The sequence below is a fragment of the Desmodus rotundus genome, chromosome 3 (genome assembly GCF_022682495.2).
Source record: "Desmodus rotundus isolate HL8 chromosome 3, HLdesRot8A.1, whole genome shotgun sequence".
Taxonomy (NCBI): Eukaryota; Metazoa; Chordata; class Mammalia; order Chiroptera; family Phyllostomidae; genus Desmodus; species Desmodus rotundus.
Window position 1 is genome coordinate 108425502 of NC_071389.1, and position 71551 is coordinate 108497052.

The 71551-nt window shown below is 42.0% G+C and overlaps 2 protein-coding genes, 1 long non-coding RNA gene and 2 other non-coding genes across 10 annotated transcripts; 1 reads left to right on the forward strand and 4 right to left on the reverse strand.

Annotated features, from left to right (window-relative positions):
• Positions 1-13748: 13748 nt before the first annotated feature.
• Positions 13749-16268, reverse strand: RASL11A (RAS like family 11 member A). Its single transcript, XM_024551053.4, has 4 exons — positions 15934-16268; positions 15497-15553; positions 15312-15391; positions 13749-14388 (listed from the first exon to the last, which is right to left on the reverse strand). Exons 1-4 carry the CDS (start codon positions 16055-16057, stop codon positions 13921-13923), a joined length of 729 nt encoding a protein of 242 aa, XP_024406821.1. The 5' UTR covers positions 16058-16268; the 3' UTR covers positions 13749-13920.
• Positions 16269-22288: 6020 nt separating this feature from the next.
• Positions 22289-26188, reverse strand: RPL21 (ribosomal protein L21). 3 transcript variants are annotated; one of them, XM_024551032.3, is made up of 6 exons: positions 26033-26188; positions 24156-24234; positions 23826-23887; positions 23187-23299; positions 22621-22771; positions 22289-22425 (listed from the first exon to the last, which is right to left on the reverse strand). In XM_024551032.3, the coding sequence occupies exons 2-6, from the start codon at positions 24220-24222 to the stop codon at positions 22336-22338; spliced, it is 483 nt and encodes a 160-aa protein (XP_024406800.1). In that variant the 5' UTR covers positions 24223-24234; positions 26033-26188; the 3' UTR covers positions 22289-22335. The 3 variants fall into 3 exon arrangements, with proteins under 3 accessions (XP_024406800.1, XP_024406801.1, XP_024406802.1); XM_024551033.4 differs by lacking the exon at positions 26033-26188 and adding an exon at positions 25956-25998; XM_024551034.3 differs by lacking the exon at positions 26033-26188 and adding an exon at positions 25946-25969.
• Positions 23021-23147, reverse strand: LOC112296241 (small nucleolar RNA SNORA27). Its single transcript, XR_002973867.1, has one exon. It is a non-coding gene; the product is annotated as a small nucleolar RNA SNORA27 (small nucleolar RNA).
• On the reverse strand, positions 23385-23455 carry LOC112296237 (small nucleolar RNA SNORD102). Its single transcript, XR_002973864.1, has one exon. It is a non-coding gene; the product is annotated as a small nucleolar RNA SNORD102 (small nucleolar RNA).
• Positions 26189-26312: 124 nt separating the features above from the next.
• LOC123478764 (uncharacterized) lies at positions 26313-42671 on the forward strand. 4 transcript variants are annotated; one of them, XR_011651015.1, is made up of 7 exons: positions 26313-26497; positions 26600-26673; positions 27396-27452; positions 38636-38810; positions 39174-39271; positions 39707-39840; positions 41853-42671. It is a non-coding gene; the product is annotated as an uncharacterized lncRNA (long non-coding RNA). The 4 variants fall into 4 exon arrangements; XR_008426429.1 differs by having other exon boundaries at positions 26313-26673; XR_011651014.1 differs by lacking the exon at positions 27396-27452 and having other exon boundaries at positions 26315-26497.
• The last annotated feature ends 28880 nt before the right edge of the window (positions 42672-71551 follow it).

The following is a 71551-nucleotide window of genomic DNA, read 5'->3' on the forward strand; positions in this document are numbered from 1 at the left end:
AAGGAAAATGAATTCAAAAGAAACAGAAGGAGAAATTTTGTGTACTAGCAAACACAGACAAAAAAACAAACAAGCAAATGAAAAAAAAAAAAAAAACGTCCAGCCTTGGCCTGTGTGGCTCAGTTGGTTGGAATGTTGTCCTATGCACCAAAAGGTTGTAGGTTGATTCCCAGTCAGAGCACATACCTAGGTTGCGGGTTTGATTCCTGGTTGGGGCATGTATTGTATTATATTGTATTGTATTGGAATCAGTTTCTCTCTCACATCAGTGTTTCTCTCTCTCCCTCCCTGTCTCTTTCTCTCTCTTTCCCCCTTCTTCTCTCTCTAAAATGAATAAACTTAAAAAAAAAAAAACAACCAAGGAAATTCCATACTGTTTTCCACAGTGGCTGCACCAGTCTGCATTCCCACCAACAGTGCACTAGGGTTCCCTTTTCTCCACATCCTGTCCAACACTTGTTTGTTGATTAGTTTTTGATAGCCATTCTGTCCAGTGTGAAGTGGTATCTCATTATGGTTTTAATTTGCATCTCTCTGATGGCTAGTGATGCTGAGCATCCTTTCATATGTCTCTGGGCCCTCTGTATACCCTCCTTGGAGAAGTGTATGTTCAGGTCCTTTGCCCATTTTTAAAATGGGTTGTTTGTCTTCCTGGAGTGGAGTCAAGTGAGTTCTTTATATATTTTGGAGATCAAACTCTCATCCAAGGTATCAATGGCAAATATATTTTCCTATACGGCTGGTTCTCTTTCCATTTTAATGCTGTTTTCTTTAGCTGTGGGAGTGGTGGTGGGGAAATGGAGACAACTGTACTTGAACAACAATTTTAAAAAGTTAAAAAAAAATTTTATTTAAAAAACAACCAAGTAAACAGTAACAAATGTTGCTGAAGAATGGCTGAACGATTGCTGGCCAGTGATACTGTTGACCACAGCCCACAACTTGGCACTCTGCCTTCCTTGACTTCCAGGACAATGAATGCACTTCCCAGACTGGCTCTCCTACTTCTGATGCTCCTCTTTTGCCCTGTCCGGGCCTGCCTTCACCCACAGCTCGTCATCAACCCAGACTCCATCCTTGGTTGTCCTCCCTCTTGTCCTCCTGCCACACACCTCATTTTGGACAAATGTGTTCACTGTCAAGTCTGTCCCCCCAATTCAAAATCTGTACCCCAACATCTCAGCTCAAATGCCTTGTGGGCTTCTCAGTCTCAACGTTCCCACCTCTGAATACATCTAAAAGCCAAGGGAAGACTTTTTTGGGCCACATGGAGGAAGTTCTCCCAATGTGAGACTGTGCTGGACCAGGCTTAAATGACTTGGAAGACAAGAGATCATGGGTTAAAATAAGGTAGGAATCTATGTGTTGTGTTCACCAATATATCACCCACAGCTTATATAGCACCTACCACCTATCCATTTGTTGAGAGGAAGAAAGAAAAGGAGAAAGGAAGAGAAAGACAGAGAGGGTGGGGGAGTAGGGGACAGAGGGAAAAAAGAATGAAACACCTTGACTCAAAACCCAGCTATTTACTAAATATATGACCTTAGGCAAATGACTCGGCTTCCCTGTCTCTAAGCCTCAATGTCCTCACCTGTAAACTGAGGCACCAACTCCTGGTTGGTTGAGGATCGAATGAGATAATATATGTAAAATGCTCAGTGTAGGGCCTTGAGCCATAAATACTATTGTTATTATTGATGAGAGTCATATAGGTGGTGAGAACCAAGGGTTTGAAACGTGCCTATTTAACTTGACGTCCAAGCTTCTTCTCTCTGCTGTTGTTCCACCCAATGGCCATTTGTTTAAAGGACACGGCATATTCCAGGTTCACACTCACCTTCTAAAAACCCTGTCCTGGCCACTCAGAGCCCTGTCTCCTCTGGTGAAAGTTAAGTCTGTTCTGAGAACAACCAAGGATCTATCAGCAGCTGTTTCTGTGAACTTGATAAAACCTCTCCAACAGATCGACAGTCTCTGACACGTGAAAAGACAGAGTAGGCAGAACCGTTATGATGCACTCAGCCTGTTCTAAGCCTCAAGGAAATCAGCCTGAGTCATCGTGCTTGTCAGCCGAGCCTTTCAGCAGCACTGGAAGATTCTGTTCCTAGCAGCAGACCGGACTGCTCCTGAGCAAGGGGAAGCAGGAAGCTCAGGCCACTCTCTCACTGTTGTTGACCAAGTGCTGGGAACCTGTTTTGGGAACACTAAGCCACAGCAGAACGGAGGGACACAAGAACAGCCTATCCTGCTGGGAGGGATGGCAGCCAAAGAATTCCAGTGTCTGAGACTGTCACAGAGCACTCACTCCTTTCCTGAGGCCCTGTAACGCTCTCTTCCTCCCCAAGAAGTAGAGAGGGGTGGCAAGCAGTGACCCTCCTGGCCTGCATATGTCTCTGACCACAGGAAATGGCTCTTCAGGAGAGGCGGTATGGCTTGGCAGCTGAGAGCGTAGAATCTGGAGCCAGACAGCCTGGGTCTGCATTCTGTCTGCCTCTTACCATCTGTGCAACCTTGGGAAAGTTATTTGACTTCTCTGTGGCTCAGTCTTCTCATCCATGATGAGAACCTTAGAATGAAGTTGAAACCAATGTCAGAATGAAGAAATGGGAGGAATTTCTAGGCTGCTATCATATGAGATGGTAAGTGTTTCTATTGTCAAAGGTAGCTGGGATCAAGTATTTAGTCAAATGCATGCTAACTGATACAAGAAGGAAATCATAAATTCTAGAGCTAGAATAAATGGTAGAGACCTTCTAACCCAGCTTCCTCATTTGCAGGTGAGGAAACAGGTAAGCCAGCAGTGCAGTGACTGAGGGGCAGTGCCCACCCTCCTCACTGCTCTGCTGGAGCTATGGCATGAATCAGTGAGGGTGGAGGTCTCTACCCAGGGGAAACTGGAGTCATGACTGATACCCGGCTAAGGACTGTGTCAGTGGGCCACATCCAGGAAGGAGGTGAATTGACCCACATGACCTAAGACAGTACAAAAAATTAGTGATGAACATCCTACTCACTGTTACTGATTCTCTATCGACCAACTGGAATTTACCAAGCCCCCATGTAAGCCTTACCCTTTGGGGGGTGCTAAGAGTTATCCAAAGAAGTGTAGACATGGTTCCTGATCTCCACAATGTACAGCTTGGGTTTGTACGGCCCTTCACAGCTAACAGGGTTTTTTCAAACTCATGAGGTCTTCCTGATTATGCCTTGGAGGTATGGGAAGATAGAACGCCTGAGTGGCAGTCTTACCGAGGAGAGAGCCTGTATGTGACTCTCCTCAATAAACCTAATAGGAGTGGCACCAGTCTACTTGAGCCGCCATAACCAAGTACCATAGAATGGGCTGCTGAAACAACAGAAATTTTCACAGTTCTGGGGGCTGGAAGTCTGAGATCAAGGTATTGGTAAGGTTAGTTACTTCTGAGCTTGTCCTCTTGGCTTGGGGATGGCTGTTTCCCCCCGTGTCTTCCTATGGTCTTTCCTCTGTGTGTTTATGCTCAAATTTCCTCTTTTTATAAGGACACCAGACAGATTGGATTAGGGCCCAATGATATGACATTATTTAATTTAATGACCTCTTTAAAGACCCTATCTGTCTGTAAATAGTCACATTCTGAGGTGCTGGGGAGTTAAACTTCAACATAAGAATTTGAGGGGATACAATGCAGCCCATAACAGAGGGCATCGTTTCTGGAGAACGCACCCACACCACCCTAAGTGTTCGAAGTAATTATTCACAGCTACAGAAACCTAGCACATCCTGGGCGTAGCCCAGTGCCGCTTCTCTGAGTCCTCCAAAGCAGCGTGGGGGCTGGAGTTGGGGACTGGAAGGTAGAGGCAGGAGATGGGCCTAGCTGCCAGTGACATTGACCATGCAAAGTAGGTCTTACTGGATTTGAGAAAATTGGTTTTGCCGTCTGCCACAGTCATGTTACACTGGGCCTTTCAATGCTCTTCAGGAAGAACTTATGCAAACAGCCTCTACACTTAATGCTTCCATTTAAAAAATGTTTACAACAAACACCAGACTTCTGGTTCCTGAACAAAGTCATCATCAGCAAGACCACAACCTTGTCTGTATAAATCAAGAGTCCAGGACAAGTGGTCTTGTGCAGCATTTCACCGATGCGGATCCTGGCCAGCAGGATCCTGTGTTGTGGCAGCAACAGACAAATACACACAGACTACAGAAATCCTGTGGAGGAAAAGGGACAGCATGGCCACATGAGGGCCAGAGAGAGCCCCCGAGAGAGCGCCGACCCCTACCTAGACAGGCTTTTATTGCTTTTCTGGGCACATTACATCGAGGATGGTCCTCATTTACTATGCACAGGTTCACTGTAGGTGATTACTTTTTACAGACAACAAAGGACAGAATACTGCTAATTACTTCAAAGAGAAGGATGTTACAGCTCAAGGGGGAAAGTGGTTGAACTGGTTACACTACGTACTTGGGTGGTTTAGCACAGACTTTAGGAAGTTAAAGATACTCAGTAAACATTTGCTGCCTCAATTCAGGGTGAGGGAGTTTTAGCAAAAGCAAATCTCATAGCAACCTCGGTACAATGCAGGCCCGATTCCCCACGGGAGAACCTGTCTGTGGGTGTGGGTCCTGCCTGCTGAACCTCGCACCCACTGGCTTTTCCAAGTGGGAGCTGGGCTACATTTCCCACACGTGGGACAGTTCCCCATATTTCACAGTCTCCAGTTTCCTAGCACAGGCAGAATAAGAATACTTAAAATTCAGATTAATTTCATCTCACCTCTGACAACCACCAACTATCCTGTGGACTGGAGGTCCCCCAAGATCACTTGTACTCGAATATTCTGTGACTCTAGCTAGTGTCATGAAAAGCAGCAGAAGCAATGAATGCTTTGTTGTTTCTTTCAGCCATTCACTCACTCAGCGAGTATTGATCAAACACTTACTATGTGCTGGGTGCTCAGGCTGGAGGGGCGAAGAGGTAAGAGGAGGCTTTGTGAAGAAATGGCATTTGAGTTTGCCCTTTCAGACAAGCTAAGGTCTTGATGGGCAGAAGGAACTCCAAGTAGAAGAAACACATGAATAAAGGCCAAGAAACAGGAAAGACTACCCATATTTAGTGATGATGAGTAGATACGGTCTGCTATGAACCTAGAGAGGATTATGCCAGGGAAACAGAGCTGCCAGTCTAGAGGGGTAGATAACGTGATTGTGCCTAACAGGGAGAGCTTCACCTGGCCATCTGCCCTTCACCTCCTACAGGCTTGAAGTCAACATACAGAGATCAAGGAGAAGGGGCGGAAACACCGGAGGAAGGCAGATCATTCTTCTTTCTGGAAAAGGATGATGAGAGGAAGGAGAATCAGTGATGATGACAATAAGGTGCTTTGACTATAAACAGCCTAGGTATTCTTCAGTTGGAATGTACTGTAGCTCTGCATTCTGATTATTCTAGTGGGCATTTGGATCAGTGTGGGAAAGCAACTTGACTGCCTATTTTTGAGCATCTCAATCTGTCACTGGTTGAGTGATTTTGTTTGTATACCATTCACAAGATGAGTATTATTGCTCACAGAAGTACTTCCTTTCAAAGCAGGATGGGTGGAAGTCGAGAAGTTTATGCTGGGCCTGTGATTGGCCTCTGAGACCAAAGTTAGTGTCTATTGCAAGACTGCCCCAGCTCCAGGTGCCCCTAAAACAGAATCCCAAGTGAACATGCTGGCTTCCTAAAGTATATTGGGAGTAGAGACAATAAAGAGAGGTGTGTGTGCCTTGCCAAACTGTCCCTTCTGCAGGAAGTTTGAGGGGATGGATGAGGTCTGGGCAGCCAATCCTAGCTGTTCAACACAGCTCAGTCATCTGAACAAGCAAGTGCCTTCCTGTCCAAAATTGTCGATCAAGAAACTCCTTCTTGCTTGAGCGTAGGATTCTGAGTTTTCAGTGCACCCAGAAAACCATAAAGGGAAACTTGTAAAATGTTTTTTCCCTTCTGGAGCATGAAAAAATGGAGTGGTCTGCTTTGTGCCAAAGGAATGGGCGAGGCCCTACCTCATTAGAAAGATCCAGTGATGCTGTTCGGGTGGGTTGTACTCCTTGCGCCCTGAGTTTCTTCTGAGTCGAGAGCATCTATGTGTCTCTTTAATTCAACGTTTTCTTCCACCTAGCCCTCTGTTGGGGTTTCTTTTCCTGCATTCCCCTCCCCTCCATACTAAAAAGCCATCTTTAGTACCTCTATTTCCTTTGTTCTAAACCTCCAGGCACCCTCCTTTCTGTGGGCTCTGCTTTTGAACCATTCCTCCTGCACCCACCACCTCTTGTCCATGCCCCGCCACTGTTCTGGTCCAAGGGACTCGAGCTGGCCTCCTGGTCTCCGACTCCTGCTGCAGCTGCTGCCTGTGCTCCCTCTGCTCCCTCTGAGGGCTCCTACAGTCTGCACAACAGAGCCTCCCCCTTCCTGGCAGGCCATCAAACACTTCACAGTCCGCTTGCTCACAGACTTCCCTCTGCTCCCTCCTGGAGCACTCTTGCCTGTACTTCACACACCAGCCCAACCAAAGGACCAGCTCCTTGGAGAAGGCCGGCCCTTCTGCACCTGGAACTGTGTGCTCTGGCTGCTCCTTTGGGCTTGGCGCTCTGCCTCCCTCCACCCTTGACAAGTTCCTCAGTTGAGTAGCCTGCTTCTCTCTCTGCTGCTCACTTTAATCCCCTCTTTCATGAAGACCAAAATCTTTTCCCTGACCACCCACTCTGTTCCCAGAGCACGTTGCTTGTCACTTATTCATGGCTTCTGTCTGTGTTTGCCTTGTATTCTGTGATGTGGGTCTCAGCTTCTTTAAAAATGTGCCAATCTCTTAGGGACAACTGTTTATTTAAGCAGACAGCAGAACAGCTGGCTTGTAGTTTACAACATCCTCTGGGTAAAACAGTATTTGAGGGCACAGTCTTCTGCAGCCAAGGCCTGACCTGGGTCTCAGCTCTGCCTCTTCCCAATTGTGTGACCTGGGACAAATCTCTCAGAGGCTGTGGGCCTCGGTTTATACATCTGCAACATGGGGATAATAATACTGCATATATCACAGGATCATTGCAAGATAAAATGAGTCAATCCACAAAAACTCTTTGGAACAGTGTCCAGCACAGGCCGCATGCTTGATGGATTTGGGGTACTCTTATTCTTGGGTCTCACCTGGAATTGCTGTACCAGGATCTCTGGAAGTGATCCCAGGAATCTTCTTTTTAAACTAGACTTCCCAGGTGAGTCTACTGCACACCAAGCTTTGCGGATCACTGATGTCATTCGAATGTCTTGTTTTGTAAACGAGGAACTTGAGGACCAGGAAGGTGAAATGACTTAGCTAATTTCAAAAATACTTTACCTAATCCACTACCTAGTCCTCCTTTAATTATTCATGAACCCGAACAAGTTCACAAGTTCAAGCAGCGCCAATCAAGTTTGATTTTTGATGCCTTCCCCACCCAAGGGTCTTTGATCTTGTGGGCAGCCTAGAGGGAGGGGACCAGAGCCCATGGAACTGGCACAGACAGAAAGCCCAGTTTGTGCCACTACACCCAGCGCTTTACAGTTCAGCCATGAGAGGGCCCACCCCATGAATTGCCATTTCTTTTATTTCCTCCATTCTGTCTAGGATCCTCAAGTTTACAAATAAGGATGGCCTTGACCGTCAGATTTTTCTTCAGTCTGACCATGTTCCTCCAAGGCAGAGGATCTCGCTGTGATTTGTGTTGGTCAAATAGTCTTCTGGGTGTGTCATTCCTCTGCGTGGATTAACATTCAAGTCAGTTAACTGAGTAAATAAAGCAGATTGCCCTCCCAAACATGGGTGGGTCTCTTCCAGTTGAGTAAAGGACTACGTAGAGCAGAAGGGCTGACCACCCCTCCAGTGAGGGAGCTACTGCAGCCTTGAGCTGGGATATCAGTACCTTCCTGCTTTGGGGACCAGCTCAAACAGCAGTTCTTCCTGAGTCTCCAGGAAGTGTGCCGTCGGCTCTCTGGCATCTCCAGTTTGGGACTGCAGATACTGGGACTTCTCAGCCTCCACTATCCTGTGAGCCAATTCCTTATAATAAATCTCTTCACATAGCAGTACATCCTGTTGGTTCTATTTCTCTGGAAAATTGAGAAATACCTGCAAATTCGGTAATTATAGTAGCTAATTGTTGTTACTAGTTTTGTTATGCTACGAATGATGTGACTAGCACACGGTTCCTGGTGATGGCCCCTCAAACTTTGCAGCAGCATTCTCTTATTTTCCCCATCTGGGGACATACGTGCTCGTGAGGACAATGGACACACACACACACACACACACACACACACACACACACGTTACCATCCTGGACCAGACTGAGTTGGGGTGGGAAGGCACTTTTAGCTCCCAAATGTGCATTGTGAATTTCTGCTTCTGGCATCTTCCCACTGGAGTAAATCGTTCACTCCCTTAGCCCCTTCCCAATGCTGACATCCAACAACCCCTGACCCCCAAACCCTGCCTAGCCAGCCACCCAAGGTGCTAACCTCCTGCCTCCAGGAGAAAATAACAGGCTCGAATCCCTGGGGGCTGGGTGCAGACTGCTTCTCAAGATGCTGGTCAGAGAAGAGATTGAGGAGAGATGTGGCCAGTGGGAGGGAGTCCCTGGGCATGCTGACTTTGATAATGCCTGCCACTCAATCTCCTACCACTGCTCTCACCCCACCACAGCTTTCAAAGTGGTGGAAAAGACCCCATCCTGGAGAAGGACATGGCCTTATCAGATGGTTCTGAGGAGACTGGATGAAGCTCAGCAAGGTCAGCTCACCCCGCACCCAGCCTCACAGGAAACAGCACCAGGCAAAACACAGGCGTTCACACCCCCTGACTTTGTGTGGTATTCCTGCTTCTCCTTGTAAGTCTGACTTCCCCTGGGTCAGCAGGAAGCACGGGGAGAGCCAGCCTGGGATCTCACTTGAAAGCTGCAAACATGAGCCATTGGGCCCCAGTGACACCCAGGGAGCTGCTTAAAACACAATGCCTCCTCCACAGCTCAGATACACAGCAGCAGAGTCTTCACTTTTCACAAGTTCCTCAGAAGATGCTGGCTGCACAGACCTGGACAGGAGGAACAGCCCCGAGCTGAAGGGAATTCTTGGTCCTTTCTGGAGCCAGGCCTCCTGGTCCTCTGCCTTTTGTGACGTTAGACCGTCATGTGACCCCTCTGAGCCTTGGTTTCCTCCTCTGGAAGATGGGAATGGTAATATTTAGACCTCAAAGGATTACTGAGACAGTTAAGCACCGATAATTGTTAAGTATTTTTACTGAAGGAATAACTACTCCCCTGCAGCCCTTCTTTCCTAAATGTGAAATGGGAGAAGTCACACCTTTCACAGCAACTATTAAATCTTTTAGGGTATACAAGCAAGCTCAAGAAGCACGATTTCCCCCCAACACCACCTCATAATGTACCAATGCACCTTTGAACAAAATAAGACACTACAACCTACAGAGCAGTTATACATGCCAGACTCTGCCCGGTGGGTGGTGCTTGTCTCCCTTTGAAGATAAGGAAACTTACAGCACAGGGAGCCCAAGGTCACACGCTCATCGACAGCAAAGTGGGGTTTGCCCCTGGTCTCACTCTGGAAGCCATGCAATGCCGCCTCCTCGAAGCTGGTCAGCGATTGTGTGTTCATTGGCAGGAATCCCCAAACTTCCCCATTTCCCCAGAGTTATAAACCCATGTCAGTATTTCCAGGCAAAATCTGTTTACATAAGTAAGCCTAGTAGTTGACATTGTTCTTCTAATTTAAGCACAGGATGCCAGTAAGAAATGGCAGGGGATATTCCACAAATTTAACTCATGAATCCTCAACTGAACGTAAGTACGTTCAAAGGAAATAATGCTTTACAATTCATAAAGTAAAAAACATCATTTTCTTAATAAGGGTGCTTTCCCACTTTACAGGGTATTTGCTTCTGCTCCCTGCTTTGCTCCATGTGCACCCGCCACTGATTTTGTCAAAACACTCAGATTTGGACCCATCTTAGCTCACCTTACACTCCACAGAGCTCCGCCCTCAAGGCAGGGCTCCCAGAGCCCCACCGTCCCAGCTCCTAGACCAGAAATGCTGTCTTGATCGCAACATTAACCACGAGGCGTTCCATACAGCAGGCTCTCAATAAATGTGATTTGAAATCATGAAAATCACTACTGCAGACACCTGTTTTGGTTAAGCAGCCCTGCTTTCAAGAATGGGGAAAGGGCCGTCTCTGACCATTTGAGAGTGAAACCCAGACTACAGATGCACACCACTGCACTCATGAGTGATACCGAAGTATCGTTACGGACTCCTCAATTTCTGTAATGGTTCAGCTTAGCAAATAGTTTGGAGGATCCTCTTTTGTACCGGACACTCTGACAGGTTCTGTGGAGCTAAGAAGAATGAGACCCTTCCCACCCTAATGGAGCTCATTTGCTGCTGGGCAGTGTACTTTTTTTCTAGTATAAGCAAATTTCTACTCTGTACACTGAAACTTGTTCTGTTATTGCAAACTAATCATTGCAATCATCTGGTGCCCTAGCTAACTTAATGGTGTTTGGAAAATAATCATTTTGGGTTTTTTTCCCTATATGACATCTTTCTTATTGAGAGTCAAAGCAGTTTAAAACTAGGTCTTTCAAAATATATTTCACCTTTTGGAGACAAATGAAATGGTAAGAGTAAATTATTAATCATACAAATATGTGTATCATAAACTTGAATTGGTAAATTGGCATAATGAGAAATTGGAATTACAACACATACAATGGGGAGAAAAGCTACCGGAGCCTCCAGTCCAAGACTTCACCATCATCTCGTCTTCCCTATTTGCTGTTTTGTTTACTGCCGCCTTCCACTGCTGCCTTTCACAGCGATTTATTTTAACCAATTTCTCTAAACAGATATTAATAAACTTTAGGACTTCCATTGAGACCTTCACCTCAACACAAGCAAAACAAATTTATTTTCTTCTGTTAGAATTGATGTATTTTTCCATTATTCAGTTCTGCTTTTCACGAGTCTCATGTGAAGCACGAATGTTTGCAGGATGTACAATTTAGCCTTTGGATCCCGTCCATTTCTCCAGGACTGCGCTGCTAGGCATGCCAATTAGATCACTCTGCAGTTTTAGAGTGCAGTCAGACCAAGCCTTGACCCGAGGAGGGGGAGGGGCCAATGGGAACCTGGGGATTTCAAAAACAGAGGCTCTGATGGGGGCAGGGGAGCAAAGAGGCTGCAGGGCCACTGTAGCTCCAACTCCCTCCCGAGGATGGCAGCGATGGGCTCACTTCCAGGCGAAAATGCGCACACATTGGCCTCTCCCCACCCACCAAGTTTTCAGTGTTTCAGGAGTTCTGCCCCTATCAGTAATGTAATGACACCCAGGGTTCCTGCAGCCCCATCCTCCCCATTCCTGAGAAGAAGGAAGGTGAGTTCCAGGCTCAGCTTCCTCTCTAAGGGCCTCCTGGGTGCCCACTCACTCCCAAATCCTCAGACTCTTGGCCGTACCCACAAATCTGATGACTTCCTGCCTCAACCACCTCCTCATAACTAACTCCCTGCTCCCCTCTTCCATTTCCAGGGCTAGGATCCCAGGACTTTTCCGGGTGTTCCCCAAGCACTTGATCCCCGAAGTGACCCCGCTGCCATGAACAGAAAGCTGAGGAAAGAGACAACAGGCCTTGAGGTCCCTCTGAGACCAGGGAGCCAGGTCCTGTGCTAGGCCAGTTCTGGGCCAGAGAATAAAGGAAGTTTTGTGATGCTGAGGACAGGAAAAATACCATGTGGAGTGCTTTCCACTTGACCCCCCAGCCTGCTGGGGCCCTTGCAGGTTGTCACTTCCCTTGGAACTACCCTGTGACTCATCTTTGACCCCTCTGGTCCACAGTGTGCTCACTTGGAACCCAGTAATAGGCTGCCTTGGGACATCTCTTGTATTGTTCTTTTGCTGTCGCATTATAATTGAACTCTTTCCCATGGGATGTTTGACCTCAGCTTCTGGAAGGCAGAGGACCCCCTGGCACTGGGTGGCAATCTGGGCATGCTGTGAATGTAACAATGAGTAGGAGGATCAGATGTTCTCAGGCCCGTGCTTACATATGGTAGGAAGCAGGAACAGACAATGATAGAACTTCTTTTGTTCTGAGGGTGTGCAAATGAGCAAGGAGAATTGGGCACTTTTAAAAAGATAGTGGAATCTAAAACAACACTTTTTTTCTTAAATATGTGGACACGCCTTTAGACACAAATTATCTAATTTCCTAAATGCCTCACGCCATTGTGCATAGGGAGATGCCCCCGCTGCAGGGAAGAGTGGTGCAACCATTGCAGTCTGGACAGAGGTGTCCGGGAAAGGAAGGATGATGGTCTACAACGGCCATGTGCTGCAAGGTGACACTTTCTGTAGCTGCTAATAAAGAACTTTAACTACTCAGAATGTCTTCTGTCCTTGTTCTGCAGAAGTGACAAGTGTCATTGTAATCTCCCATTATTGTCTCTTGGAACCAATAAATAACACATTAGTCATTTATTCATCAAATATTTCCTGAAAACCTACCGCTCCATGTGCAAGCCCTGGGCTAGAAGCTTGCAATACAAAGTCATAAATTGTAGTTGCCGCCCTTGGGCAGCGCTCCTTCCAAAGGAGGTGACAAGTAGCTGCATGACACGGTTGGGTTATAACACAAATGCAGTGAAAATAGAGGAACTCAGAGAAGGCACCTCAGAAGCTGAACGTGGCATGTGACTTGGGCCTTGGGTCAAGGACTTAGCCATCCTTGAGATGGAGAAGAGGGAAAAGTATTTGAGGCAGAGGTAATAGTTCACGCCAAGGCAGAAGGTGTGAAAGAGCTTTGCGTATACTGAGAAAGACAGACCGCTCTACGGGAACGGAGGGGTGTGTGTCTGGGGGGTGCGTGTTTTGGCAGAAGGCGATGATGAAGCTGGAGAGGTGGTGAATAATCTTGATGCCGTGTCTCCTTTATATTTTATCCACTAAATAAGGGGAAACTAGCTGAAGTTTTTCAACCATGGAAATAAAACAATTAGGGTTGGTTTTAGTAAGGTGGTTCTGGTGCGAAGAAAGAATTAGACAGCTGTCATTCCAGAAGCCAAGAAACCGGAGTCCTGCCTATACTGGTAGAGGCCTGAATTAAGGCACAATGATGCTTTAGAGAAAAATAGAGATAATCGGCAGATTGGATACCCTAATGAATGTGAGGGTTAGGGAGACAGAGAGGGAAGTGGGACTTTTAGGCAACTCCTGGATGGTAGAGTGCACTTGCTGATAGAAATACTGGAAAAGGTTGTTTTTTTGTTTTTTGTTTTAATAAGGGTAGGAGGATGAACTTCCATTTGTACCAACAGATACTAATATTATTCATGTTTGTGAGTTTTAGCATCAGTGCACAGTGAAAATCATGTGATGTCAATTTCATGCCTGTGGCAAAGCGCCCTAATTAAAGACATCCTAAAGTTATTCAAATCTCTTTCCTCCTCCACATGTTTCTCTTTCTCCCACAACAGATTTCCTGCACTTAAACCCCTCCCGACAGAGAGACACCAATCAGAGTTCAGACTGAGGGCAAGCATGGAGCAATTCTGGGCTCTGGTGCAAGTATGATTTCTATAAAAAGATATTTAAGAAACAAGGCGAAATGTTGCCATTTTGCCTTTAATGGAAAAGTGGCAAGCAGTTACAGTAAAAAAAAAAAAACATTTTATTAAAAAAAAATGTCAACTTCTAGGCAATCACTGAATTTTCAGAAATACACATACACTTGCAAACCAATAGTTTGTATAAAAATAAACTCTGAATGTGTGATTTAAAAGGGAGACCCCCAGTCTTCTCAGCTGCACCAATGCACAATAAAAAGAAGGCAAGTTGTCTGAGGTGGCTTTACCCCAGGGCAGATGGGGCTTTGACTTTGGAAGACAGAGCCTGCTTGAAGCGCCTCTTCAGGTCTTGCATGTTGGGAGAGCGTGGCCGAGGAATGATGGAGGCCCTTCTCCTCTCCCCGCCGAGGCTGTGCAGCTTGCTCACTTCTTTGCATAGATGCTGAAACACATCGCAGACATCTTCGTAGTTTTCGCTGGTGGAAATTTCAAGGAACGGGCTGCCCAGCTCATTGGCTAATTGAACGCCGTCGTCAGTCTGCACCTGCCGGGCATGCAGCAGGTCCCTTTTGTTGCCCACGATGATGACAGGGGCCTTTGAGTCAGGGTGGACCTTCCGGATGTGCTGGTACAGGGGGCGAATAGACTGGTAGCTGTCGTAGTCTGTGATGGAATAGACCAGCAGAAAGCCCTCTGCCCACTGCACCCATTTGTACAGGGAGTCAGCCACCTGCACGAGGTTGTCTTGGACCTGAGGAGATCAAAGGGAGCCTGATCAAGGAACCGGCAGTGGGAGAGGACTCACAATAACATCAGAGTAACCCCTGAACAATGGTTGAAAAAGAAGTCACTAAATATAGTTTTCAGATTCTGCCCAGCTTCTGCACAGGAGGTTTTCGATGCAGAAAAAGCAAATTCTGAGGCAAGTTCCCCGTCTGGGTTATTTTATTAGCTGTTACCAATGCATTGTTTTTAACCCCCTTGCTTGGCAGGTAGTCTGTGGTGAACCCAGGCTGACTGAAGAATGACATCAATGAGAACTTTCAAATCAGAATGTCGCAATTTTTAGGGAACTAACTCAGAAAAAGAATTGAAAATAAGCCAAGATAAATATCTATTCCCAAAACCCATAAAAATATTTTTAGCATGTTCCTCTTGAGAATGTTCCAGAAACAAGTTTTTTCTTTCTGTTCTTCTACGAGACCTTTCCTCCCTAGAAGGGAGAGCAATTAGGAACTTGTTAATCAAGTTACATTCCTGACAGGGTGCCAGGGGTGTCTGACTGCAGTTGACTTGAGGGGAAAGCTAGAAACAGAAGCTCTTCGGTAGTCCTTGCTAGGGGAGAAGCCCCTCCCCAGAACCCCACCCGGACTGTTTTGTTAATGGTTCCACCATCCAGCTCACAAAGTGGTGGTAGACCCATCCCAGTAGCGATGCCCTAACACCTTTACAAAGAGAAGTTAAGCACGTCTCCCCTTCTCCGAGGTCGCTCAAGGGAGGAAGCTGCCTCTAACCGTCCAGTCCGCACTCCCTTGGAGGGTTTCTAACAGCCCACTGACCGGCCCCTCCTGGGTTTGCCCACTGCTCCATCTAAATGCACAACAGGCCTGTAGAGACGTCTTGCTCACGCTCCGGAGCAACCTCAGTGTGGGAAGGGAAGTTCGCCATCCTCACCTGGACTCCTCCGGGGGTGTCCTGGATCTGCAGGGACAACTGGTCTCCCTCGACACAGACAAGCCGTGAGTATAATTTGCCTAGAGAATGAAGGAGAGTCTACTTTTAAATTCTTACACTCTCAGCAGGACAAAGAAAGTCGAAGCATGCAGCCATAAAAGCAGGGGACACGTAATTATTCTAACCTGTATTCGGTTCATAATCGCCAATGAATCTCTTGGTCAGAAAGCGCACAATCATCGCTGAAAATGAAAGAGTAAAATCAGCGGAAGGACTCGGACAAGACCGTCAAACCTCGACCCTCTCGGGGAGAAGGAGGGAGGGCCGAGCTGCGGACTCTGCAAAACCCAGAGGTGGTCGTCGTGGTCTTTGGTGGTGGGGACCCCGGCAGAGCAGGTACTCGACCTGCTGCACCAGCCCGCGTTCCCCAACAGGTGCCCAAACAGCCGCAGCTCTCGAGTGGATGCTGCGGGAAGCCGCGGGAAACCAGGCGGGAGGGGATGTCCGCTTCGTCCCGGGTCCTGTCCTCCCCTGCCACAAACTCCAGCTCTTCCCCAGCCCCCGGGGGTCCCCGGCCAGGCCCGGGGCCGTCGACGCCCCGTGCGGTCCCCTAGACACTCACCGCTCTTGCCCACGCGGCCGGAGCCCAGCACAGCCAGTTTGATGTCCCTGGGCAGGAGGCAGTCGGAGGAGGACTCGGGGATGGGTGCGAGCAGAAAGTGCCCGGACATGCTGGGCGGCCGCATGGACCGCGTCCGGCCGCGGAAAGCACCAGCCTACCCAGCGGGGCCTCGGCCACAGAGAGCGCGGCTGGCGAGCGGCGAGCGGACTCCGGCTCCAGAACCCGGCGGACGCGGAGCTGTCAGCCCTGCAGGCTTTTAAACCGCTCCACGGTGTGGGGGCGGTGGCTGCGCGGGGGCGCCTCTCGCTCCTCCTCTTCCCCGCCCTTCCCGCAACGGCGGGCGGGGCCGGAGCAGGAACTCGAGGGCGTCACCTCTGGCGTGGGCTCTGCCCCGGAACCGGGGGGCTCGGGGCTCCCAGTCCCTGGAAATGCAGCCACGACCCTGAGAGCTCCGGAGAGGCCTCTCGCCCGGCTGTGCCCGCAGAGCCCCGGGAACCGCCCCCCCCCACTAGTCACTACACTATACTAGTGGTGAACCGAGGCCGGAGTTAGGAGCTGGGGGACCAGAGGAAAAGGAAAAAGCGCAGTCGGATGTTTCTGCAACAGTGGGAGGGAGAAATTCCTGTCGGATGTTGCCTTTTATTTTCACAAGGCAGTAAGGGGTGGCATTAATAGGGAAAAGGGGAGGGAGGGAGAGTCCCGAGATATATAAAGGAACTGTAGTCCCTAGCCAGGCTGCAGATCCGTGAAGGCCCCTGGGGGCAGTAATTGTTTGCACCTCCGCAGGCCTGGTTGCATTGACTCATTAGAGAACACTCAGTAAGCACTCCCTTCCCTGGGAGCTTTGGCTCAGGACCAGCGCACTTGAGTCACGCCTGTGCTTCACTGTTCAAGTACTGACTTCCAGGAGTAAAGTGGAGTTTGGGGGTTGGGGAGAGTGGGAGAAAGAGGACACAGAAATGTGGTCTGGTCTTGCCCGCCACTGCAATGCAGAGCCATGGGGGTTTATCCTTTATGGTTAGGAGACCTCCATGCTTCTGGCCCCCTGTGTTCTAGCTTCGTCTAATTGCTTACTAGACAGCCCCACCCTTCCTCACCCCTCCCTCTGTCCTGGTTGTATTAGTTAGCTTTTGCTGCAGGAAGAACAGCATGAAACCAATTGGCTTAAAACAATAATCCCTCATAGCTGCTTACAAGTCTGAAGGGCAGGTGTATTATCCTACTCTAAGCCAGGATAAGCTGATCTTGGTTGGCTCATTTATGCATCTGCAGAGAGCTGGCAGGGGCCGGGGAACTGGCATCATCCTGCAGCTGGTTGCCAGTCAGCTGTCATGAGAGGACAGTGGCTGCATCACATGGCTCTCCTCATCCAGCAGGCTGGCCAAGATTTGTTCTCCTGGTGGCTGAGGTTTCCAAGACAGTGACTTAGGCTCCCACGTGGAACTCATCACCTCTGCTGCTTTCTGTTGGCCCAAGCAAGTCACCATGCCAGCTCAAATTCAAGGAGTAGGGAAATACACTCTACCCTTTGATGGAGGGAGCTGCAGATGTACATTTGAAAGAACTGGGATGCAGACAGGAGTAGAGAATGGGACCCATTTTTGCAATGGACCACACTGGCTTGTGCCTCCAATCACCCAGTAGCAGCCCAGACTTCCCAGTCATCCCTGACTCCCACCATTCTCACTTCCACATTGATTAGTTGCCAAGTTCCATCATTTCAAGTTCCACTGGGAAGAACTGAAGCAGGGCACCACCTTCCCTGCCTGGGAAAGGGCACCATAAAGTTACTATTTACAGAACCTTGAAACGATTAGATTCCGGGGGTCTTTGAGCAGTTCAGTGAGAGGGGCCTGGGTGGTTCTCTCTCAGTTCTGTTGGCCTCTCCTTGTTGGACACAACATGGCTCCTGCTTCACCAAACATCAAGTCCTCATTCAAGCATGGAGGGAAGATCTGTCTTTTCTTATTGTGAAATAATTTTCAGGAGATCCCAGCAGACTTCCTCTAATATTTCGATGGCCAGAACTGAGAAGTTGGGGAAGTTTATCCAAGTATCTGGCAAATAAGACTGGGATTGCTATGGCTAACTTGAACAGCCACAGTTCCTCCCCAGGGCTGGACACAGTGCCACCTGCTAAACATCACGGGGCAGAAACTCTGTGGAGCGGCTGTCAATAGTGTCTGCCACAAACCTCACTTTCCTAGAGTCTAAATGCAGAACTTTCTAGGGCATATAAGCCCTTTCTTGGCTGAATCTTGGGCTTATTTCTTCACCTCAGTCAGTCTTACATTCCCAGTCAGGAATAAGATCGCTGAAGTTTAAGGTCACCCAGTAAGGAGGATTCCTGTTCCATGCCAGGTAATAATTATGTTCATTTTACATTTCCATCACACCTTTGCTCAGCGAGCTCACGTTATTCTGCTCTACCTAGAAGCTCTTTGCATTCACAAATACACGATACTACATGACCTTTTAGTGCAGACAATACATTAATGAGCAGACAATACATTAATACAAATAGTCCTGTGTAAATTGCTGTTGTGTTCTTCATCATTTGGATTTGTGTCCAATTATGTAAAATCGTGGTGCAGCAAACAGGCATGCTTGTCATTGTAGAAAAATGGAAATGCGTAGGCAGATATGGATATACAGATCCGTGGGTGTTTAGAATGAGTGTGAAGGGCAGAATTTGGAATATGCAAACACCACCACATGTAGGAGCGTAATACTAACCCTTTACCAGCTAAATAAGCTTGATTTCTAGCCCTGGAGCAAAACTTCACCAAAGATCTCTCCCACCACCGTCCATCACCCATCAATGGCCTTTCCTGTGTAGCCTAAATACTTACTACTGCCACTTACTGGAGACCCGGGGACTACCTTTTGATACTTTCCCCAGCAGTACAGGAAGAGCTTTGTCTTCTACCAACTCCCTATTTCAACAGTCAAAATAATTGAAAATCTACTTTGTATGGCTAAGTGCTGGTATAGAACACACAGAACAGCCAAGTTTCTATTATGAAATATTTACTGAGAGGACAACAAAGTGTAAGATACTCCTGCCTGCCTTCACAGGCATCCCCATAATGTTAAAATTAATTATCATTCATAAATTACTGAATTAACAGAGAAACTCTAAATCTCTATTCTTCCTTAATCCCTGAAATTGGTAAAATATCTTCTAAACTGATGGTCAGACAAGCATAGTAATTTATGCAGTCAGAGCCATTCAGAAGTAGACAGTCCAATCCAGGGGTGTCAAACTCGTTTTCACTGGGGACCACATCAGCCTCGAGGTTGCCTTCAAAGGTTCGAATATAATTTTAGAACTGTATAAATGTACTACCCCTTCTTAACTAGGGGCAAGGAGCTGGGTGCTGCTGCCGGATACAAACAAGGTGCCGGGCCAGATAAAACAAGGTGGAGGTCTGGACTCGGCCCTCAGGCCTTGTGTTTGCCAACTGTGGTCCAACCCCCGATTTCAAATCTTGGTGCAGTCCACCACTGTGGAAAGCAAGACAGAGTATTCTGGTCATGTAAACGGAACGACAAAGCAGGCTGAACTTAATGTCTTCCTTCTTTCCCAGGAGCAAACAACCCCATCACATCTTCACTTCGGCTAAGCCATCATCTCATTTTGTATAGAGTATCCCACTGCCATTTCTCTTCCAAGCCAAATGATTTCCATAAACTCTGTTCTTGCTAGGCAAGTGTGTATGAAAGCATTTTCTCTGTGCCTTTTCCCTTTCGAGCTTTGTGAGATGGCCTGTTACTTGTTCCTTGTCCAGTACTTTTGCTGTTTTGAAAGCATCACAATACAGAACCTTGGCTAGCCGCTGATCCATTCCTTGACACATTTTCCACCTCAGCAGGAACAGCTGCAGGTGCTGCCTCACTGTTGTTATTCATAACCAAGCAATTTGTCTAACAGGTGAGGAGTTTTGAATGAACAAAATTTTTCCAAGTGGAGCTGGGGTGAAGAAATGCTATAAGGACTCATTTCAAATAAATGGTTTTGAATCTCTTGTACTGACAAAAAAATACTCCTACCTTATTTTAGAGATTTGTATTTCTAATTTCTAGCACTTTCTCCATCCCAGTACAGAGAAAATACTAACGTACCCTAGTGGGAATATAGGAGATATAAAATGGAGTGAGGTTTTTTTCCCCTACAACTTTCAAGACGACTTCAAAGAATATGCCCCTGGGATTGGGTTCAACTGAACAAAAACAGAAGCCTCGAGAGACACCTGGCTAGATCAGAATTAAAAGTCCAAGCAATCATGCAGCCTTTCTTACAGTCCTGACTCTTAGAGAAGGATGTACAGTCCCACGGTCAGGGCACTTTCCTTCATACACAGCAAATGTTGAGATGGGAATTGTAAAGGATTGATTTATACATTTACAATCTGTGATGGTATTTAAAAGGACCTACACTTCAAGGCAGGCATTTTATCAGCACACACACATTACCAAAAGCTCAAGAATTTCAATTTAGTAATTTAGTACATTTCATGTAATAAAACCATACAAACTAGTATGTATATTTGCAGGACAGCCAGATGGAGCTGCCCAAGAGGGAGTCGTAAATATAGATCTAGAGCTTCATACAATGAGCTCTGAAATCTGACTTTCAAGCATATTAGGGAAGACTAAGCCAGAACAGTGGTTCTCAAACTTGGAACACGTATCTTAATCACCCAGACCTTAAGAGTGCCGCACCCCACTCCTACAATTTCTGACTCAAATTGTTCTTGAGTAGGTCTGCATTTTAATCAAGTTTCCAGTTCATGCAGCCAGCTGGAGAACTGGGAAAAAGTATTATGGCAAAAGCGTCTGCAAGAGAAAAAATTGTCATATTATTTAGGGAGATAGTCAAATGAAAAGTCTCTAAATTAGCAAGTGTTGGTAAACTTTGAGTAGCTTCATTGGAGTGATGGAGGCAGAAGCCGTATCTGCAGTGGTACTGGGAAATTAAGCTACCAGAGGAAGGCAAAGGAAAAGCTGCTCATTTTATTATCCGTTTTTCTAAGTCCATGGGCTGAAGTCAAGAAGCAACACGTGGAAAAGGGTCAAAGAAACAAGAGACCAGGAATAATCAATCGGTGAAGAGAGGGCAGAAACAAGAGGACTGTCAGTACCAACTCTTGATACCTTATTTTGCCTTGATAATGGCTAGAAAAAAAAAATTCAGTAAATAGAATTTTAAAATGTGCAAAGTGAGAGACATGTGCGAGTTTAAAATGACTTCAACTGGACATAGTGTTGCCATCAACTAAAATTGAAAAACTTGTAACAGGAATGCCAACTGAAGCAATTTATAAGTTTTTTCTGGTTGCTTTCTGTGATGGTGAATTCTGTTGACCAATTAAGTATGACTGAACACAATTTTCTACAATTTTCAGATGTGAACCTTTAATGGCAGTCAATATGCATCATTTGTTGTTAGACATTCACTGAGGTTCAAAACCAGGTTTGCTAGATTCCAAAGCAGACGTATCACAATCACACTTCACTGGAGAAAAACTGAAAGCCAGTAACATTGGGTTTACCCATTTGCAGCACAGACTGAAGTTACAAAAATGAATAGGTTTTCGTCCATTAGAGGGGAAGAGAAAGATACTCTAAGTGCCAGGTTTTCCATTTCAAATGAACGGATGTTATTGCTACAGGCTTCACAGAACACTGAAGGCAGCTAGGATAGGATTCCATCAGTTCGCTTCTGGATATGTCTGAGATGCTTTTGCCACATCCAAGTATGTATCTAGGAAGCAACAGAGTAACTTAAATGTACTCCAACTATACAAAGTAGGTTTAAAACGTCCCATTAATATGAAGCAAAGTAACACTAACTAAGACCTGATGATGGAGTCAAACTGTCTGGGTTTGAATCTCCTTAGGCAAATTAATCATGCCTCAGCTTTCTTTTATGTAAAACAGGCTAAACATGTAAAGTGCTTAGAATGCAACACAACATATTAAATGTGACAGATGTTTATCCTTAGGGGGGAAAAGAAAGGTATTCTAGTTCCGAATTATCAAACACTATTATTTTCTAAGCCGTGTTCCATGACAGGTAGAAGCAACTCAGAATTATTATGTAGCTCACAAGCAAAGGGTACTTGAAACAATCTATTTTTAAGTACCAGACTTCAAAGGCAAGTTTCTGATCCTTAAACTACAGCTATTTATGATCTAATTGTAAGTAATCGATTTTCCTTGAGCTTAACAATAATGCAACAGATGCCATTTCCTAACTAATGGAGTACATTCTTTGTTGCAAATAAGCCACCTCACATCTTTCAGCCAGAAAAAACACTTAAATTCCTTTAGTAAAGACATCATCCAATGATTCAACATTTTTATCAGTATAGAAGTCTTTATTTTTTTCCACACTCATCATGCCATGAATTCATAGGGAATGGGTTCCAACAGCTCAGGTTCCTTTCCGTTAGTTCTCACAAAGTGTGCTTCTCTGGGTGGAGCAGGCTATAATTAAAAAAAAAAAAAAAAAGAGGTTAGGGAATAATTACATAAAGTACTGTAACTCGATTTCAAAGTGCTCCCAGAAACAATGAAAAAACACATACTCAATTTTTTTTAACTTTCATATAAAAGGAAATTACTGAGCAACAGTTCTACGGTTCCCATGATCAAACAAAAAACCCTTTGTCAAGCACTCACCTGCCGCTTCAGTTGAACCCAGGTACCTTTCTCTTTGGCTTCCTTCTTTTTTTGATCATTTTCCTTCACACGTTTCAGGAAACTATCTCGACTCTTTGAGTGCTTAATATGCTCAATCCGTACATTAATTCTCTTGGCAAGAATCTTGCCCCTGGAGAAAGCAAAATTCTTATAAATGTTTCATAAAAAATAAAACCAAAATTCAAAAAACCCATTTTTGGCAGTTACATTTATTAAGTAAACCATGAGCCTTTTACCCCTAGATAGCATAACAGACCCTGAAATACTAATTGAACCAAAACCAGATTAATAAAATTTACATTATTGAATGTTTTCTACTCTGAAAATCAGAACTGCTTAATACCAGATCCCATTAAGACTTTCCAGTATGTCTGTTTCAACTTGTTTCCTCTGACAGGATACAAGACAAACACCCAGTTTGCTTGAGTTTTAAAAGGATAGTTCCTTTGCCCCATTTGAATGGCCAATAAAGACACAAGTCCAACTGGCAAAGTGAAAAGGGGGTATGAGGGAATATGAATTAGCCAAGAACTGACATTACTTACTTCACTTGTTTGTTTACGACAATGCCCACCGCATGCTGGGTAACATTGTAGACTCTTCCAGTTTTTCCATGGTAACATTTGTGGGGCATTCCTTTCTGAACAGTGCCCATTCCCTGGTTAAGAAAGGAGATAAATGTCATCCCAACAAGTCCTCCCTTCCTTTTAAACACTGACTTCTCTTTTAAATGGCAACTCAAGAGCTTTCAGAGCCGGTGAAATGCATTTTTCACACTGCTTTAAGCAATCAAAAAGACAATCATCATTAAGCTTTAGAGTGCCAGGATACACTTAAATATCGGTCTCAAAAGAATATAGCTTTCACTGGTTTTATTAATCACCACCAATACATTTTGCATTAAGGCATTCCTTGTCACCTCAACAAAGTGTCATGATTATTTCTCCTGTTATTTTCCACTAGCTGTTAACCAGTAATGAGAAATTTCTTAAGACTCAAGAATAGCACTATAAAAACTGGCTTTAAAAATAAAATTAAACTAGCTATTCAAGGGCAATGCATTTCCCCCGATTTAGGATAAAAAAGAGCCAGCAGATGCAATAAACACTTAAGAGTTGAATTCTTGTTAGATTAAATCCAACTGTTCTAAATTCTAATGTTACTTCCCCAATTTTATAATTTACCTTGATATCTACAATATCACCTTTCTTGTAGATTCGCATGTATGTAGCCAAAGGAACAACTCCTAAAAAAAGTGATCAAGATGAAAAAGTCAAAGAAATGTAATTTCACTAGCTTTTGACACACATTTGACAAGTTACATATATTTTAAAAATGTGCAAGCTGACAATTTAAGAACTACTATATAAAATTCATGCTTTTTTATTGCAAAATAAGGAAGATGCGGGTTAACTGCCATTATTAAGAATACATTATATGACTCTCAACACAAATATATCAATACAGCAGATATGTATGCCATGCTTGGTCCCAAAGGGGATAAATCTACTTACCATGTTTTCTAAAAGGCCTAGAGAACATATAACGGGTACCTCTCCTCTTTCCCTTTGTGTTAGTCATTTTGGCGAATTACTGAAACCAGAAAGCATAAAATAGTCAAATGTACCAGCAAACAAACATTTCCTACAAACCATCATTTTGGCAAGTAAAATCTTTGCCAAACCCAAGTTCTATGACACTAAAATTCCTAAGTAACAGAACTGGACTTCAGAACCCAAATCAGTATTTTGCCTATTAGAATATAAAAACCCAACAGGACCCCCCCCCCCCCCCAATATTACCTGTAGATCCCAGCCTACAATGCCAAGGGCACAGGAATTACTAACTTGAAGGTATTGTTGGAAAGCCTAACAAAACTCAGTGTTACATTTTTACATGGTGAATTAAACTTTTATTGCAAACCTAATTTTTTTGGTAGTATCTCTTGTACAAATATTAACTGTCAAAAATCTCCAACTCACTGTGTAAGAATTTACCCATACGCATTTAGGATAGAACCTTTCATTTTGTTTCCCAAAAGGTTTCAAACGTTTCACATCATCTAAAAAGAGAACTACCATTGCTTACAATTACTACCAGGAAGCAAAATACACCTAAGTCTCTTGTTGACAAGAGTACTATGTAAATTGGTCTCTTAATCAACTCTGTGATCTTCAAGAAAAGTGACTCCACCAAAGTACCCTTTTCATCTAACTTGTGAGGCAGAGGCACAAGAATGTTTCACCTAACCCACCCAAAGCCAAGCAAACCACTGTTAAAACACTCACACCCTTTACTTTTAGAAGCAACTAGGCATCTATTACATATCAAGTTCCCTGTTTTCATCCTCAAAATATTAAGTTCGTAGAAACTTGTGTTAAGTTTATAAACAAGGAAAGATGCTCTGCAGGTCCAAGTAACTTAGGTCGAAAGTCACTTAGGTCATTTCTGACTCCAGGGCCCATGCTCCTTCCATCAGGCCCGTCTTCCCGAGTAAGAAATTCATTTTACATCAATACCCAAAACATAGTTTGTCATTTCCAAAACTAAAACCCACTATGGAGTGCAGACTTCAGTTTGCTCAACTCCAGTGGCTGGTCACTACTATCTATAAGCTAGACAAAAAAATAAGACACTACGATTAAGTGGTTCTGCAATAACCTTTCCCCTAAACTACTAAATCAGTTATACGAGAACCCATCATTCAACACAACTTAACAGAACAATGCCCGTTGCAAGTAACTTTCCCTTTGGTTAATGCGATCCGGGGCCAAAAACAACCGGGAATCATTTCATGCACCGAAGACCAGGGGTCTGGAGTTCTCTATCCAGGTGAACACGGTGCGAACCTATTCCGTTCTCCGACCACGAGGCTTTCACACGCAACCAGACCTCACCGCAAATTAAAGGCGACTCCTAGTTTTGAAACCGTTCCTCCTACCCCTAAATCCCAATCCGGTAGCATTAAGAATGTAGGTTTTAAGCTAGGAGTAAAAATGCCGCGCAGAAGGGTGTGTGAAAGGCATCCCACCACGCGGCCCGGCCCCACAGAGGCTATCCGAGAAGACCCAGGCTAACGAAGAGAAGCTGTGAGGACACGGATAAAATGAACGTCCTCCCAGACTGACTCAAGTCTCCTCACGCAGGCGATTCGATCTCGTTCTTCTCGAGCCTGGTCTCTGCTGGGCCACGGCACCGCGGTCCGGGCCTCGGGCCCCGGCCCAAACCCGTAACCGCCAGGCGCACGCCATCCGAGTCTGGACAAAGCTCCACCACCCAAGCCAGAGGGACCCAGACAATATACCCGGACCCACTGGGCAGCTTCAGCGGAGTCAAGGTTAGAACTCAACACTGTGGATCAAGCTCGCCGGGAGAAACTCACGCACCCTACCTGGAAGATGGCGGTTCGGGCGGAAAAGAAAGAGGCGGGGTTGCGGCGCGCCTTGCAAGGGCCTGAGGGCTGCCAGCGGCTCTGCCTGAAAGGAAGGCCAGCCGAAAGACTCTTCTTGGATGACAGACTCTTAGAGACGACTAGACAATCACCTCTGAGAAAAAGAAGAGGCTTTCAGGCTATTTTCCTTTCTTATGAAAGAGAAGCAGTTGACCAAAATAAACTTGATACTTGGATCTTGCCAGACAGCCCGGAAATGGGCTTTCTAGGGCGTCAAACAAAACGCCGGCGTCCGCCGCGTGCCGACGTCCGCTCTTGCGTCAGAAGATAACGCCGCAAGCCAGCCTGTCTGTGTCTACGGGTATTGAGATGTGGCTAGTCCTAGAACATGGAGTTTTAGGGCTCGTAATTGCTGATTGTTTATAGGAATGACTACATGGACACAGAAATAAAGCTAAAGTTAAGGCAAGAATGTTTTCCAATTTGTATATCTCTAAAAAGTTTTTCTCCTAACTGCGTCAGAACCCACTACGCCCTGGCTAATATATGCATGCATACATGTTACAGCCTTTGAAAGCAGTTTGGCAAAACCTAGTGGAACTGAAAATGTCCAGATACTGAATCCCAGCATTCCGGACAAAGTATGTATCTTACAGAAACTCTGATATGTAGACAGTGATGTACATAGCGCTGTGAATAGAAGCAAACATTTGGAAACATTCATCAATAAGAGAATAAATACTTCGCGGGATAGTCATGTAATGAAATATTGTATGCCAGTTGGTTAAGAATGAGCCCAGAAGTAGAACGAGGCGAAAGAGGATGATGTAAAGTATATGTAGTATGATAACTTATATGTATACAATTTTAAATTTTTCATATTGTTAAATACATATATCTATAGTGAAAGTAGTCAAGGGAATAAAATTCAAATTTAGGAAAAAAACAAAGGGAACTATAAAGAAAGCTATAAGGGAGACTTTAACTGTTGACCATTTTAAAGCTGGATATTGAATATACAGAAGGCCATTGTTCATAGTTTATTCAGACTTCCTTAACTTTTATAATACCCTTTTAAAAAACTTGTTTATTCTATCAAAGTTGTCCCATTTTTTTCTCTTTTGTCCCCCTCCATCCAGCCCACCCCTGTAGCCTACAGTCAATCTCTCCGTTGTCCATGTCCACACATCATTCATACATGTTCTTTGGCTAGTCCTTCCCTCTTCCACCATTTCCCCTCTCCTCCCCTCCTAAAGCAATCAGTCTGTCCCCTGTTTCCCTGTCTCTGTGTTTTTCTTGTTAGTTTATTTCATTCATTAGATTCCAATTGTAAGTGATGTCATATGGTATTTGTCTTTCACAGACTGGCTTATTTCACTTAGCATAATAGTCTGCAGGTCCGTCCATGCTGTCTGGAAAGGTAGGAGCCCCTTCCTTCTGCTGTGTACTATTCCATTGTGTAAATGAACCACAGTTTTTAAATCCATTCATCTACTGATGGACACTTGGGCTGTTTCCAACATTTGGCTATTGTAAATAGTGCTGCTATGAGCATAGGGGAGCATAAGTTCTTTTGAATTAGTGGTTCAGGATCCTTAGGGTGTATTCCAGCAGTGGAATCGCTGGGTTGTAAGGCATTTTCATTTTTCATTTTTTAAGGAAATTCCACACCATTTTCCCCAGTGGCCTCACAAGTCTGCATTCCCACCAACAGTACACTAGGATTCCCTTTTGTCCACAACCTCGCCAGCACTGGTTGTGTGTTGATTTATTAATGATCACCATTCTGACAGGTGTGAGGTGATATTTCATTGTGTTTTTAATTTGCATCTCTCAGATGGCTAATGATGTTGAGCATTTTTTCATATGCCTCTGGGCCATCTGTATGTCCTCTCTTTTTCTATTCCAGAGTCCCATCCAGGATAACTCATGCCAGGTAGTTATCATGTCTCCTTGGCAGTTTCTCAGACTTTCTATGTTTTTCATGAACTGGTCAGTTTTGGAAGAGTGCTGGTCAGGTATTTTGTAGGATGCCCCAATAATGGAATTTGCCTGATACCTTTTAAATAACTATGTATTATTTTTTAAATTTACTTTTTCATTATAGTTGACATATGATATATTAGTTTCAGGCGTACAAGATGACGATTAGGTTTATGTGCCTTATGAAGTGAGCATCACCATAATTCTGTACCCATCAAATACCGTACATAGTTATTACAATGTTATTGACTATATTTCCTGTGCTGTACTGTACATACTTGTGACTATTTTTGTAACTGGCAATTTGTCCTTCTTAACCCCTTTCACCTTTTTCACTCACCCCTCCAACATCCCTCTCATCTGGTGACCATCAGTTTGTTCTTTGTATTTGCTTTGTCCATTTATTTATTTATATCATTTTCTTTTTTCTTTATTTTTATTATTGACATTATTGAAGATGTCTTTCCACCTCCCCTTTGTCCTCCTCCTCCTCCTAGTCCCCACTCCCCCTTCCCTCTGCCATCACCACACTGTTGTCGGTATCCATGGGTTATACATATATGCTCTTTCCCTAATCCCTTCACCTTTTATCCAGCTCCCTCCTCCCCCATTCTCTCTGACAGCCATCAGTCTGTTCCATGTATCCAGGCCTCTGTTTCTGTTTTTTTCATCATTTTATTTTGTTCATTAGATTCCACATATAAGTGACATTATATGGTATTTGTCTTTCTCTGACTGGCTTATTTCACTTAGCATAATAATCTCCAGGTCCATGTTTGTTCGTTCATTTTGTTTTTTAGATTCCACATGGAAGTAAAATCGTGATATTGACCTTTCTTTGGCTAACTTATTTAAGGTAGCATTATGTCTTCTAGATCCACCCATGTTGTTGCAAATGGAAATATTTCATTCTTTTTTATAATTGAGTAATATTCCATCGTATACATGTACCTACCATATCTTCTTTATCCACTCATCTGTTGATGGACACTTAGGTCGCTTCCATATCTTCGCAGTTGTAAATAATACTGCAGTGAACATGGGGGTACATATATCTTTTTGAATTAGTGTTTTGAATTTCTTTGGATAAATTCCTAGAAGCTGAATTGCTGGGTCATATGGTAGTTCTATTTTTAATTTTGGGGAGAAACTACATACTGTTTTACATAGTGGCTGCCCCAATTTACAACCGCACCAACAGTGCATGAAGTTTCCCTTTTCTTCACATCCTCACCAACATTTGTTTGTTGATTTATTGATGATAGCCATTCTGACAGGTGTGAAGTGATATCTCATTGTGGTTTTAATTTGTATTAAAGCCTGATGATTAGTGATGTTAATCATCTTTTCATATGTCTGTTGGTCATCTGTATATCCTCTTTGAAGAAATGTCTACAGGTCATCTGTGCATTTTTAAATAGAATTGTTTGTTCAATTAATGTTGAGCTGAATGAATTCTTCATATATTTTAGGTATTAACTTCCTATCAGATATATCATTTGCAAACATGTCTCACATTCAGTTAGTTGCCTTTTTGTTTTGTTGATGGCTTCCTTTGTGGTGCAAAATTTTTTTAGTTTGATGTGGTGCCATTTGTTTATTTTGTTTTTGTTGTCTTTGTCCTAATTGACATAGCCACCCCCCCCCCCCAAACACCCAAAACACAAAACATTGCTAAGACCAATGCCCAAGAATTTACTGCCTATGTTTTCTTCCTGGAGATTGATGGTTTCAGGTCTTACATTTAAGTCCTAACCCATTTTGAGTTTATTTTTGGGTAGCTGTAAGGAAGTAATTTCATTTTTTCCCATGTATCTGTCCAATTTTCCCAAAAACATTTATTGAAGAAACTATCTTTACCCCACTGTATATTCTTGCCCTCTTCATCATAGATTAATTTTCCATATAGGGATGGGTTTATTTATGGGCTCTCCATTCTTTTCCATTGATCTCTATGTCTGTTTTTATGCCAATACCATGCAGTGGATTACTATAGCCTTGAAGTATAGTTTGATATTAGGTAGTGTGGTATCTCCAATTTTGCTCTTCTGTCTTAATTATTTCTGTGGCTCTTCAGGGTCTTTTGTGTTTCCATATACATTTTAGGATATTCATTTTAGTACTGTGAAAACTGACATTGGTATTTTCATAGGGATTGCATTGAATCTGTAGATTACTTTGGGTAGTATGGACATTTTAATAATGCTAATTTTTCCTACCCATGGTATATCCTTCCATTTATTTGTGTCTTCTTCAATTTCGTATAGTTTTCTGAGTTCAGGTCTTTTACCTCTTTGGTTAAATTCATTCCTAAGTATTTAACATCTTTTCATGCAATTGTAAATGGGATTGTTTTCTTAATTCCTCTTTCTGATAGTTTATTATCGGTCTATAAAAATGCAGCTAATCTCTGAATATTAATTTTGTATTCTGCTATTTTACTGAATTCATTTATTCTAATCATTACTTCACAGAATCTTCAGGGTGCTCTACATATAATATCATGTCATCTGCAAATAATGACAGTTTTACTTCTTTCTTTCCAATGCGGATGCCTTTTACTTCTTTTTCCTGTCTCATTGCTATGGCTAGGACTTCTGATACTGTGTTGAATAAAAGTGGTAAAAGTGCACATTCTTGTCTTGTACCTGATCTTAAAAATCTTTCAGCTTTTTACCATTAAGTATGATGTTAGCTCTGGATTTATCATATATATGGCCTTTATAATGTTGAGGTATGATCCCCTCATCCCTACTTTACTAAGAACTTTTATCATAAATAAAGGTTGGATTTTCTCAAATGCTTTTTCTGTATCCATTGATATGATCACATAATTTTATCAATCCTTACCCAAGGATATGGTTTTTTATTGACTTTAAAGAGAGAGGAAGGAGGGGGAAGAGAGATGAGACAGAAACATTAATTGGTTGCCCCCCCAACATGCCCCAACCTGGGATCGAGCCCCACAACCCAGATATATGCCCTGACCAGGGAATCAAATCCACAAACCTTTTAGTATATGGAATTATGTTCCAACCAACTGAGCCACCTAGACAGGGCATGATTATATGGTTTTTATCTCATTTTGTTTAGGTATATCACAATAATTGATTTCTGGATATTGAATCAAGCTAGCATTATAGAAATAAATCCCACTTGATCATGGTGTAAGATCTTTTTAATGTATTGCTGAATTTGCTTTGCTAATTTGTTGAGGATTTCTACATCTATGTTCATCAGTGATGTTGGCCTATAATTTTTTTTGTAGTGTCTTTGTCTGTCTTTGGTATCAGAATAATGCTGGCTTCATAATATGAGGGAGCCTTCCAACCTCTTCAAATTTTGGGAATAATTTGAGAAAGGTATTAATTCTTTTTTGAATGTTTGGTAAACTATATGTGATACCATCTGGTATAGGAATTTTGTTTCTTGGGAATTTTTTTTTATTACTCATTCAATTTCTATAGCAGTTATTCATCTGTTTAATTTTCTGTTTCTTTTTGATTTAATCTTGGAAGATTGTGTCTAGGAACTTATTTATTTCTTCCAGGTTGTTCAATTTGTTGGCACATAGTTGTTCATAGTATTTTCTTATAATCCTTTGTATTTCTGTGGTGCCAGTTGTTACTTCTCTTTCATTTCTGATTTTTTTAAAACTTGGGTCCTTGTCGGGGAGCTTTGCCTGCAGAGCCCCCTATCCGCTGTGGATGAAAATAAGTCTACCAAGACATGATCTGCTTGGGGAGAGAAGGTGGTGGATCTCTCAAAGGAGAATGACCAAGAGCCTTTTCCTCAGTGGGCTTTCATTGGGTTCAATTTGCACAGGAATACAGGTAAAGCTCATCAGTCATTGTCAGGCGGTAAGGATCAAACAATAGATAACATACAAAGAACTCTGAGGGCTTATTCTAAGTAAGGATCAGTTAGCTAAAGGGCTATAAAACTTTGGGTAATAAACTCATTTCATGCTTGGACTTTTATCAGAAAACTGAGGTCATTCTTAGCAAAGCAGGTTTCACAGGGTTTTATGTATTCTTTCTTAGGCCTGATCACCCTGGGGGATCTGCCCTTTCCAGCATAGGACTGCACCCCCCTCTGTCATTGTTTCAGGCTTAAGACAGGCAGGGGAAGTAAAGTGAGCAGAGGTGGCACCCCTGCCAGGGAGATAAGCTTTGTCTGCTTAGTGGCTTATGGTCCCAAGGTCTCTCACTCACTTTAGCCATGGGGGTTTACAGCTTCTGAAACCAGGCAGGGTGGTTCCCAACAGGTCCTCTCTCTTTTTTTCTTGATGAGTTTGGTTAAAGGTTTATGAGTTTTGTTTTTCTTTTCAAAGAACCAGCTCTTAGTTCCACTGATATTTTCTGGAGTTTTTTTTTAAAGTTTCTGTTTTATTTATTTCCAATCTGTTGTTTATTTCCTCCCTTCTACTCGCTTGGGTTTTGTGTGTTCTTCTTTTTCTAGTTTCTTTAGGTTTAAGGTTGGGTTGTTTATTTGAGATTTTTCTTGTTTCTAGAGGTAGGCCTGTATTTCTTTGAATTTCCCTCTTAGAGCTGCTTTGGCTGTGTCCATTTATCATTATGAATCGCTCTTCTGTGTTTCTTGTTACAGTCCTTGTTTTAAAGTCTATTTTTATCTCATACAGGTACTGTTACTCTAGCTTTTCTGTTGTTTCCATTTGCATGAAATATCTTTTTCCAACCCTTTAATTTCAGTCTCTGTATGTCCACTCAGCCTGCTTCAGTTGTTTACCTGGCTTTGCCTGTAGACATTTGAGTTTTTAGCCCCTGCCATAAGTTCATGATCAACCATTCTCAAATGTATACTGAGTAGTATTAGCATTCCCCATTGGAGTTCCAGAATTAGTGTGCTTACCTATGTATGTAAAGACTATTTCATATTTTTCTTTGATTATCAAGTCTTCTATCTCTTCTGTTCACCTTTCTTTCAGCCGATGACTACTTCATTTTTATCAGTGTACAAATATGCTCTAATCTTTCCATAAATCCACTACCCTCTCCTTCCTGACCCTAATTGACCTAATTTTCCCTGCCATCTGTTGCACCATACTTTCTTCCATCAAGCTTTTAAAAAAAGTGATATAAAATTACTGTTTTTGTACATCAATAAGATTTCAGCACTGTGGTTTTACCTCATACATGAACCCTGTTAACTCTTCCTCATCTCCCCTTCTGTTTTCAGTTTAATCTGACTTCTGCTCCAATCATGCTACTAAAACTGCTCTTGTCAAGGTTATCAAATGCTTCCCTGTTGCCAAAACCAAAAGACATTCCCTGTTCTTGTCTTTCTTAATCTCTTGGTAGCTTTGAACTCTGTTGGCCACTCCTTCCTACTTGAAACATTACCCTTTCTGAACATTCCAAAGGCTGTTTTACTGGCTTCCCCTTATCTCCTTGTTCTTTAAGTAATACACTTTCTTAGGATTTGGAATCACAGTTATGCATCTCTTAACAAAGGGGATACATTCTGACAAATGTCTCTTAAGGCTATTTCATCATTGTGGGAACATCATAAAGTACACTTACGGAAACCTAGATGGTATAGTCTACTACTATAATTGTACGTGCTATAGTTTTATACCGCTGGCAATGAAATAGGTTTGTTTACACAAGAACCACTAAAAAAACCAAAAAAACAAACAAAAACAACCCAGGAATGACTTCTGGCCAAGATGGAAGCATACGTAAATACACTTTGCCTCCTTGCACAACCAAAAGAAGGAAATAAAAAAAACCCAGAACTACCAGAAAATTGAACTGTATGGAAGTCTGAGAACCAAGGAGTTAAAGAAGAAATATTCATTTAAACTGTTATAAGGGGCAGAGAAGGGCAGTGGGCACAGAGGACACATGGCAAGATGGCGACTGGAGGACTGGGTTGTCCCACATTCGCCTACAGATAAACTGAGAGGAACAAATGGGGAGCAAGACAGACCATGCAACCCAGGTCTTCTTTGTGATCTTCATGGGAACAAGTTTAGATTTTGCCCATTGAGTATGATGCTGGCAGTGAATTTGTCTTATATGGTCTTTATTATGTTAAGGTGTGTTCCTTTTAATCCAACTTTGCTGAGACTTTGTATCATAAATGGGTATTCAATTTCATCAAATGCTCTTTCTGCATCTATGGATACGATTGTGTGTTTTTTATCCTTCATTTTCTTTATGTGGTGTATCATGTTTATTGATTTGCAAATGTTGTACCAAACTTGCATCCCCAAAATAAATCCCACTTGATCATGGTGTATGATCTTTTGGATGTATTGCTGTATTCAGTTTGCTAATATTTTTTTAAGGATTTTAGCACCTATGTTCACCAGGGATATTGGCCTATAATTTTCTTTTTTGTGGTATCTTTATCTGGTTTTGGAATTAGCATAATGCTGGCCTTGTAAACTGAGGTTGGCAGTCTTCCTTCTCTTAAATTCTTTGGGATAATTTGAGTAGGAGAGGTGTTAGTTCTTGAAATCTTTGGTAAAATTCACCTGTGAAGCCATTTGGTCCAGGGCTTTTGTTTGTTGGGAGTTTTTTGATTACTGCTTCACTTTCACTAGATGTAATCTGTCTACTCAGATTCTCTGATTTCTCCTGATTTAGCTTTGGAAGAAGTATGTTTCTAGGAATTTATCCATTTTTGCTGGTTGTCCAGTTTGTTGGCATATACTTATTCATAGAATCTTATAATCCTTTGTGCTTCTTTGGTGTCTACTGTTATTTCTCCTCTTTAATTTCTGATTTTATTTATTTGGGTCCTCTCTCTTTTTCTAAAGATTTTATTTATTTCTAGAGAAAGGGGAAGGGAGGGAGAAAGAGAGGGAGAGAAACATCATTGTGTGGTTGCTTCTCATGTGCCTCCAACTGGGGACCTGACCCGCAACCCAGGCATATGCCCTGACTGGGAATTGAACTGGTGACCCTTTGGTTCTCAGGCTGGCACTCAATCCACCGAGCCACACCAGCCAGAGCAGGTCCTCTCTCTTTTTTTCTTGATGAGTCTGGTTAAAGGTTTTTCTCCTTGTTGATTTTCTGTCTGGAAGATCTATCCATTGAAGTCAATGGGGTTGTTAAAAATCCCCTAATATGACTATATTTCTGTTGATCTCTCCCTTTATGTCATCAAGATTTATTTTACATATTTGTGTACTCCTATGTTGAGTGCATAAGTGTTTACTAGGGTTATATCCTCTTGTTGGACTGTTCGCTTTATCATGATGTAGTGTCCTTCTTTGTCTCTTACCATAACCTTGACTTTAAAGTCTGTTTTGTCAGTTATAAGTATATCTAAGCTTTTTTTCCTTTCCATTTGCATGAAATATTTTGTCCATTCCTTTACTTTTAGTGTGTGTGTTTCTTTCTTTCTGAGATGGGTCACTTGGAGACAGCATATATATGGATCTTATTTTCTTATCCATTTAGCTATCCTATGTCTTTTAATTGGAGTATTTAAGCCATTTACATTTAAAGTGATTATTGATAGATATGTATTTATTGCCATTTTATTTTTTAACTATTTCCCTCTTCTTCCTCCTCCTCCTCCTCCTCTTCCTCCTCCTTCAAGCAAGCCCTTTAACATTTGTTGCATTACTGGTTTGGTGGTAACAAACTCTTTAGCTCTTTCTTATCTAGGAAGCTCTTTATTTCTCCTTCAATTTTAAATGATAGCCTTGCTGGGTAAATGAGCCTTGGTTGTAGGTCCTTGCTTTTCATCACCTTGAATATTTCATGCCACTCCTTTCTGTTCTGAAATGTTTTGTTGAGAAATCATACAACAGTCTAATGAGAGTTCCTCATGGATAACTAACTGCTTTTCTCTTGTGGCTTTTAAGAGTCTCTCCTTGTCTTTAAATTTTGGCATTTTAATTATGATGTGTCTTGGTGTGGGCCTCTTTGAATCCAATTGTTTGGGACTCTGCACTTCCTGAATTTGTCTGCCTTTTTCCTTCACCAGGTTAGGGAAGTTTTCAGTTATTATTTCTTCAAATTTGTTTTTGATCCCTTTCCCACTCTCTTCTCCTTCTGTTATCCCCATAATGCAGATGTTGCTATGCTTCTTGTTGTCCCAAATGTTTTTTAAACTCTCTTTTTTTTTTTTAATTCTTTTTTCTTTTTGCTGCTCTGCCTGGGTGTTTTTTCTACCTTATCTTCCAAAACACTGATTCTATCCTCTGCTTCATCTAACTTACCATTTATTCCTTCTAGTACATTATTTATTTCAGATATTGCATTCTTTATTATTGACCGGTCCTTTTTTATGGTTTCTATGTCTTCATGGTGTTAAGTATCCTTATAATCATTATTCTAAACTCTATATCTGATAAATTGCCTCCATATTATTTTTCCTTCTGGAGAATGATTTGTTCTTTAATCTCAGGCCTGTTTCTTTGTCTTCCCGTTTTGGCTGCCTGTGCAGCCCTATGTAAGATGCCTGTGACTAGCCCTGGGCAACCTGTTTGGAGCTATTGGTGACCCACACATCGTGGCTCCCTTTGTTGGGCCTGGGTGCTTGTGGAAAGGACCAAACTGCATACCAAGGCCATCTTTTACCAGCACTGAGCCTGGGGTATGGTCAGCTAAAGTCTCATAGCTCCCAGGGATCCTGCTCTGCCTGCAGGCTTTCTGTTAGGTTTAATCATTGAAAATGCCTCCAGCTATACTCCTCTGCAGCCAAGTTTAAGCTGCACAGAGTAGGGTAAGAGGGTTTCCTGTGGGTGGGGCTACTGTTTCCCCATGGCTGATGCCATTTGGAGGGGAGTTGTCTGCCTCAGGTCATTTCCCATACTGCAGGTACTGAAGTCAGTGCCCTCAGGTACTGAAATATCCCTCCAGAAATTCAGCTGTGCCAGCCCTCTCATGCTTCCTCACTTCCTACCAGTCTTGATGTAATAATATTGTTTCTTCTGCATGTCCTTAGTTATAGGGCTTCTCTACAGCTAATTGTTCAGTTGGTTATTCAGGATGATTTTTTTTCTATACTTTATTGTAATTCCAGTTTGGTCCTGGGAGGAGGTTAGTGTAGCTTCCGCCTACTTTGCCACCATGTTTATTTTAGTTAACTTTTTAAAAGTCTTCGTCATAGGAGAAATTCAGTTCTAAGTCAATCTTTCTATTTTGTTAGCATACTCTGTTATTTATATGCTATCAGTTGATCCAGGCTAAATGTACCAAAATTATACTTCTATTATCTTAAGAAAAGCATATTAATAAAATAAAAATAATAGTAAACCAAAATGAATTCCAAAAGTAAATGTATTTTTGCTGTGGCCCACCATTTTAAATGTGGTACATCACTCTCCACTTAATATGTGTGTGTGTGTGTGTGTGTACACATACACAGAGAAACAGAGAGAGAGAGATAGATTTTTTAAAATATACAGACCAAAATGCACAAGTCCTAAACTGTGCAATGGGGTGACTTTTGACATATGTGTATATCTACATCTATCTATATCCATATCCATATCTCTATCTCTATCTATATCTATATAATCTTATAACCAATATTTCCAATCAAGATACAGAACATTGCCTCCCCATGGAAAATTCCTGATGCTCCTTTCCAGATAATCCCTTTCCCCACCAGAACTATCCAATATTGTGATTTCTATAACCATAGATTAGTTTTACTTGTTCTTAAATTTCATATAAACAGGACCATACCATAATACTCTTTTTGTCCAGCTCTTTTTGTTCAGCTTTATGTTTTTGAGATTTAATCATTTTCTTGGATGTATCAATAGTTCAATTCCATTTTTATTGGTAAATAGTATTATACTATATGAATATACCACAATTTATTTATACATTCTCCTGTGGATGAAAATGTGGGCTATTTACAATTTTTGCTACTATGAATAAAGTGGCCATAAATATTTTTGTGAATATGTTTTTCATATTTTGGGTAAATGCCTAGAATTAGCATCGCTTGATGATAGGTAGGTATGTGACAGGAATTGGGAGGGCCCATAGGAAGAACTCTCACATCCTTTTTCAGTCTTGAAAGCCCTAGAGGAAGAACTCTATGGTTATAACAGAACTCTGTGACTGTAACAGCACCCCCTCCCCATTTCCTCTCCCCTCTATAAAAGAGCTTCCTCCCCTTTGTGTCACATTCTTCTTGCACATGGCTCACCATGGCTGCGTATAGAGGATAGCAATCCTTTCTTTATCCTGAATAAGTAATTTTTGCTGAAGGAATACCTGGCCAAGTTTTTGTTTGCACTCAACAATGTCGTACTTCATTATAAACTGCAAAATGGTTTTCCAAAGTGAACCCCTTTTTTATTTATTTAGCATTTTCCTCTGAAGAGAGTAAGAAATTTATTTTTACTACAGGCTTTTAAAATAGATTTGTGTATCCAGCTCCATCGGACAGATCTGAAAACCAAAGTGGTTTCCTGAGTCTCTAATGGTTTACTTGTTTCCACTTTGAGATCATTAAGGTAAAGAGAATAAGAAAAAATTGAAACCTAAAAAGAAATGTGAAGTAAATTAAATGCAGAAGTCGTAAAACCCAAAATTCATTTAATATTCATTAACATCTAGACTAGGCTGGATACTGTACTGAAACGATAAAAATGAGTGAAACATGGCCCTTGCCCTGCAGAACACCACAAAGAGTTTGGCAGAAGAGAACGGTGAGAGCGTCAAGTGGTGGAATAGAGGACGCTGAGTATGAGCAGTGTGGGAGTTCCATGCATGATGGCACTGCACGTAGATTAGAGGAAGGCAGTGGAGGAGAAAACCACCCCGGACAGAAAGGCTCCACAGAAGAGACTGAGGTCAGTGAAAGAGTAACACTTTGACCAGAGGATAACTAGTAAAGGTATTTTAAGCAGAAAGTATTTTAGCTTATGTCAAGGTATAGCAATGGATAACAATCTTAAAAACTCAGAGAAATGAAAGTCATCCAATAGCTTTAGACAATAAGGACAACAAATGAATAGGAATGTGACTTACTAAAATGAAGCAAATTTATAATTTTGCACCAGGTTTGAGTAAAATACTAAATAAAACTGATACCCTTTGGTCTTTATAAGCTAAATTCACATCTGTGTTTCCATTTGTGTGTGTGTGTGTGTGTGTTTTCTCCTGTGAAGGGATTTTTAACAAAGTACATTTTTTTGTTTTGTTTTGGCTTTCAGAAGACATTGGCAGTTTAACTCTAGCAGGACAAATTTTCCAAGTTAGGAGGAAATATGGATTTGTCCTCTATTTGTGTGGCTCTAGTTGGGAATTCTCTGTGAGTATCCATGAACTCTGTTTGATTTGCCTTTTGTATTGGTAGATTGTCTGGAGAATAATTTTAAATAAGAACTGATTGGGAGTTTCTAGTGTAGAAAGTATGTAACAAGAATTCTTATTTCCAGGATAATGTTACTGTAATGATAACTAAAGTTATGAGGGCAGAAATATGTGAATAATTGAAAAACATAGTGAAGAACAATGATATAAAATAATATTTTCCATCAAAATTTTCATTTGAGATCCTGAGAAACAGGAAAAAATTAACAAAATAAAAGCTGTATTTTAATAAACAAGGCCAAGGTTGCACTCTTCCAGAATTTGATTCTCTAGCTGAGAACAGTGAGGCATAATAAACAGGTTTGTGAACGTGTGATTGGACATTCAAATAGAATCTCAACCCCCTAACAATTTCTTCATTGTCTACAAGCAGATATTTCTGTTCCCGAATCCTGCCTTTTGCTCTAGCTTCTGAAATATCTTCAGCTGCCCTAAACTTCACGGCCAGTGCAACATAAGGAAGAACCTGGTCAAAGAGCAGAAGTTTTCAGGCAGGAAGAGCATAAGGTGAGAGTCAGGAAAGTCATTGCAGTAATTGTGGAGGCCTAACTATGTTTAGACAGCAAAGCATAATTTGGAAATATGCAAACAGATACAATGTAGAGTTCTGTAGTAGGTAGGAAGCATCTAATAGGCTGTTGGACTAGTAATAAATTCAAGGAGACCAGCTGGTCTGTTGGGATCAACTTTTAAGGATTACTTATTCTGGGTAATGCCACCACTTGGAGCTGTCCACGTCTCTTCCTGGAAAACTTTTTTGTACTTGTAAAGAAGAAAGAAAGAGGTTCACCCTCTTACCTCACACACTTGCTTTGTAATGATTGAGATGAGGACTGATAAATTTCAGTCTGTTGTTAGTCCTGGTCGATTGATTGATTGATTGATTGATTATGGCTAATTGCACCTGGATTGAGTAGTTTCTGAGGCCAGTTCCAGGCTAAGTGAAAACAAAAGAGTATTAGTGCTTGATGGACACTCACTGGGGAGAAAAGGACCTCCGCATAGCATATTTTTGTCACCTCTAATTTCACCGATAGAGGCAAAGGCCTGCACAGAGATAGAAATAGGCTGGGAGGCAGCATGGGGGACGTAGCGTATAATGGGTTGGGGTACTCGGAAAGAGGGGTTCTGAAATCAAAGCTAGCTGTTCTATACTGTACTGGTGGGTGCAAAGTACGTTGTCTCCCTTGCTCTGCTTTACAGCTTCTCATAGTCTGGTTCACAAAGTGTGGTCTGTGGACCCATGAGTGTCTCAGACCTTTGCAAGGGACGTATGCAGTCAAAACTATTTTCATAATAATGCTAAGACATTATTTCCCTTTTCCCTGCATTGACGTTTCTCTGGTGGTGAAGAAGCAATAATTGGAAAAACAACCCAGTGCCTTATCATAGATCAAATCAGTGGCAACACATTGTACTGGTCGCTATTGCATTTTTCTCCACCATGCACTCACAGTTAAGACAAAAAAAAAAAGCTAGTTCACTTAAGAGTATGCTAGATAAGGGCAGTAAAAATCACTAATTTTACTTAATCTCCATCCTTGAGTGTACAACTTTTAAGAAACTTGTGTGCGACAAAATGGGGAGTATGCATGAGACACGTGTGCTATGTAACCAACATGATGGTTGTCTGGAAGAAAACCACTTGTTCTGTTGTTTGAGTTGAAAGAAAACTATCAGTTCCCACTGAACACAGTTTTTACGTGAAAGAACAACAGACAGACAGACTGAGGTTATGCAGAGTTGAGTATTTGGCAGACGTTTTCTGAACAGTGAACTAAGCCAGACTATTGCTACTATGAGAAAAACAACGGACAGTGTTGGTTGCCAATGATAATTTGAGCTTTTAAATGTAAAAATTAGAATTTTGGAAAACTTCTATAAGGTCTGTCTGGAAAAAGTTCCACCATTGTTAATATAACAAGAACAGTTTGTGTGACACTGATGTAACCTGGTAGCCAAGCAGAGTGGACTGGAATGCACATGTGTGAACAATGACAACTTCACTAGTCACTGAAAGCTGTAGATGCTGTTGAGTGAGCATGTGTACTGTGTGGCTGTCACATTGAAAATGACAGCGAGTAGAGCAACGAATGTGCATCAAAGCTTGCATTAAGCTTGAACATTCCTCTGCAAAAACTATTTGGATGATTAGAAGGCTGTAACCATGAGCAACTGGTGATTGGCAGCTTCATCATGACAATGCACCTGCTCATGCATCACGTCTCGTGCAGAGTTATTTTACAAAACATCGAATCACCCAGGTGACTCAGCCTCCCTACAGCCCAGATTTAGTGCCCTGAGACTTCTGGCTTTTCCCAAAACTAAAATCACCTTTGAAAGGGAAGAGATTTCAGACCATCGATGAGATTCAGGAAAATATGCCAGGGTAGCTGATGGCAATTAGAACTGTGTAAGGTCCCAATATATCTACTTTGAAGGGGACTGAGATGTCATTGTCTTACGTACAATGTTTCTTGCATCGTGTATCTTCTTCAATAAATGTCTCTTTTTCTTAGCATGTGGCTGGATAATTTCTGGACAGACCCTGTTCACCACTGAGCATGACAGCTTCCTACAACTTAAATACTTTACTGATGAGATCATTCGTGATATGAGCCAATGTGGTTTGTTTTATATTGTATAATGAAATGTGTCAACATGTGGATTATCGTTGAGTGCGTGAATCATATTTTCAAATAACCAACATATGATGTTACAAAATTAGGAATGGGAAAAGATCATTTGAAGTGAAATATGGACCAATGGATTTTATTACAACAGTGTGAACACTTCATTGATAGCATTTCACGTTTCACATTGCAACCGCTCTTTTAAAAAACCTGCCACTTATTAAATGTTGGTGTAGTATCAACTAAGAATAACCATAATTATCTGAAAAGGTTATTAAAATACTCCTTCCTTTTATAACACATCTGTATGTCTGTGTTTTTCTTCATATACTTCAATCAAATAGGACATGCAGAGGACTCAATGCAAAAACAGATATGAGCGACCAGCTGCCTTTGAGCTGGACATAAAGAATAGTGTAAAAATGTGAAACAATGCCGCGCCCCCCACCACTTTCAGGGAGATATAGTTCTTTGTCATAAAAAAAATGTTACTTACATTAACATGTAGTGGGGCTATTATGATTTTATATACATTCATGAACATATCTAAAAATTCTTTTAATTTCTAATATGGTAAACATTGATAGATAAAAAGCACATTTAAAAAAGTTCTGATTGGTCCCAAGTAATTTTTAAGAGGTAAAGGGATTCTGAAACCGAAATGTTTAAGAACACAGCCCTAGTTTCCACTTCTATTGCTGGGTGTGCTTTGAGTCTGAGGAGAGCCAGGGATGTCACTGCAAGTTCCTGAAACGTCTCTATTTGTCACAAACTTTGACTATAATGCAATTTGGATGAGTTCCAGGTCAGAATATGCAGGTTTCCATAGTGATTTTGCTTCTGCAAAGTTATTCAGAAACATGGACACATTTGTGAATTCTGGACAAGTCTCACTCAGCACACCTCTTCCGAACTGCTTTGAACTGAAGGTCTTCAAGTTTTAATTTACCCTGTAGTTAGGCTAATTTTGCTGCATTTTTATTCTACCATGTCCTTAGGTTTTTGGTGACACTGCTTATTTGTCAAACAGCTCAGATTTTGTGGGAAAATCCAATAGGGAGCTCGTACTTGGTTATTACGCTTGTTAAAATTTATCTTGCAGCCCTGACCACAGTGGCCCAGTTGGTTGGGCATCGTTCTGTGATCTGAATGGTTGCGGGTTTGATTCCTGGTCAGAGCACATGCCTGGGTTGTGGGTTCAGTCCCTGGTAGGTGTGTGTACGAGAAGGAACTGATTTATGTTTCTCTCTCACATCGATGTTTCTGTCCCTCCCTTCCCCTCTCTTCAAAATTAAATAAATAAAATGTTTTAAACATTGTATCTTAGAGACACTTTTTAAAAACATTCACAAAAGTTTTCTCAAAACAGTCTTTCTAGGTGTCAAGTGAGATAGGTGAGCAATTAGGCTTATGCCCTATGAGTAGATTCAGAATTTTCTGCTGACTGGCCAGTGTCCTTTCTCTACCTCTGCTCTCCCATTCAGGTACTTGGCTGCACTCTGATGAAATAAGAGGAATCTGTGGTTGAAATATTTTAACCACAGTACTTGCTGACAAAAGACTAAAACCTTTTTAGCCATTAGAAAAATTACTCTGGCTACAGTTTCATATATACCAGGAATTAATGAAACAGACTCCTTTTTTTGGTAAAATTGGCAATAATTTTAACCATGATAATGAACCACAATGTCATCAAAATATTCCTGTGAAATAATTGATACAAAATGTTTTTAAAGTTTCAGCTTGGGATTTGTAGCTGAAGCATAACATGTTACGTGAAGAACCTTTGCCTGACATTAGTTTAATGCTGCTAATTTGCACTAAGCTTTCAAATTTATAAATGCTTTTCCACTGCCAACTATTTTCTTTAAACTTCTTCAAATATCTGTGAGGCTTAAAACTTGGTTTTTGCAGTATTTGAAAACTGACTTATGTGCATGAAAATGGTAAGGTTCAATTTAAATCATTTGCTAAAATTCTATTAAAAGTTAGTTGATCTAGGAGAAAATACTTGAAACTGAGGAGAAACTGGATAGGGAACTTCTAGGGAAAATGGTTTGATAAATTTTGCACAGTGAATTTCAGAAAGTTATAATGTAATTTTCATTAAGGTAAGGACTTCATCACTACAGGTGTGCTACTTTATATTCAGCGCTTAGTATATAGTAAATGCCCCAAAATATTTGGAAACAGAGATGGAGAAGATGGAAATGGAAGAGAGAAGCAAGCTGGCCCAACTCGATCAATGTTAATATTGGTAATTTTAATACCATTAATGGATTTTTAAGAAAATGATTGTTCACAGTTGCAGAGTCTTATCAAACAGAATGGATCTGTATTTAGAGGCCACATAAATACATTGACTGACAATGCCTCTAACTTAATCTGCTGCCGAGCTGACTGGTTTCTTCCAGCTGTGCTCAGGAGATTCATTCCTTCATGGAGTGTACATTTATTAAGCACCTACCAAGTGACAGGCATTGATCCAATGCTGGAGATACACCGGAATAAAACAGACAAAAATCCTTGTGTTCTTGAAGTTCACATTCTAACGCAGAAAGACAAATAACACATTATTTGCATTATTTTGTTACATTATGACCAGTGTTAGGGAGAAAAAAATCAATGGGGAATGAAGAGACATTACAATTTAAACTAGGTGATCAGGTAATATCTCTCTGAGAAGGATATTTGAGCGAAGGTCTGAAAAGAGTGAGGAAGGGAGTCCTGTAGACGTCTGAAAGCAGGGCGTTTCAGGCAGAGAGAACTGCAAGTGTAAAGGTCCTGTGGACCAAGTGCATGGCACGTTTAGGGAATGTTGGGGGTGGGGTCGGCAATAAACTGGATCAAAGAAGAAGAGAACTTGGAGGACGGTGTGGAATACAGTATGAGGCAATGTGAACATATTTTGTTGACATTGTATTGTATATTGTATATACCTTGATTTGTATTACAAATGAGGTGGGAAGGCATTAGAGGATTTTGAAAAGGAGTTACATAACATGACTTACTTTTGAAAAAGATCACTCTGAGGTTACTGTTAAGATTAAATATAAAATAACCTAAGGGAGAAATTTAAAAAATCAAAATAATGATTGGAGACATCAATATCGCATCTAGATAGAACAACCAAGCAGAAAGTTAGCAAGAATACGGAACACCTGAACAATGCTATCAACCAACCAGGCCCATGTCATCTATGGCAAAACAATAGCAGAAAGATCTTCTCATGTGCTTATGGAATATTCTCCAGGATAGACCGTATAGCAGCCACAAAACAAGTCTCAAAACATTCAAAATAACTGAATTTATACAAAGTATGTTCTTAGGCCACAATGGGAACATTTTGGAAGTCACAAATATGTGGAAATTAAATGACACAATGTAAGTTACCAATGGATCAAAGAAGAAATTTTAATAGAAATTAGAAAATACCCCTGACCAGTGTGGCTAGGTTGGTTCGAGCATTGTCCTATTAGGTGAAATCAAACCACAGATTTGATTTTGGGTCAGGGCATTTGCCCTGGGTTGCGGGTGTGGTCCTTGGTTGGGGCACATGTGGAAGGCAAACAATCGATATTTCTTTCTTTTATCAATGTTTCTCTCCCTCTCTCCTTTTCTTACCCCTCTCTTTTTTAAGTATATTTTATTGATTATGCTATTACAGTTTTCCCAATTTTTTTATCCCCTTTATGCCCCCTCCCTGCCCTCCAGCATCACCCGCCCCCCCTTAGTTCATGTCCATGGGTTGTACATGTAAGTTCTTTGGCTTCTCTGTTTCCTACACTATTCTTAACTTCTCCCTCTGTCTATTTTATACCTACCAGTTATGCTTCTTCTTCCCTGTACCTTTTCCATCCTCCTCCCCACTGAAAACCCTCCATGTGATCTCCATTTCTCTGGTTCTGTTCCTGTTCTAGTTGTTTGCTTAGCTTTTGTCTTTGTTTTTTAGGTTCAGTTGTTGGTAGTTATGAGTTCATAGTTTTTTTTATCTTCTTCTATTTCTTAGATATGTCCCTTTAACATTTCTATATTATAAGGATTTGGTGACGATGAACTCCTTTAACTTGACCTTATCTGGGAAGCACTTTATCTGCCCTTCCATTCTAAATGATAGCTTTGCTGGATACAGTAATCTTGGATAGAGGTCCTTGCCTTTCATGACTTGGAATACTTCTTTCCAGCCCCTTCTTGCCTGTAAGGTCTCTTTTGAGAAATCAGCTGACAGTCTTATGGGAACTCCTTTGTGGGTAACTGTCTCCTTTTCTCTCACTGCTTTTAAGATTCTCTCCTTATCTTTAATCTTGGGTAATGTAATTATGATGTGCCTTGTTGTGTGCTTCCTTGGGTCCAACTTGTTTGGGAGTCTCTGAGCTTCCTGGACTTCCTGGAAGTCTATTTCCTTTGCCAGCTTGGGGAAGTTCTTCATTATTTGTTCAAATAAGTTTTCCATTTCTTGCTCTTGTTCTCCTGGCACCCCTATGATCTGAATGTTGGAATGTTTAAAGTAGTCCCATAGGTTCCTAAGCTTCTCCTCATTTATTTTTAATTCTTGTTTCTTCATTCTGTTCTTGTTGGATGTTTCTTTCTTCCTTCTGGTCCATACCATTGATTTGAGTCCCAGTTTCCTTCCCTTCACTGTTGGTTCCCTGTAAATTTTGCTTTATTTTGCTTTGGGTAGCCTTCATTTCTTTCTTCATTTTGTGACTGAGCTCAATCAGTTCTGTGAGCATCCTGATTACCAGTGTTTTGAACTCTGCATCAGATAGGCTGTCTATGTCCTTGTCACTTAGCTCTTTTTCTGGAGTTTTGATCTGTTCTGTAATTTGAGCCATATTTCTTTGTTTTGGTGCACCTGTTATGTTGTAAGGGGGAGGAGCCTTAGGTATTCACCAGGGCAGGGCAACCCTCTTTGCTGCGTTGTGGCACTGTCTGTGGGGGAGGGGTCAGAGACGGAACAGTGCCTCTCACTTGCTCCACTCTAGCCCCACTTTCCAACGAACTCTCTCCTGTGAGACTGGGAGTGTCTCCCACCATGGCAACCCCTGCGGTAGTTTACAGCTAGCTTTGAATCTTTAGTTTCCCATTCAGCCACGTGGCCAGTTGGGTGGTTTAGTTCCTGCCCTATCTGCATGGTCCGAAGCCTTGCCACACGTCCTCTCCACTGGGGTGCCCATTTCCTGTCTCCGTCCCTTCTATCAGTCTGGGTGAATGTTTCTTTAACTTCTTGGTTGTTGGAGTTCCATGCAGATTGATTTTCTAGCACTTCTGCTTGTTTATTATTTTTAAATTGGTTGTTATGGTTCCTTTGGTTGTGCGAGGAAGCAAAGCATCTCTACCTATGCCTCCATCTTGGTCGGAACTCCCTTCCCCCTTTCTAAAATCAATAAGCATGTCCTCAGGTGAAGATTAAAAGAAATTAGAAAATACTTTGAAATGATTGAGGATAAAATATACTGATATTTATGGGATGCAGTAAAAGCAGTGCTTATAGGGAAATTTATAGCTAGAAATTCTTTTTTACTAAGGTATAATTGATATATAACATATTAGTTTCAGGTATACAACATAATGATTTGATATTTATATATTGCAAATGATAACCACAATAAGTCTCATTAACATTTGTAACCATACATCATTACAATTTTTTTCTTGTGATGAAAACTTTTAACATCTACTATTTAGCAACTTTCAAATATGTACTACCTTATAATTAACTATAGTCATTATGCTATACATTAAATCCCCATGACTTATTTTATAACTGGGAGTTTGTACATTTTGACCCTCTTTACCCACCTCCACCCCCTGTAAATCTTATGTTAGGAAAAAAAATCTCAAATAAGTAACTAACTTTACACCCTTAGAATGTAGAGCAAGAAGTACAAACAAAACACGAAGTAAGCAAAAGGAAAAAAATACTAAAGACTAGAGAGGAAACAAATAAAAAAGAAACCAGAAAAACAACAGAGGACATAAATGAAACCAAAAGTTGTTTTGTTTTTGAAAATATCAACAAAATTAATAAGCTTAGCTACAGTGACCAAGAAATAAAAGTAACTCAAATAAACTCAAATTATTAAAACCAGGAATCAAAGAGGGGGCATCACTACTGACTAGAGAAATTACAAGGATTATAAAGGAATGTAATGAACAACTGTATGCCAACAAATTAGATAACTTACATTAAATGGAAAAATTGCTAGAAAGACACAGACTACTGAAACTGACTCAGGAAGAAATGGAGTGGGTGTGAGATGGTGGCATAATAGGTGGAAGCTACACTCATCTTCTCCCAGGAACAAACTGGAATTACAACTAAAATATGGAACAATCCACCTGAATAACCAATTGAAGACTAGCTGAAGTCTTATAACCAAGGGTTTACAGAAGAAGCCACATAGAGACATAGGACAGAGAAGCGAAAAGGGCTGGCCCTGCACCCACATGCTGCAGCTGAGAACCCAGAAGGACATTTCATCTGCAGAGGTCCTGATGAAGAGTGTGGGGTCTCATCCCAATGCTGGGATTCCGAGTTTGGAGCACCAGAGCTAGGAAGAGGAGCCCACATAACATATGGCTATGAAAACCAATGGGATTTGTCCACCAGGGAGAGATGGTAGTCTCCTAGAAACCCAAGCCTCCTCTTAAAGGGCCAGTGCCCAAAATCTTGTCTGAAGCCCCTTGCCTAGGCTCCGTTAGAGGGAGGGCAGCTCAGAGCTGCTACAGTTGTGGGAAGAGAGACTACATTGTATAGCTCCAGGGAGAGAAGTGAAGGGACGGCTGCCAGGGTCCCTGTACTGAGTCCCTCTCCACACCACCCTAGATGGGCCAAGCACTCCTGTCCATATGGTATCAATATGGAATGCAATAGCCCCTCCCTCTTGACTTCCTGTCACCCTGCCCTGAGGTGCTCATACCCTGTGGAGGATCCAGCTGCCTGGGCCCATGGTGTAGATGTCCACTCAGATTGAGGGTGCCAGAGGCTGAGTTGTGTGCTCTGAGGTGGAGGCCATTCCACCCCCTTCCTGTAAGCCTGACTACGGCTCCCTCCTGGAAAATCCACTAAACCCACCTTCTTAACTTCCTAGCAGCCCTGTCCTGCCAAGCTTAAGCTATCTGGGAGGTCTGGGCAGCATCTGGGGCAGACTGAGTAGTGTGGCTCAAGGTCAAGGACCTTTATTCCCTTACACACCTGACTAGCGCAGAACCATACCTTCATGAGGCAATCTTGCCCTGTTTCAGCCTGACAAACACTGCTGGTCTCACCCTGATGACTCCCTGAGACCCTGGCCTACTACAAAGGTCTGTGGGAACATGGGGAGTAGCAGCTGGCCTTGGTGTACCTTGGGACTTTTCCTGAGTGGCATAAGACCCAGCACTGGCACCAAGTTTGAACCTGTACCAATTTGGTGAACAGCACTTGCCCCTATGTGGCGACTCACCGAGAACCTACCTAATGCAACTTGAGCACCACTGGAGGATCTTTCGGTGCCTGAATCTGACAGGCAGCCATCAGACAGAGGCAGACAGACAGAAGCAGATCTCAAGAAGCCTTGGGCCTTTTGCTAACCTGCCCCCTGGGGTCAGTGCTCATGGGAGCCAGCCTTGGTGTACACCTTGGCCCTTCACATGCACACCCACACTTAGCAGAGGCAGCTACTGACTATGGATTGCTTTGTAGCTCCAAACAGGTTGTCCAGGGCCAGTCACAGGCAGTGTCTGACACTGAGCTGCACTGGTGACCCTCTCAAGAGGCTCCAGAACAAACTTCAGACAACATAAAGACAGGACTCAATTGCTTCCACAGTAGCACACCTAAAGGGATATCTTGGCAAGCACCAGAAACTGCTGAGGTGAATTATGCTTTGTGTGGTCAGCACTCACCCAGCAGCTTGTACACTGTGGTTGAGGTCAATCCTAACAGTCATCTGGCCTGAAGGTCACCACTCACATGCCAACAGCAATCAAGACCCAACCACAACAAGAGGATTCACATAACCCACACAAGGGACATGTCTGGAGCGCCCAGCCAAGGTGATCAGGGAGACTGTACCACTAGGTCGCACAGGATACCTACTACACAAGGCCATCCTACAGAGAATGGGAGAAGTAGAAGATCTACTTAGTACACACAAACAAACACAGAGAGGCAGCCAAAATGGGGAGACCAAAAACATGCCACAAACTAAAGAAAAGGAGAAATCATTAAAAAAAAAAAAAAAAAAACCAACTAAATGAAATGGAGGCAAGCAGTCTACCAGATACAGAGTTCGAAACAATGGTTATAAGGATGATCACGGAACTTGGTGTGAACTTCAACCGAATACAAAATGACTTAGAAACCATAAAACAGAACCAGTCAAAAATGAAAACAATATCTGAAATGAAGAATACACTAAAAGGAATCAACAGTAGGTAAGATGAAGCTGAAGATCAAGTGAGTGATTTGGAAGACAAGGTAGCAGAAAATACCCAATCAGAGCAGCAAAAAGAAAAAGAATTTTAAAAAATAAGGATAGTTTAAAACAGGTGTCCCCCACCCCCATGCCATGGACAAGGTCCATGGCCGATTAGGAACCAGGCTGCACAGCAGGAGGTGAGTGGCAGGTGAGCAAGCAAAGCTTCATCTGTATTTATAGCCACTCCCCAATGCTTGCATTACCACCTGAGCTCCGCCTCCTGTCAGATCAGCAGTGGCATTTGTTACTCATAGGAGCACAACCCTACTGTGAACTATGCATGCAAGGGGTCTAGGTGGTGTCCTCCTTATGAGAATCTAATGCCTGATGATCTGTGGTGGAGCTGAAACAGTGATGCTAGTGCCAGGGAGCAGCTACAAATACAGGTTATCATTAGCAGAGAGGTTTGACTGTATAGAGACCATAATAAATCAATTGCTTGCAGACTCATATCAAAACCTCATCAGTGAGTGGCAAGTGACAACTAAGCTGCATCAGGTGGCTGGCTATAAAGCAATCCCCACCCACCCCAGTCTGTGAAAAAATTGTCTTCCGTGAAACTGGTCCCTGTTGCAAAAAAGGTTGGGGATGGCTGGTTTAAGGGATCTCTGGGACAACATGAAGCATAACAGCATCCACATCATAGAGGTACCAGAAAGAAAAGAGAGAAAACAAGGGACCTAGAACTTATTTGAAAAAAATAATGGCAGAAAACTTTCCTAACCTGGTGAAGGAAAAAGACACACCTGTCCAGGAAGCACAGAGAATCCCAATCTAGATGAACACAAAAAGGCCCACATCAAGACACATCATAATTAAAATTGCAAACGTTAAAGACAGAGAATCTTAAGAGCAGCAAGAGAAAGACAGTTAGTTAACAACAGGGGAGCTCTCATAAGACTGCAACCAAGACTACTCTACCTAGGAAAACTATCATTTAAAATAGAAGGAGAAATGAGGCATCTCCCAGACAAGAAAACACTAAAGGAATTCATTAACACCCAACCAGTGTTACTAGAAATGTTAAAGAGACTTTTTTAAAAGAAGAAAGGGAGAAAAAGAAGAGAATATTTTTAAAGAGTAAAATGGCAATAAATGTGTGCCTATTAATAATCACTTTAAATGTAAAGGATTAAACACGCCAATCAAGAGACATAGGGTAGCTGAACTAATAAGAAAAGAAGGCCCACATATATGTCTTCTACAACAGGGGTCCCCAACCTCCCGGCCACAGACCAGTACTGGTCCAGGCATGTTAGAATCTGGGCCATACAGCAGGAGGTGACCATGTCATGCACTTGAATCATCCCTAAAGCACTCCCCAACCTTGGTCCATGGAAAACTGTCTTCCATGAAATCAGTTCCTGATGTCAAAAAAGGTTGGGGACTGCTGTTCTACAAGAGCCCCACCTTAGAACAAAAGACACATACAAACTGAAAGTAAAGGGATGGAAAAAGATATTTCATAATATGGAGATGTAAAAACAAAACCTGGGGTAACAATACTTATATCACACAAAAGATTTTAAAACAAAGGCTATGATAAGAGACAAAGATGGACGTTACATAATGATAAAAAAAAGTGGAGAAATCCAACAAGAGGTAATAACCCTTGTAAACATTTATGCACCCACCACAAGAACACCTAAATACATAAAGCAAATCTCGGTGGACATAGATGCAGAGATTGATAGGAATACAGGCACAGTAGGGGATTTTAACTCTCCCTTTGGCATCAATGGATAGATCTTCCAGACATTAAATCTACAAGGAGATGGAGGCCTTCAATGACACAATAGACCAAATGGACTGCATTAGTATTTTCTGTGCCTTTCACCCCAAAGCGGCAGAATATGCATACTTTTCAAGTGCAAATGTAACATTTTCCAGGATGGACATGTTAGGACACAAAACAAGTCTCAATAAATTTAAGAAGATTGAAATCATATGAAGCATCTTCTCTGGCCTCAACAGTATAAAACTAGAAATCAGTCACAAGGAAAAAACTGAAAAATGCACAAACACACAGAGGCAAAATAACACATTTTTAAACAATAAATGGGTTAACAATGGGATCAAGAAGGAAATCAGAAGAGCTTGAGACCAGTGAAAATGAAAGCAGAACAACACAAAAACTGTGGGATGCAGCGACAAGCAGTCCTAAGAGGGAAATTCACGACATTACAAGCCTACCTCAAGAAACGAGAAAAATCTCAAATAAACAATCTAACTTTATACTTAAAGGAGCTAGAAAAAGAACAACAAATAAAGTTCAAAGTAGTAGAAGAAAGGAAACCTCATCTTAACTAATTATATCCATGACAACATTAAGTAAAAATAAGGTCACATTCTGAGGTAGTGGGGGGTGGTAGCTAAGATTTCAACATAAGAATTGGAGATGGGGAACAACACAATTCAACTCATAATAACTAGAAAGAGGTATAAAAGTGGAGAGATAGCTTTTGAGGTGAACTGATTGATGAATGCCTTGAACCAGCAAAGATATGAGCAGAAATGAGATTGGTAGAGCAGGGCCAATGTTCACTGTGAGAAGCATTGAGAAAGGACAAGTGAAGAGGTTGGGTGTGTTCAGCTTGGAGCAGAAAGACTCTCCAAGAATCTTTCCCCATAAAGGGTGTGGCAGGTACCTAAGGATTATGGGAGGGGAATATGCTTTCGGGCTTTCTGATAGCTTTAGTCTCCCACTCTGTTAATCCAAATAGCAAACTTAACCACATAAAGGCTGAATCTGTTTCTATTTAAAAGGTATTTAAAGTCATCCATAAACACTATGCAGGATAAAAGAAATGAGAGACTCTTCCTCAAAGAAGGAGGGAGGGAGGGCAGGCAAAGTCATTACAGTAAATGAAGAAGATGCTCTTGATGCCCCGCATCCCCTTGGCCCACCTCTGGCTCCATCCCCTGCCAAGCTCAGGAGAACAGTGTCCCACTTCAAGTGCCTGTAGGTGCCTCTCTTTGCCTCGAAACTTTCTGTTGACATGGGGAAATGGAAATAGTGGATAAATGTTGCAGCCACTGTCCTTGGGAATGAAATTCTGGGAGGCATTCTGTATTTTTCAAAGACATTCCAGCAAAATAAAACTCTCCACCATACCCTATAGCAGAGGCCTTGATAAGTCTCCCTCATGTTTTCTTTTCCTCCTTCCCTGTCTCATGGTCACCTGTCCCTCACACTGCTTTTTGGGGATCACCTCCAAAATACACTACCTGCACCCAAATCCTTACATCAGGTTCTGCTTTTGGGAAAATCTAAGCTAAAATGGTAAAGCATAACATTGAGTTCAGCTCTAGGGATCTCGGCACTTAGAAGTTATGTGCTGTGGCTAAGTGCTTGCTCCCAGAGGGCTGAATTCAGTTAACGGTTTGGGTGTTGGCCATACATGAGATCCTTGCAGGATGCTGAGAGTAGAAGAAAATGGAGAAAGAGATGGTTTCTGCCCTCCAGCAATTCAAATTCTGGGAAAAAAGGATTTACATTTACATTTAAGGTGATTATTGATAAATGCTATACTATAAGGCCATAGTAATTAAAACAGCATGGTACTAACATAAAAACAGACATATAGACCAATAGAACAGAATAGAGATTCCAGAAATAAACCCCACCTTTATATAGTCAATTAATATTCAACAGAGGAAGCAAACACATACAATGGGCTAAAGACACTTTATTCAATAAGTGGTATTGGGATAATTGGACAGATACAGGCAGAAAATGAAACTAGACCATCTTCTTACACCACACACAAGAATAAATTCAGAATGGATAAAAACTTTAATGTTAGACCCCAAACCATAAAAATCATAGAAGAAAACATAGGCAGTAAAATCTTGGACATGGCTCATAGCAATATTCTCCCCATGCAAGAGAACAAAAGAAAAAAAATAGAAAATGGGACTATATCAAATTAAAACATTTTGCACAGCAAAGGAGACCATCAACAAAATAAAAAGACAACCCACAGAATGGGAGAACGTATTTGGCAATACATTTGAGAAGGGGTTAGTATCCCAAATTTATAAAGAACTGACAGAACTCAACACCAAAAAAAATCCAATTAAAAATTGGGCAAAGGACCTGAATAGACACCTCTCCAAAGAGGACATACAGATGGCCAATAGACATATGAAAATATGCTGAACGTCACTAATCATCAGAGAAATGCAAATTAAAACGATAGTGAGATACCACCTCACACCAGTCAGAATGGCTGTTATCAATAAATCAACAAACAGCAAGTGTGGTGGGGATGTGGAGAAAGGGGAACCCTTTTGCACTGTTGGTGGGAATGCAGACTGGTGCAGCCACTATGGAAAGTAGTATGGAGTTTCCTCAAAAAATTTAAAATGGATCTGCCTTTTGACCCAGCAATCCGACTTCTGGGAATATATTGAAAGAAATCCAAAACACTAATTCAAAAGAACATAAGCCCCCCCCTAGGTTCATTGCAGCATTATTTACAATTGCCAAGATATGGAAGCAGCCCAAGTGTCCAGCAGTAAACAAGTGGATAAAACAACTATGGGACATTTACACAATGGAATACTACTTGGCCATATAAAAGAAGATAATTTTATCCTTTGTGGCAGCATGGATGAACCTGGAGAACCTTACGGTAAGTGAAATAAGCCAATCAGAGACAGACAAATACCATATGATTTTACTTATATGTGAAATCTAATGAACAAACTGAACTAACAGGCAAAATACAGACAGACTCATACATAGTTAGGGAGCAGAATGATAGCTAACTGGGGGAAGGTTAGGTTGGGGACTAAGGAACAAGGAAAAAGAAAAAGGACTCATGGGCATAGACAACAGTGTGGTGATTGCAGCAGGGAGGGGGAAATAAGGCGATTAAATGGTAATGGAAGAAATAAAATAAAAATACCAACCCCCCCCCCCCTCAGTGGTATTACTCATATGTCATTTATTTAATTATCTAATGGAAGTCTCTGAGACACAGGGCCTGTCTCTGCTCCCTACAGTCATTCAGAAGCCCATGATTGTTTTTATCCCATGGCTTAACCAGCTTCCAGGGATTTGGGATCCTCTATTGGATCTTTTGGATCAAGGTGGTAGACACAGGAAGAGGGACAGAGCATGGAGATGGTTGAGAAGATTTTGGGTGGCCATGGATAGAAGTGTGCCCAGGTAGCACTGACCACAGCCTGGTTATATCGTTCCATCTATCTGGGAAACGTAGCCTTTCTGTGTATTGAGAAATAAAAATATTTGGGGCTTGGTGTACACATAGCAGTCTTAAATAATTAAACCTTAATTATGGAAAAATTATATATAAAAATTAAGCAATAGTTGATAGAAGACAGATAAGAAAGCAGAATGAAATACCTTAAACTAGTTCTAAATTTTAATTTTTTTCTGTAAGTTGTGTCACATAGAATGCAAGTGTGTACATGCACACATGAAAAGGTTATAAACATATCAGACAAAAATCTAAACCCACATCTCCATAGCTACCATACTTCCTCCTACGATACATGATCTCTTCTATCTTCCCATTGTTTTTTTTCTCCAAAGCGCATTTATTCCTTTGGTATGACTCCACCCATCCAAAGTACATTCCACCTATAACTACTTTTGTAAAGATGGTCTTGACTGTATCCCTACTACACTTCTTCACTAGAAAGGTTGCCATGCCAAAAGGATACTCCTATGAACCAAGAGAATACCCCTACACTAGTTATATATGAACTGGCAAAAGATGGGTGGCTGACCCTTAACGGACGAAGCAGAATCATTGGTCTAGGAATTTATAGTTGAGACTGAAGTCTGTAAGTAGTGCATAGGCATGGACATGGATGGCCCAATTGCCTGCCTGCTGAAATGCCACCATTAATTCAAGTACAATTCAAAGTTACGGCAGAGGATTCACTACGAGCCTTGCGGAGGAAGATGTTGTGAATAAAGCAGACATGAAAAGACATAAAACATGAGAGAATAAGCACTCCAGAAAAAGAGAAACAAAATGGGGGGGTTCCTGAGACAAGGAAACCCAGCTGTACCTTCTGCCATCGGGTTCCATGAGTATGCCCTGCCGGGGTCCCTAACCCTAGTGCCTCCTCAGACAAGAGCACTGACTTTACTTCCACACAAGAGCAGTGACCTCACTACACTAAGCAGTGACCTCATTTCCTGACCAAAAAGCCCAACAGAACTTGGAACCCTGGTAACCAGGCAGCCATGTTCTAAAGTTGCCCCTGGGTTTAAAACTGCCCCAAGGTTGACTGGGTAGACATAGAGCGTGGGAGACGCCCTCTGCACAAGGCTTATCCTGTGACCTAGAGATGAATCTCATTTCTCCTGAGTGGAGGTTTGTGCAGAAGGTCCAGGGGGCACAAGCAGCAGCAACTAGGACCATCCAGGGCTTGAGACCTCAGGACCAGCTGCCAATGTCACTGACATTGACAATGTCAGTCACTGTCATCTCAACCTGGGACATAGAGGAACAGCAGCTGGTCAACAGAGACCCCTGCTTTGTCTCCCCCAGTGAAGCTCAGGTGTGCCACCCAGCAGAGGGAATAGTAGGTCTGAAGTGTCTGTGGCTACCTGGGGGTCTGGGGAACCACGGCAACTGGATGGTGGGAGAAGGACTCCTCCCTTGAAGCCACCCAGGGTCCCCAAACAGCTCACAATTTCCAATTCCAACCTGGAGTACCAGGCCCACATTAAACAAAGTGGGCCATGTGTCCTGGAGCCCAAGGAGGCAGAGCCCAAGGGCGAGATGGTTGGGGAGGTGCAGGTGTGGTGGTGGGTGGGGGTAAGGTGCAGGTGTGATGGAGATGGAGGTACATGTGAGTTTATAGGGAGGGGTTGGTGCCAAACACACAAGGAGCAACCACAGAGGCTGGCCAAGTTGGAAGACCAGCTTCAGACCAACCATCTTCTGGACTGCCCTCCAGTAGGATGTCCTAGGGTGGGTTCCAGGCTGCAGCTGTGTTCTGCCTCAGGGTACCAAAAGGAAATGCAGGTGCATGAGCAACCTTCTCTCCTCTCCCAACTGCAACACCAGTGCAGGAGGCAGAGCCAGCTCCTGCCTTAACATCTGTGCTACATCCCAAGGAGCCTGATGCAGGGGCAGACCAGGGGGCTGCTGCGGACCTGGAGGGTTGTCTACCTCCAGTGGTCATGCCACCTCCAGTGGTCGTGCCAGCTGAAGCTCTGGAACCAGGGCCAGCCTGTGAAACATCTCCTGACCTGACTGAGGCCCCACCACCCTTACCTGAAGAGCCCTCCCTTGAACCTGCCCTGGCTCCTGCCTCAGAGGAAGAGCTGCCTCAGGAGGATGCACCAGGGCCACCTCTAGACTCACTGAAACTCCTCTTTCTCTCCCTGATGTGGACTCTGTCCAGCAGGGTCCATGTGTTGTGGCTGCAATGAACAAATTCACGTAGAAGTCCTGTGGAGAAAAAGGGACAGCATGGCCACTCTGAGTGAGAGAGGGTGCCGACCCCTGCCTGGACAGGCTTTTATTGCTTTTCTGGGTACATTACATTGAGGATGATCCTCATTTACTCTGCACATGTTCGCTTTAGGTGGTTACTTTTTACAGGTAACAAAGGAGAGGAAGTTGCTAATTACTACAAGGAAAAAAGGTATTTGCAAATGCAAAGGAAAAAGTGGTTGAACTGGTTACACTCCATCCTTGGGAGGTTTAGCATAGATTTTAGGAAGTTACTTTAAAGATATGCAATAAACATTTGCTGCCTCAATTCAGGGTGAGGGAGTTTAAGCAAAAAGCAAGCCTCCAAGCAGCTGAGGTACAATGCAGGCCTGATTGCCCACAGGAAAACCTATCCGTGGGCTTGGGTCCCGTGTGCCGACTTGTTTCCTACCAGTTTTCCGAGTCAGGGGCTGCGCTACATTCACCATGCCACACGGAATGGTTCCCTATATCTCCCATTAGAAGAATTTGTTTTACCCTCGCTCTTTGACCTTTTTCTTCTATTTTCTGTCATTGTTATGTTTTTCTTTTTTCCATGATATGATTCAGTAATTTATTTTTTTAATTTGATTAGGTGGGGTGTTTTGGATATCTTTTCTTTTTTCAGTTCTTATCCTTCATTTTTCCATGGTGTGATTCATTTTAAGTAATAAATGCCAGTATTGTTTACATTTTAATTTGTGCCATTCCTGAGCAGGACATACATTCACGATGCTGTGCAAGCATCACCACTCTCTAGTAGTAGGGTGTTCCACCTCCCCGAGAGGAAACCCTGCACCGGAAATACTTGCTCCCCACTCCTCCTGTCCCTGGTCACCCCTGATGGGCTTTCAGTCTCTGCTCCTTTACCTATTCTGGATGTTTCCTATGAATGAAACCTTACAATAGATGTCTTTTTGTCTCTGGTCACATGTTTTCAGTTGTTTTTTTAATCTGAAATAACATTTCTGGTTTTTGAAAGGAAAATCCCAGATGGATTAGCAATCAGATGTTAAAAATAGAAGCCACTTTTCTAAATGTGTGTATAATCTTGGGGCAGAGACCTCTGTGCCAAGTGTGACCCCAGGGCCAGAAGCCAGTCAGGCAATGCCTGGCTTTTGATGTGCCCAAAATAAAAACAAGAAAAATGCAGAAATCTGGAAAGACAAACCACAAGCTGGAAAGCATTCCTCACAACCCAAAGCCAGAGAAAGGTTTAATATCTCTGTGGTGCAGAAAACTCTCCAAAATCAGTGTTTGATAAAGTGACATGGGTCAAAAACATGCACTTCCAACAAGAGGCAGTGCACACGCCTCTACATGCAGAGATGTCCAATGTCCACAGTGGGGACACATGCACTGTCAACACTGGGGACAGAGCACTCTCACCATCAGACTGGCAGGCTTCTGGTCTGGTGGCAAGCAGCCCTGGGGACAAAGTGAGGAAGAGGCCCAGGAGTGCCCCTGGAGAGAAAGGGGAAATGACTCGTCTCTGGGAGAACAGTGTGCAGGACCTGCCAGAGTTCCACAGGTGCACATCTTCACCTGGTAGTGCTCGTCCTAGAAGATTACCCCACAGAAATACTTGCACAATTTTTCAAAAATTTATTTTCAAGACTACCCATCAGAGCACTGAAGAAATAGCTGAGAATTGGAAAAAGCACTAATGTCCATTGAGAGGGGGATGGGATCCACTAATCCTGGTACCCATGGACGAGGGAAGCTGAGGAGCTGCTGAAGTGGGTGCAGGGGCCTCTGTGTGCTGACAGAAAAAGACTTCAGGGGTCCTATCATATGAGACACGTGCACCGACAGTGTGCATCCAGGATCCTGCCTGTTAGACTACATACATGTGATTTCAATAGGTAGACACGCATCTGTGAAAATGAGTCTGCATGTTACAGGGACAAACAAAGGAGAGAGGTGGAACCTAAGAGGCTCCAACCCAGCCATTCATGATGGTCACTTCTGGGCTGGGACTTGCAAATCTCTTCCTCTCCTTGAGGTGATGTCTAAATTTTTTATAAAGCATGCATGACTTTAATCATTCTAAAAATATTAAAGTCATATGTTCAGTGCTATCCATTTGTCAGTCATCTATGAAGTAAGTACATTATTTAGTTTCTATTTTTAAAGGATTTAGGACAAGAAAAATAAAGGTTTGTTATAGTACAATAATGCATTCTAAAACAATTCACAACCAAGTCAAGAGCAAAGTCCTCCCAGGGAACAGAGCCTGCCCTGACAGGGTGCTCACTGTGCACAGAACTCCTTTCCCAGTGTGTGTGTGTTGTGTCAGCATGTGCGCATGTGTGTACCTGTGTTCCCACACTCATGAGTGCACGTGTGAGTGCCTGTGCACATTCACATGTATACGTGTGCATGAGCACTTGTGGGTGTGGGGCAGGGAGGATTTCCAAGTGTGTGTCCTTCCAGAACTTTATTTCCCTCGGGGTGGACACTGCCAGTCAGCCCTCTTCCTCCTTGGCATTTTCTGTGTCCCCACATCAGAATTTCTGGAGCCCCTGCTGTGGAACATGAGCCATTTCTGTTTTTCACTCTCAGAGTCATGCTAAAGGGAACATCTGCAAGTATAAATCTTTATTTAGGACAGGTCTCTAGAAGTGGAGATTCTCAGTCTAATGTAAACATGATTTTAAGGTGTTGGGGGAAGTTCCCTATATCCTAGTCACCTTGTCCACTTTGAGCCTTGTTAGGGAAAGCAGGGGTGCTGAGACCTGGGGGCGGGGAGAGAGGAGGAGGAGGGGCTAGGGGTGGAGAAGTTGAAGGTACTTGGGAGTGACATACCCTGCTGGAAGGTCCCTTCTATCCTGCTCTACCCTGCCCTCACCTCATGCTCCCCTTCACTCCTAGCCCACACCAGCCCCATCCTGCTCCGTAACTCAACCAAACATCCTAGCCCTGCCATTCAAGACAGAATGTGCCATCCTGCACATTCTGGCCTGCTCCCTCTCCTTCCAAGGGCAGATCTGTCAGCAAAGCAGATCTAAGGAGGCTCAGCCAGTCACAGGGACCACCATGAAAGTGCTCTATCCAGGTGAAGATCTCAGTTGCAACAGTAGGACTGGCTTGAGCTTGTGTGAACAAAAGGGACCTTACAATGGGCCTCATGGAAGGTGCCAGGAAGTTAAAACATCAGGCTGGAGGCTTCAGGGCAGGCCACAGCACCCAGTCCCCAGAAGTCCTCCAGCAGTGACCTCTGCCCTGGCCCTGTGCCAGCCCTCAGCCCTCATATCCAGCACATGCATCTCCTGTGAGGGGGCCTCTGATCAGTGGGGATGAGGGAGAGAGCCCTCATCCCCTTCAAAGTCAGGTCAGATGGAATCCACGTGGCTGCCACATGAGGCCACAGTCAGTGATATATCTTTTGTCTGCTCAGAAATGGGACTGCCTCCTTGCCGAGCAGAGAACAAAGGTCCTCTAAATGGGGTTCACCAGGCTCTCCCTGGAGGCAGAGAGAGAGGCCCCTAATGGTAGGGAAAGCAAGAGAGAGGAGAGAGGAGGACATTTTTATGAATGTCAGTCTTCTTACTGATTTTTACATAAGTCACAGACTCAGAGAAACTGTTTTAACACACAGATCTGATAACACAACTGGTATCCAAACACACACACACACACACACACACACACACACACACACACACACATCATCATCATCATCATCATCATCATCATCATCATCATCTTAATCCTCAACAATAAGAAAACAAGCAATCCAGTTTAAGAATGGGCATAATCTCTGGACAGACACCTCACCACTGAAGCTACATAGATGGCAGGGTGGGGGATATGAGATGGCAACAGAGTAGGTGGAAGGTACACTCACATGCTCCCAGGATCAAATGCAAGTAACAACTAAATTACAGAACAGTCAACCTGAGTAACCAAATGAAGACTAGAGGACAGAAGTCTTATAACCAAGGAACACAGAAGAAGCCACATCCAGTGTGACAGGAAGAACATAGTCACAAAATGGGCTGGCCCTGAACCCACATGGGCAGATTCAGGGTGTGGCAGAGATGAATAGCAAGAGACTGAGTTTTGTGGCTCTGGGGTGAGAGTCACTTTTCCCTTCCATGCGCAACCAGCACCACTGCTGTGCAGAGCCCACCCCACACATGGCCAAATCTTAATGTTTTAGTCTAATGAATTCTGCTGGTTTCACCCTTATGAATCACTGAGGTCTCACCTTACCACAAAGGCCCAAAGGCCCCAGGAAGATGGTAGCTGGCCTTGGGGTCAGTCAACTTGAGTCAACCAGGTCAGTCAGGCCTGAGACTTTTGCTGAGTGTCCTCAGACCCAGCAATCATGCTGTTTGAATCTGTGAACACCACTGGTGAACACCCCTCGTCCCTACGTTGTAACTTACTGAGAACCTACACACACAACTTGCATATTGCCAGAGGCTTTTTCAGTGACTGAGCCTAACAGGCAGAGAGCAGGCAGAGAGAGACAGATCTCAAGGTGCCTTGAGCATTTTGCTGACCGCCTCTGGACTTGGTACTGGTGAAAGATGGCCATGGCAGGCAGCCTGGGCCCTACCATGCATACCCAGGCCCTGCAGAGGCAACCATAAACTGTGGATAACTTTGAAGCTCCAAATAGGTAGTACAGGACTGTTCACAGGCAGTGTCTGACATTGACCTGCACCAGAGTCCTTTCCAAGAGTCCCCAGAACCACACACCCAGTGCGAGTTTCAGACCATATCAGAATAGGACTCAATTAACTCCATAAGCAGCACCCCAAAGGGACATCTTAGTAGGCACCAGACCTGCTAGGCCGAATTCTTCTTTGTGAGGTCAGCCCCCACACATTAGCTCCTACACTGTGGTTGGGTGGATCCTCATAGTCAGCAGGCCTGAAAGTCATTTCCAACCATGGATAGGCCAACAGCAATCAAGTCTTAACTACAACAAAAAGGTTCACATAACCCACACAAGGACATTCCTGGAGCACCCAGCTCAGGTGATCAGGGAGACTATACCCCTGGGTCCCACAGGATATCTACTACACAAGAGTACCCTACAAAGACTGGGAGAAATAGAAGGTCTACTTAGTACACAGAAGTAAACACAGAGAGGCAGCCAAAATGGGGAGACAAAGAAACATGCCACAAATTAAAGAATAGGAGAAATCATTAAAAAACAAAACCAACTAAATGAAGTGGAGGCAAGAATCTATAAGATTTAGAGTTCAAAACAATGGTTATAAGGATGATCAAGGAACTCAGTGAGAACTTCAACAGAATAAAAACAAACTTAGAAACCATGAAAAAAGAACAAAATGAAGAACAATATCTGAAATGAAGAATACACTAAAAGGGTTCAGCAGTAGGTAAGATGAAGCTAAAGATCAAGTGAGTAATTTGAAAGACACCCAATCAGAGCAGCAAAAAGAAAAAAGAATTTTAAAAAATGAGGATAGTTTAAGGGACCTCTGGGACAACAAAGTATAATAGCATTCACATCATAGGGGCACCAGAAAGAGAAGAGAGAAATCAAGGGGCCTAGAAACTATTTGAACAAATAGTGGCAGAAAACTTTCCTAACCTGGTGTAGGAAAAAGATACACCTGTCCAAGAAGCACAGAGAGTCCCAATGAAGACAAACCCCCCCAAAGCCCACATCAAGACTCATCACAATTAAAATGGCAAAGGTTAAAGACAAAGAGAGAATCTTAAGGATAGCAAGAGAAATAGTTACCTATAAGGGCTACCATAAAACTGTCAGCTGATTTCTCAATAGAAACATTTCAGGCCAGAAGGGATTGGCACAAAATATTCAAAGTGATGAAAAGCAAGGATGTACAACCAAGACTACTATATCTAGCAAGCTTAGCACTTAAAATTGAAGGAGAAATAAATGACTCCCCAAACAAAAAAAACTAAAGGAATTCATCACCACCATACCTATATTACAAATTACAAAAAAAATGTTAAAGGGAGTTCTTTAAGAAGAAGAAAGAAAAAAAGAGGAACATAGTTATAGAGTAAAATGGCAATAGAAACATACCTATTAATGATTGCTTTAAGTGTAAATGGCTTAAATGTTCCAATCAAACACTATAGGGTAGCTGAATGGATAAGGAAACACGACTGATATCACTCTGTCCAGAATGTATCCAGCCATATACTGTGAAAAATAGAGACATTTATTGAAGAAGACACAAGATACAAGAAATGTTGTACATAGGACAATAATGCCTCAGTTCCCTTCAAAGTAGGCACCTTGGGACCTCATCTCTGGTTATGACCTTCTTGAGGAATCTAGTTCATTTGCAGTGGTTTGAATCAAATCATGAGCAACTGCAGCATGATATTCCTTCTACTCTGGTAGCAGAATTTGCGGAATGAATTTTGTCACGACACTTTTCATGCCAAGATCCTGAATCAAAATCTCAGACGCAGTAGGTTTTGGAATCCCCAGATCAGCTTCTAGTTCTCCCACTGTCAGTCGTCAATTTTTGTTGATTGCAGTCCACACATGTTCAACATTCTCAAGTGTTCTGCTTCTTGCAGGCCTTCGAGAACATGGATCACTTTCAACATATTCTCAATCATCTTGAAGCATTTGTGCCACAATTTTATTTGTACTGCACTCACTGCATTGTTCCTGAAAGCCTTCTGAATCATCTGAATAGTTTCCATGGAGGAATGTTCGAGCTTAACACAAAACTTGATACAGATTTATTGCTCTGCTTGTTCAGTCATTTTGAATGCAATGGCCACACAGTACACATGCTCACTCAATGGCATCTACCACCCCCACTGACTAGTACAGTGAAGTCATCATTGTACATGCATGTGCATTTCAGTCCACTCTCCTTGGATACCAGGTTACATCAATGTCATGTAAACTGTTCTTGTTATATTAACAATGGCTGGACTTTTTCTGGACAGACCTTGTATATGCTGTCTACAAGAGATCCACCTAAGAAGAAAAGATACACAGACTGAATGTAAAAGGATGACAAAAACTTTTTATGCAAATGAAAATGAAAAAAAAAGCTGGGGTAACAATACTTATATCAGAAAAAAGACTTTATAAACAGAGACTAGCCCAGCCAATGTGGCTCAGTTGGTTGGAGCATTGTCTCATGCACCAAAAAGTTGCAGGTTCAATTCCTGTTCAGGGCACATACCTAGGTTGCAGATTCAGTCCCGGGTTGGGGTGCATGCGGGGGGCAACCAATTGATATTTCTCTCATATTGATGTTTCTCTCCCCCTTTCTCTCTCCCTCTCTCATCAGTAAATATAGTTTTAAAAAAATAAAGGCTATAAGCCCTGACTGGGTAACTCAGTTGGTTAGAGCATCGTCCCAATACACCAAAGTTTCAGGTTTGCTCCCTTTCAAGGCACATACAAGGAGCAACCAATGAAGGTATAAATAAGTGGAGCAACAAACCAATCTCTGTCTCTCATCAATAAAAAACAACAAATAACCAAAGGCTATAATAAGAAACAAAGAAGGACATTACATAATGATAAAGGGACCCACAAGAGGAAATAATCCATGTAAACATTTATGCACCCAAATAGGAGAACTTAAATACATAAAGCAAATCTTGATGAGCATGAATGGAGAGACCAAAGAAATACAGACACAGTAGGGGATTTGAATACCCCATTGACACCAATGGATAGATTTTCCAGGTGGAAAAGAAGGAAACAGTGGCCTTAAATCACACATTAGGTCAGGTGGATTTAATTGATGTCTTCCCAGCATTTTACCCCAAAGCAGCAGAATATACATTCTTTTCAAGTGCATATTTAACATTTACTAGGATAGATCACATTAGGACAGAAAACAAGTATGAATAAATTTAAGAAGATTGAAATCATATTAAGCATCTTCTCTTACCACAATAGTATGAAACTATATTATGAGAAAAACTGAAAAGCACATGGAGGCTAAATAACAAGTTACTAAACAAGAAATGGGTTAGCAAGGAGATGAAGAAAGAAATCAAAAGTTGAGAGACTTCTGGTCAAGTGGCAGCATAGGTAAATGCAGTACTTACATCCTTCCACAACCACATCAAAATTACAACTCAACTAGAGAGAAACTATGGTCCAGAACCACCTGAAATCTAGCTGAACAGAAGTCCTACAACTAAGGCTATATAATAGAAGCCACTTTGAGACTAGTAAGAGGGGTGAGGGCATAGGATGGGTTGGTCCTACACCCACCTGTGCCAGATAAAAATCAGGAGGGCTATCTATCTTGGTTGTGGCAGTCCCCACTGAGGAGCAAGGGCTCCCAGCTCTACACCAGCCCCCTACCCCCAGCCCAGGTTACCATTCCAGGAAGACAAGTCCCCACAACTTCAGGCTATAAAAACCAGTGGGGATTGTGGCTGAGAGATAGAGAGGGCTTCCGGTATCCCAGGCATTCCTCTTAAAGGGCCTGCACACATACTCACCTGGATTCACTCCTTCTGAGATTCAATGCTGGGGCAGCAGCTTGAAGGGCACCAAGGACAAATGGGGAGGAACTAAATTGTGTGGCATTAAGACAAGGCCTGGCATTCTGGTTTCTCCAAGACAGTAGTGCTGGCAGAGGCTTTTGGGTTTTTTTGCTGAGCCCTTTCTCCAGAGAGCCAGCTGGTGGTTGCCATGTCTGAGTCTCCATAAATCTGCTATCACTTTTTGCCCTGCCCTTGTGACTTCCTGAGACCCTACCCCACCCAACTTGTGGGCCCAACCAAGTTGTTTCCAGTGATATTTCCATACAAATGGCCTATCTTGGCTCATGCCCCAGACTTTCCTAAAATCTCTCAGAAGAGCAGCACTTGGCCTCCACATACTCTGTACTTCTAGCAAAGTGGCCCCAAACCTGGCACTACCAGCAGCAGGCATTGGTTCACAACTTGGCCTCTTCTGGGCACCTCTAAGCCCAGCATAAGTAGCAGCCATATGCATATAGCTTTGTAGCTCATGCCAGAAGGCCCCAGAGAGGGCACAGTGGTGGCTGTCCTTAGCCTGCATCTCCCAGGAGGCTGCAGAGCCATCATGTTCATTGGACAGATTCAGACCACATTGCAGCACCACCCACCCACCTCCACAAGTGACACACTCAAGCAGCAGACTCAGCAAGCACCAGAGCCCCATTGAAATAAGTTGTGCTCCATTAGGTTGACTACTGCACAGGTGATCCTCCATGGTGGTTGATGGTCACAGCCAGTCCTTGCATCTGATTGGCCTGGGGTAATCCTTCCCACTGATATGCCAACAACAATCAATGCTCAATTACAACAGGAGGGTGTATACAGTATACATGGGTGTGTGCACCAGGAGTGTCCAGCTTGGGTGAATGGGGAGTCTGTGCCACTGGACCCTACAGCATACCTAATACATTAGGAGACTCTACCAACCCAGAAGACATAGCAGCTCTACCTAATATAGAAACAAACACTGGGAGCTCCCAAAATGAGGTGACAAAGAAACATTCACAGATGAAAAAAACAAAACAAAGCAAAACAGAACAAAATTCCAGAAGAAGAATGAAACAAAATGGAGACAAGCAATCTACTGGAAGCAGAATTCAAAACAGTAGTTATAAGAATACTCAATGAACTTAGTGATAACTTCAACAGGATAAAAAAAGACATGAAAACCATACAAAGGAATGAGTCAGAAGTGAAGGCTACAGTAACTGAAATGGAGGATAATTTATAGGGAATCAACAGTAGAGTTGATGAAGCTGAGAATTAAATCAGTGATTTGAAATATAAGAAAGCAAAAAATAATCAGAACAGCTGAAATAAAAAGAACCCAAAAATTGAGAACAGTGTAAAGAGCCTTTGGGACAACTTCAATTGTACCAACATACACAACACGGGGATGCTGGAAGGAGAAGAGAGAGAGCAAGGAATTGAAAACCTGTTTGAAAAAATAATGGCAGAATACTTCCCTATCCTGGTGAAGGAAATAGACAAGTCCAAGAAGCGTAGAGTCTCAAACAAGATAAACCCAAAGATGCCCACACCAAGACACATCATAATTAAAATGCAAAGGTCAAAGGCAAAGGGGGAATCTTAAAAGCACTAAGAGATAAGCAGTTAGTTACATACAAGGAAGCTCCCATAAGACTGTCAGCTAATTTCTCTCAGCAGAAACATTGCAGGCCAGAAGGGATTGGCAAGAGATACTGAAAGTGATGAAAAGCAAGGACCTACAACCAATATTATTCTACCCAGCAAAGCTATTATTTAGAATGAAAGGATGTACAAAGAGCTTCCAGACAAGAAAAAGTTAAAGGAGTTCATCACCATTGAGCCAGTATTACATGAAATTTTAAAGGGTCTTCTTTAAGAAGAATATGGAGAAAAAGAAGATCAAAAATATGAACATTAAAATGGTAAAAATACATATCTGTCAAAATTGAGTCTAAAAACTAACTAAGCAAACAAGCGTAACAGGAACAGACTCATATATAGAGAACACTTTGATAGTTGCTAAGTGGGAGGGGGTTTGAAGAGTTTGGGGAAAAAGGTAAAGGCATTAAGAAGTACAAATTGGAAGTTACAGAATAGTCATAGGGATCTAAAGCACACCATAAAAATATAGTCAATATATGTTAATAACTATACATGGTATTAGTGGGTATGAAATGTATCAGGATGAACACTTAGTAAGTTATATAATATCTAATCACTAGGATGTACACTTCAAACTAATATAATATTGTATTTCAACTTTAATTGAGAAAAAGTGATTTAAAAAAGAAAGAAATCAAGAGTTACTGTGAGACAAATGAAAAATGGAATATAACCTCAAATATATGGGACACAGCAAAAGCACTCCTAAGAGGAAAATTCATAATATTGCAGACCTACCTCAAGAAAAAAGAAAAATATCAAATAAACAATCTAAACTTAAGCCTAAAAGAACTAAGAAAAAACAACAAAGCCCAGAGTGGGTAGAAGGAAGGAAATTATACAGATTAGAGTGGAAATAAATGAAATGGAGTCTAAAAAAAATATAAAGATTAACAAAGCCAAGAGCTGGTTCTTTGAAAAGATAAACAAGATTGATAAACCTCAAATAAGACTCATCAAGAAAAAAAGAGAAAGGACCCAAATAAGTAAAATCAGAAATGAAAGAAGAGAAGTAAAAACTGACACCAAAAAATACAAAATATTGCAAGAAAATAATTACAAAAAAATTATAAGCCAACAAATTGGATGATATGGAAGAAATAAATAAATTCCTAGAAACATACAATCTCCCAAAACTGAATTAAGAAGAAACAGAAGGTGGAGGGATGGGGAGAAAATGCAGACAATTGTAACTGAATAAAATTTTTTAAAAAAGAAGAAACAGAAAACTGAACAGACTGATTACAGCTAATGGTTTCAAAGCAGTAATAAAATAAAATCTTCCAACACACAAAAGTCCTGGATGAGATGGCTCCACAGGTAAATTTTACCAAACATTCAAAGAGGAACTAACACCTATTTTTCTTAAACTATTCCAAAATATTCAAAAGGTAGGAAGACTCCCAATCTATTTTATGAGGCCAGCATTTTCCCAATTCCAAAGCCAGATAAAGATACTACAGAAAAAGAAAATTATAGGCTAACATCCCTGATGAACACAGAGGCAAAAATCGTCAATAAAATATTAGCAAACCAAATCCAGCAGTCCATCAAAAAGATCATACACAATGATTAAGTGGGATTTATTCCTAGGATGCAAGATTTGTATAGTATTTGTGAATCAATTAATCCAATACACCACATAAATAAAATGAAAGATAAACATCACATAATCATATTAATAGATGCAGAAAAGCTTTTGACAAAAGCCAACATTCATTTATGATAAAAACTCTCAGTAAAGTCAGAATAGAAGGAACACACCTCAACATAACAAAAGCCATAAGTAGCAAATCCACGGCTACATCATACTCAATGGGGAAAAACTAAAAGTGCTTCCTTTAAGATCAGGAACAAGACAGTAATGTCCACTTTCACCAGTCATATTTAACATAATACTAGAAGACCTAGCCACAGCAATAGGACAAGGAGAAGAAATAAAAGGCATCCTAATTGGAAAGGAAAAAGTAAAACTTCCATTATTTGAGTTGACATGATACTGTACATAGCAAAACCTAAGGATTCCACCAAAAGACTACTAGAACTGATAAATTCAGTAAAGTACAATAGCAGGATACAAAATAAATATCCAGAAAAAGGTTGCATTTTTATATACCAATAATGAACTATAAGAAAGGGGAACTAAGAAAACAATCCCATTTACAATTGTGTCAAATAAAATATATCTTGGAAGAAATTTAACCACGGAAGTGAAAGACCTGTTCTCAGAAGACTATAAGACACTGAAGGAAGAAATTAAAGAAGATACAAATAAGTGTAATGGTATACTGTGCTCATGGATAGGAAGACTTAATATCATTAAAACATTCATACTACCCAAAGCAATCTATAGATTCAACACAATTTCTATCAATATACCAATGACGTATTTTGTAGAATCAGAACAAATAATCCTAAATTTTATATGGAACCACAAAGCCCCTGAATAGCTACAGCAATATGTAGAAACAAGAACAAAGTTGGTGGTATCATGCTATCTGATATCAAAGTATACTACAAAGCTATAGTAATCAAAACCTCATGATACTCGTATAAAAACAGACATATATCAATAGATCAATGGAACAGAATAGAGAACCCAGAAATAAACCCACACCTATATAGTCAATTAATATTTTACAGAAGAGGCAAAAACATTCAATGAAATAAAGATAGTCTATTCATTAAATGTGTTGGGAAAATTGGACAGATAAATGCCCCCCCCCAATGAAAATAGACCACCTTTTTACACCATCAAGAAGAATAAACTCAAAATGCTTAAATGTAAGACCTGAAACCATAAAACTCCTAGAAAAAAATATAGGGAGTAAAATCTCAGGCATTTCTCTTGGTAATATTTTTTCTGATATATCTCCTCAGGCAAGGAAACAAAAGAAAATACTAAAAATGGGGACCACTGCTTTCACAGCAAAGTAAACTATTAATAAAATGAAAGACAACCCACTGAATGGGAGAACATATTTGCCAATGATGCACATGATAAAGGGTTAACATCCAAAATTTATGAAGCATTCTTATAACTCAACACCAAAAAACAAAAACAAAAAACCAAATCCAATTAAAAATGGACAAAGGACCTGAAAAAACACATCTCCAAAGAGGACATACAGTAAATAGACATTTGAAAAGATGGTCAGCATCACTAATCATCAGGGAAATGCAAATTAAAACCACAATAAGATATCACTTCATACTTGTTAGAATGGCTATATCAATAAATCAACAAACAAAAAGTATTGGCAGGGATGTAGAGAAAAGGGAACCCTCATGCACTGTTGGTGGGAATGCAGACTGGTGCAGTCACTGTGGAAAACAGTATGGAGGTTCTTCAAAAAATTAAAAATCGGCACCTGGCTGGGTGCATTGTTTGGAATATTGTCCCATACACCAAAAGTTTGTGGGTTTGATTCCCAGTCAGGGCATATACCTAGAATATGTGTTCATTGCTTGGTCAGGGTGCATACAGGAAGCAAATGACTGATACTTGTCACATCAGGGATAATTTTTG

Excerpts from the sequence above, each read along its gene's own strand:
- RASL11A (XM_024551053.4), bottom strand. The coding sequence starts at position 16,057 with ATGCGGCCGCCCAGCATGTCCGGGCACTTTCTGCTCGCACCCATCCCC. Across the intron at positions 15,392-15,496 it reads CGATTATGAACCGAATACAG|GCAAATTATACTCACGGCTT; the intron begins GTTAGAATAATT and ends TTCATTCTCTAG. Across the intron at positions 14,389-15,311 it reads ACACCCCCGGAGGAGTCCAG|GTCCAAGACAACCTCGTGCA; the intron begins GTGAGGATGGCG and ends TGATCTCCTCAG.
- RPL21 (XM_024551032.3), bottom strand. The coding sequence starts at position 24,222 with ATGACTAACACAAAGGGAAAGAGGAGAGGTACCCGTTATATGTTCTCT. Across the intron at positions 23,888-24,155 it reads TAGGCCTTTTAGAAAACATG|GAGTTGTTCCTTTGGCTACA; the intron begins GTAAGTAGATTT and ends CACTTTTTTTAG. Across the intron at positions 22,426-22,620 it reads GGGTTCAACTGAAGCGGCAG|CCTGCTCCACCCAGAGAAGC; the intron begins GTGAGTGCTTGA and ends TTTTAATTATAG.